The following is a 72,089-nucleotide window of genomic DNA, read 5'->3' as shown; positions in this document are numbered from 1 at the left end:
GAAGGGGAGAGAGGAAAGATTGATAATGGCAAGGTGCAGAGGATGAGGGTGACAGGAAAGTGAATGAAGGGAGAGGACAGGAGGGGGAGGGAATGAAAGGAGAATGTAAAGAGGAGGAGGAATGGTGAAATATTAAAATTACCATGTCTTCTATATCTCCTCCTTTGAATCCCTGAATCTATTCTGGAGTAGGCTGTTTCACCCATTCCGCTATTCTATTCAATCATGGCTGTTCTGCACCTCAACTCCACTTACTCATCTTTGTTCTATATAATTTGATACCCTTGTTTAATTATATTTTTTCTCACTACCTTGAAAATTTCAGTTAAACCAGCATACATAGTCTCTTCATGGAATCACAGAATGATTACAGCACAGAAGGAGGCCATTCAGCCCATCTTTTCTGTGCCAGCCCTCCTAGGGAGAAATTCATCAAGTGCCACTCTCCTGTCTTTTCCCTGTAGCTCTGTCATTTTTTTTGGATAATAGCCTAGTTCCCTTTTGAAAGCCTTGATTGACCCTACTCCCATCATGTTCTCAGGCAGTGCTATTCGGATGCTAACCACACACTGAATGAAAAAGTTCCTCCTCGTGTCACCATTTTTTTTTACCAATTGTTTTAAAACTGCCCTCAGGTTCTCAATCCTTCCACCAATGGGAACTGTTTCTCCCAATCTACTCTATGACTTTGGATACCTCTATCAAATCAACTCTCAATCATCTCTTCTCCAAAGAGAATGCTCCCAATTTCTCCAATCTTTCTATGTAACTGAAGTTCCTTATACCTGAATCATTCTTGTAAATCTTCTCTGCACTCTTCCTAATACCTTCACATCTTTCCTAAAATGTGATGCCCAGAACTGGGTGCAGTACTCCAATTGAGATTGAACCAGTGTTTTATACATGTTTAAAATAACTTCCTTGCTTTTGTACTCTGCTACTATCAATGAAGCCTAAGATGCCGTATGTTTTATTGACTGCTTTCTCAAACTGCCCTGCCACCTTCAATGGTTTATGCACATATGCTCCCAGACCCCTCTGCTCCTGCACCCCATATAGAATTGCACACTTTATTTTACATTTTCCTGCCGCATCCTTCCTACCAAATTCAATCATTTCACACTTCTTTGCATTACATTTCATCAGCCACTTCTCCACCCATTCCACATGTCCATATCCTTTTAAACAATCCTCCTCATGGTTCACAAAACTTTTCTTGCAAAAGTTGATGCAAGAGTTTTGCATCATTTGCAAATTTTGAAATTGCGTCCTGTACCCTAAGGTCTGGGTCATTCAGGAAATGATGTGGAGATGCCGGCGTTGGACTGGGGTAAACACAGTAAGAAGTTTAACAACACCAGGTTAAAGTCCAACAGGTTTATTTGGTAGCAAAAGCCACACAAGCTTTCGAGGCTCTAAGCCCCTTCTTCAGGTGAGTGGGAATTCTGTTCACAAACAGAACTTATAAAGACACAGACTCAATTTACATGAATAATGGTTGGAATGCGAATACTTACAACTAATCCAGTCTTTAAGAAACAAAACAATGGGAGTGGAGAGAGCATCAAGACAGGCTAAAAAGATGTGTATTCATAGAAAATCATAGAAAAATCATAGAAACCCTACAGTACAGAAAGAGGCCATTCGGCCCATCGAGTGCACCGACCACAATCCCACCCAGGCCCTATCCCCACATATTTACCCACTAATTCCTCTAACCTACGCATTTCAGGACACTAAGGGCAATTTTTAGCATGGCCAATCAACCTAACCCGCACATCTTTGGACTGTGGGAGGAAACCGGAGCACCCCGGAGGAAACCCACGCAGACACGAGGAGAATGTGCAAACTCCACACAGGCAGTGACCCAAACCGGGAATCGAACCCAGGTCCCTGGAGCTGTGAAGCAGCAGTGCTAACCACTGTGCTACCGTGCCGCCCCATTGTCTCCAGACAAGACAGCCAGTGAAACTTGTCTTGTCTGGAGACAATGGGGCGGCACGGTAGCACAGTGGTTAGCACTGCTGCTTCACAGCTCCAGGGACCTGTGTTCGATTCCCGGTTTGGGTCACTGCCTGTGTGGAGTTTGCACATTCTCCTCGTGTCTGCGTGGGTTTCCTCCGGGGTGCTCCGGTTTCCTCCCACAGTCCAAAGATGTGCGGGTTAGGTTGATTGGCCATGCTAAAAATTGCCCTTAGTGTCCTGAAATGCGTAGGTTAGAGGAATTAGTGGGTAAATATGTGGGGATAGGGCCTGAGTGGGATTGTGGTCGGTGCAGACTCGATGGGCCGAATGGCCTCTTTCTGTACTGTAGGGTTTCTATGATTTTTCTATGATTTTCTATGAATACACATCTTTTTAGCCTGTCTTGATGCTCTCTCCACTCCCATTGTTTTGTTTCTTAAAGACTGGATTAGTTGTAAGTATTCGCATTCCAACCATTATTCATGTAAATTGAGTCTGTGTCTTTATAAGTTCTGTTTGTGAACAGAATTCCCACTCACCTGAAGAAGGGGCTTAGAGCCTCGAAAGCTTGTGTGGCTTTTGCTACCAAATAAACCTGTTGGACTTTAACCTGGTGTTGTTAAACTTCTTACTGTCATTCAGGAAAGGCAATGGTCCTAACGCCATTCATAGATCATAGAATAGAATAATAAAATCCCTACAGTGCAGAAGAAGGCCATTCAGCCCATCAAGTCTGCACTGACCACAAACCACCCAGGCCCTATTCCTGTAACCCTACATATTTACCCTGCTAATCCCCCTAACACCAGGGTCAATTTAGCATGGCTAATCAACCTAACCTGCACATCTTTGGACCATGGTAGGAAACCGGAGCACCTGAGGAAACCCACGCAGACACGGGGAGAATGTGCAAACTCCAAACAGACAGTGACCCGAGGCCTGAATTGAACCCGGGTCCCAGGTGCTGCGAAGCAGTAGTGCTAATCACTGTGCCGCCCTTCTTTGGGAACTCCACAATAAACCTTTCTCCAGTCTGAAAAAACAACTGTTCATCACTCTTCTTTGTTTCCTTAACATGGTGCTACTGTCACTTTTATTCCATGAGTTTTAACATTGCACACACACACACACACACACATATTAGAAACTGGGGGGCTAACTGTTAAACCCCAGTTAGCTTTAATAAAGTACTTTATGAGCATAATCGCCAGCTTGCCTCATGGCCAGCATTGGGAACAAGGTCAGGAAGTCAGCATGCTGGACAGATATCAAATTTTCAGGCTCAATCCACCTCCGTTCCTAATGTTGGTGGGTCCACAAGATTCAGCCCATCTGATGTGTGGCACACCACAAGAGAATAATTGCTATATTAATGCAGGCTTTTAATTTTCAATTTTCACAGAGTAGTGGGCAGAGCCATGGTCACAGTTCGGTCACCAAAGTGCAAGTTAAAACTAGACTAACTGTCATTTAATAAAAATGGGATTTGACTTATTTAGTCAATGTAATTCAGTGGCCTTGATGTTGCCTCCAACATGACATAAATATATTATTATCATAGAGCTCCCACAAAGAAATATTATGCGATCTTCATTGTAAAACATCTAAATTGGATTGTCAGCCATTAAGGGCAATCCAGAAAGAATTTTAATTTAATTGGTTTGCCTTGTTTTTCAGGAACTAAAGGAGGGACGTGGTTCAACGTGCCAAAAGCTGCCGGAAGTATTGAGAAATATAACTGACATTCTTTACCTTAAGGACAATAGTACTGCAAACGCTATTGCTTTAGTTCACATTCTGAGTACACTTTCATCAGCTGCAAAGATTTCAAAATCTACATTTAATAGCACTGTTGTAGCAGTAAGTCATTTTGCTTTGTTTTTAAAATCAAAGTCGATAAGCTGCCAATTGAACCCTTCTGCATTTGTTACAATGTTAACATAACTAAAAGAATCTATTCCAAAATTAATGTGGCTAATTTAAGATAATTGTTCCACCAATATTTTTGTTCAATGATAATTGTTTCTTATCATGTAATGTAGTTTTATTGCCCATTAGTATCCTGGGGTAATGAGTTGGTTCAGGTATGTCTGGTCCCGAACAACCTTGGTGTAATGTCCTAACTTATGTTATAGGTTGTGGGTTTTAGACATGCGGAATACCTTTTAATAATACCTTTGAGATAATCCTCAAATTCTTTTGAAGCAAACTGAACCATTATCGTTGACAATCTGTTCTGACAATCTGTTCTGGTTTACCAAACCTTGAGTGTGCATTACTTATTACTAAGACCATGGGACCCTCAAATGGACCAGCAAAATCGTTGTCATGGTATTTTAGGCACTCCCAAGAAGGCAAACAAGACAACAGTGATGTATTTCTTATTTGCGCACAGGATTGACACTGTCCAATTTTTTCTTCAATCTGTGCATCCACACCCAGCCACCAAAAATAACTGTGCTAATTCCTTCATTCTGACTATACCAGGATATCTTTCATGTCGTTGTTCAAAAACTCTTCCATACAAACTAGGAGAAATGATCATTCGGATTCCTCACAATAGACACCTAGAGTAAACTGTCTTCAGAAGGGTATATATAGACAGACAAGTGAAATGGGTAGACACATAGCAGATGAAAGTTAATGAAAAGAAGTGTGAAATGAGATAGTTAGGTAGGAATAATGAGAAGAGGCAGTGTAAAATAAATGATACAAGTTTATAGAACAATGTGGGTGTATGCGTATAAATCTTTGAAGATGGCACAATATATTCAGAAGACTTTTAGCAACATATGGGATCCTACACTTTAGACAAGTGCTTGAGAGAGAAGGGAATGGATGGCTATGATGGTAGTTTTAGTGGAAAACAATGGGAGGGAGCTCAAGTGGAGCATCGATACCAGCAGGGACGGGTTGGGCCAAATGACCTGTTTCAGTGCCACATATCCTATGCTTATTAATAGAATAATCAGGTTCAAAAGCTTGGAAATTATGCTAAATGGTTAAGCCTATATTAGAGTATTATGTTCAATTCAGGGCAATACTGTTTAGGAAGGATGTTAAGTCCTTGGAGAGGATGCAGAGGCGATTTACTAGGATTATACCAGTGTTGAGGGATTCCAGTTGCATGAAGTTGCTATTGTTCTTAGAGCAAAGAAGGTTAAAAGGAGATTCAACACAGGGGTTCGAAATCATGAACAGTTCTGATAGAACAAATAAAGCAAAACTGTTTCCACTGGCAGAAGGATTGGTGTGCTCAGGCTACAGATATAAGGTGATTGGGAAAAAGGAACCAGACGAGATACGGGCAAACTTTTTTTTACACAGTGTGCTCTTGCGATCTGGAATGCTCGACCTGAAAAGGTGATAGAAGCAGATTCAAAAATAACATTAAAAAGCGATTTGCATAAGTACTTGAAGAGGGAAAAATTACAGAGCTGGAGAGAATTAAAAGGGGAGTGGCATTAATTAGACCATTGTACTAAGGCATGCCCAGGCATGTTGAGCCAAATGGCCTCCTCCTTTGCAGTATCATTCTATACTTTGCAGAGAATTGTCTAACTTTGGTAGGGAGTGGGATAGCTTGATCTTGGTTTCAGATAAAGCTCGGCACAACATCGTGAGCCGAAGGGCCTGTTCTGTGCTGTACTGTTCCATGTTCTATGTTCTATGGTACTAATTGGCAATAAATTTGGTTCAAAGAGAGTTAAGTAAAATTGTAAAATGGGAGTATTGCCATGGAGCTGTGGGGGGGGGAGGGGGGGTCTCTTGTGAGGCAGGGGTTAAAATTTGCTGCAAGCAAACTCAGAATATAACCTATCTGCCTTGGAAGTATAAGGTGCTGGTTAAAAAAAAAGCAAAGGGATTTTTGATCTTTGGTTTAGTAGCTTTAATTTGCCAAGTGGAAAGGTTACCAAAAAAAGTTAACAAATTTAACCAAAATAAATAGCCACGCCAAAGGTAATCAGTTATAAAATGTTAAATAGTCTGCATTGACTGGGGTGGATTTCTCATTTAAACATGCTACTTTTTTATAACGTATTAAAGATTTGGTTCTTAATCTATGATTTATCAATCTAGCTTGAATTTGATATAACTCTTCCTTGTGTGATATTTTTATTTTACTTTTATTTCCTTACAGGATTTTATTTCAATAGCAAGCAATGTGACAAACCAAACAGAGGATGCCAAAACAAACAACATGTTTGATTCAAGTGAATTAATGAGATCACTTGAAACATTCAGTGAGTTTTATCAGCCTCCTGAAAAAGAATTCAGCTTATTACTTCCAAACATTTTGTTAAAAGGAAAAATATATGAGGCTAATAGCTCAGATGATTATTTTCAGAGTTTTCCTGGAAATTATACAGCAGAGATAGCAAGTAAAAGTTTGCAAGCAAGTCGAAGCAACAATTCTTTGAAAATATCAAGCATCATGTATAAAAATATTGATGAGTTCTTGCCACAAAGCACAGAAGAAACTTTAAACAAGATTCAATCGACCTCTTTGAAAATGAACAATGACAACACGAGATTAAACACCGAGTTGTCCATAACAATGTTTTTTCCTCCAATGCCACCGAAGAAACCAAACACTGAGTTGAAAACTGCAAGGTGTGTTTTCTGGAGTTATGAGAAAAGCAGGTGGTCACCTGAGGGTTGCAAAACAACAGTTTCTGAGAATGGAACATCCTGCGAATGCAATCACTTAACACCCTTTTCCGTGCTCATGACTTTCAGTAAACAACCTATTCCATTTCTTGACGAAATAACCTACGCAGGATTGACCATTTCCATTGGATCCCTGCTATTTTTTGTCACTGTTGAATTTGTTGTATGGAACACAGTTGTCAAAAGCAATGTGACCCATTTTCGTCACACTACCTTCATCAACATTGCCATTGCTTTGCTTTTTGCGCAATTTTTCTTCCTAATTGGTGCGATTAATTTAGTTAAAAATAACAACACCCTGTGTACGATTGTTACAATATTCACTCATCTTTTCTTCCTTTCTGTATTCTTTTGGACACTTACTCAAAGCCTAACACTTCTCTACCGGCTTCTCTTTGTTTTCCATCATGTGAGGAAGTCAGTCTTTATGTTATTTTCGTTTTTTGTTGGCTACATTTGCCCCCTCATGATAGTGATCGCTGCAACCACGACCTTCATAAGCAAAGGGAAATATAAGGCGGAAAAAATCTGTTGGCTAAATGCCACACCGTCTGAAGAATTCACTGCCTTGCATACATTCATCATACCAGTTGGATGCATTATTGGAATCAATATGCTTATTCTGACTGTGGTCATCGTAAAACTAACAAGGCCATCTATATCAGAAGGAATGAGAAACAAAGAGGACAAGGAAACAATGAAGAAAATCATTAAAGCCATCCTGATTCTCACTCCAACTTTTGGATTAACCTGGATCGTTGGATTTTCTCTAACAGAAGATTCTCATGATATTGAGCATTATGCTTTTGTTCTCTTAAACTCAACTCAGGTAAAATATATATCAAGCACTGTAGCATTTAATAATGATGTAGATTTTGACTGAAGATGATAATGTATCGTAACAATATATTACCATTTCTCTTCAAGGGTTTGTTTATATTAATAACAGCCAGTGTCACGGAAAACAAGGTGAAAACATTTGAGCTTCATTTTTGCTAATTTAAGCACTTCCACTTGTGTACAGAATTAATTTTAAATGTTACTTATTTTTTGTGAATTATAGGTACGAGAAACCTTCATAAAGCATGTTAAGTCAATGGTATGTCTCTTATTTCTAAACCGGAAGTTACATCAGAAGTAATAAGATAAACTAGTTTGCGAGTTTTCATTTGTATTCTTTGGAAATCGTTTGGGGATTGAGGTGTTAGGATATGAAATGGGAAAGGGTTAATTAACTCCAGCTCTTCAACCCAAAGAAATTGGAACTAAAATTTCCTGTCAAAATGAGATGGACAGATGCCATCTCCTGGTGAAGTTTGTGCTATCTGTAGTCACAACTAATGTTTGCAGGAGGCAGACCCCACTCCATTCCTGAAGCAGAAGAAGCCCAGAAAAGTGTCCCAAGCCTACTGACCCCTTGAAAGACTGAAGAAGCTTGAAGCAATCCAGTAAAGCAAACTATTTCCAGTTTCCTTTTTAAAATTTTCAGCCTTGTAGAAATGAGTTTGGCAAGCTCCAAATATGATGCAACATCTCGCCTACTTTTTATCTCCTCCATCAATGCCTACACTGCAGCGTCTGAAAATCTTGGGACCCACTCTCTCCTATGTTGTGCCATTCTCCACTGTTTCTCAGGTCAGATTCACTTCCTGTCTGACTTCCTGCTTGACCAGCACAGTGGCACAGTGGTTAGCACTGCTGCCTCACGGTGCCGGGGACCCAGGTTCAATTCCATCTCGGGTCACTGTCTGTGTGGAGTTTGCACTTTCTCCCCATGTCTGCGTGTGTTTTATCCGGGTGCTCCAGTTTCTTCCCACAGTCCAAAGATGTGCGGATTAGGTTGATTGGCCATGCTAAATTTACCTTAGTGTCAAGGGGATTAGCAGGGTAAATGAGGGTTACAGGAATAGGGTCTGGGTGGGATTGTGGTCGGTACAGACTTGATGGGCTGAATGGTCTCATTCTGTACTGCAGGGATTCTATAATTCTATGATGCCCAGTATCAGCTCCAGACATGCTGTGCATCCCCTTTATGAGGTGTTATCTACCTTTAAGCAGTATGAACTGTTAGGATCGTGAAGGTGATGGCCTAGTGGTATTATAGATAGACAATTAATCTAGAGCTCAGCTGATGTTCTGGGGATCCGGGTTCAAATCGCACCTTGGCAGATTATGGAATTTGAATTCAATAAAAATATCTGGAATTAAAAATCTACTGATGACCATAAAACCATTGTTGATTATCAGGAAAAACCCCTCTGGTTCGCTAATATCCTTTAGAGAAGGAAATCTGCTGTCCTGGTCTGGCTTACATGTGACTCCAGAGCCACAGCAACGTGGTTGACTCTCAACTGCCCTTGGGCAACTAGGGATGGGCAATAAATGCTGACCAGTCAGCAATGCCCATGTTCAAAACAAATTTTTTTAAAATTACAATTTTGGTCCCCATCCTCATGTGTGCATCCAATGAACAGTGTGGTTTGCCTCCAGGCAGAAGTTATTCCTCTTAGCAGGCAGGTCAAAGTTGACAATTCTGCCAACTGCATTTCAAAGGCAGGTTAATTGCACATTATGGTCTACATGTCCATTTTCACAGGCTCTGCAATTTGGCCTGCACTATTACAACATTAAGACAAGTGTAATAGCTAAGTGAAAGCAATCAGCAGAGTCTATGACTGGAATTGAGGAATAAAAAAGGACTTAATTTTGTAACAGGCATTCTCTAAAAGTCTCTGGATAGCAGCATAGAGGTGGCAGAATGTATTCATTCAGATATAGAGAACCTTGTAGCAAAAGGGAATTGTCTTAATGAAAGATTATAATTTTCATACAGTTCGGCAAGTGTAGAGCAGTTGAAATCACTGATGCAAGTGATTGAGTGCATCAAAATAGTTTCCTGGAGCAATACATTTTAAAATCAATAAGATATACGTTTTAATAATCAATAAGGAGCCAGACTTAGTAATCCAAGAGTATTGTAGCATTTATCTAAGAGTGATCATTGTAAAATCAAATTCAGTGTTTGAAATGAAGAAACCTAACAGTTATTTAGAATGGGATACAGAGGCAAACAACAGCAAATTAGTCAAAACTGTTGTTCCATATAGTTAAGATGAATCTGGGAGGTATTCAAAAACAATTTAGCTTAATATAGGATTATTAAACACCCTAACTGGGTAAGCGCTCTACTTATCCAATAAATTAGTGATGGATGGCAAAAGAGGTGAGAGATATCATAAAACTAAGCAAAGCAAAAAAGTGCACCGAATACTGAAAATGCAGGGGACTGAGAGAAATATAAAAATCGCAAGGGAAGATGAGAAAGATAGTAAAATCTGCCAAAGAGAAATAAGGAAAGAAACTTGTAAAGGATATCAAGATTAACACAGTGACTTTTTACAATTATCAAAGAAAACAAGGCAGTCAAGGATACTGTGGACCCTTTGAAAATAGATGAGGGAAATGTTGCAAATGAAAATGAAATGGCAGATTTGTTGAATAATTACTTTTGTCAGTTTCCATAGTAGTAGAAGAGGATAAGTAACTTAACATTCCAAGCAAATTAATCAAGGGACTGGAACTCAGCAAGAAAGAAAGGCACTAAATTAGCTAATTCCCAGGGCCTGGTAGTTCCCACCCGAAGGTTTTAAAGGAAGTAGGTGAACAAATTGCCGATGCATTTGCCAGAATTTTCCAATCCTCAGTTGATTCAGGAATTGTCTTTTTAGATTGGGTAGTCGCAAATGTAGCTCCATTATTTCAGAAAGGCCATACCTAACAAACACAACTATCTGAGGAGGTAAATTATAGACCTGGTGAGAATATTGATTGGGTGGTAGAAGACAAAGAGTAGTGATGACATTTGAAATGTAAGGAAGTGATTAGTGCTACTCTCCTTTTGTGTGATGGGAAAAACTTATAGGGATATCTCGTTTGATTTTCCATCCCGTGGCCTCCCCAAGATGCCAGGTGAAAATATTAGGTAATTCCCACAACAGAAATTCGTGGGCTGGTTGATGTGATGCACTCCATGTTTGCAAATCATGGTAACAGTCACATTTTGGGGACCTCTCTCTTCTTTCCCTTATGGAGCAGGTTGCAATGTCCATGGCCCATGCAGATTCAGTTGCTGTTTGCAATATGCAATTGTATCTATCTAAATAGCAGGGTGGATACCGGCTGCATGAATATTAATTTCTGTTTCAGTGAAATTTTAAATGCTTTCTTGGTAGGGTTTTCAAGTCTTTGTGAATGGAAAGGCTGATGTTGCACAGAGTAAGACACAATGAATGATGACTGAGCAATATGGGACAGCACTGGGATTCATTTAGTTGAAGTGAATTTATGCATCCCTGGCACCGTCCTTGTGACAGCATTTAGCTGCATGTCCCTGATGTTTGTGGGGGCTAGAAAACCACGAGGCAGAGCAACATCGGCTCACTTTTGCAACAAAAGGTGTCTTTTAAAACATGTCTCATCTACGAAACAATCAAAAAATATTGTAAGTAATATGATATGGTTTTAATTTTTTCAGACCTCTCTGACAAGCTCTCACACTACATTTGAGAATGTCTACTCAAAAACAACATCTAATTCTGTTGGAAAATAAGGTGAGTAAGAGCAGTTGAAATTGCACAAGAGCTTTATGAACACAATAATAGCTAATTGACAAAAGTCACTATTTCTTAAACAGATAATTGTGGTGAACCATAGATGGTTACCACTATGGGTACTTGTACATATGTTACTCTTGTTACTGTTGGGGTTAGGGTTGTGGTGTTCCACCTGTTAGCATTGTTCTGTGGTACACTCCGTTTGGCTCCGCCTTCTTACAGGAGTATAAAGGTCACTGCTACTTCCTAGTGGCCCTTAGTCTGGGATAGTATTGTTAGTAAGAAGTTTAACAACACCAGGTTAAAGTCCAACAGGTTTATTTGGTAGCAAAAGCCACACAAGCTTTCGGAGCTCTAAGCCCCTAGGGGCTTAGAGCTCCGAAAGCTTGTGTGGCTTTTGCTACCAAATAAACCTGTTGGACTTTAACCTGGTGTTGTTAAACTTCTTACTGTGTTTACCCCAGTCCAACGCCGGCATCTCCACATCATGACTACCATAGTATTGTTAAGCAGTATGCTCTATTCTTGTTGTGAATAAAAGCCTTTATTCCCGGGTATGTCCTAGCCTCCCGAGTGAATTATTCGCGCATCAATAATATACTGTATTGTGGATTCTACCCAACCCATTTAGAATGCATTCTACTTTTCATGATTCTGTTTGTAGCAATCATTCAGATATGGTGGTAGATTTTCCAATGGGCAGATCAGTTCCATAAAGATAGATGGATGTGGAAGGAAATTGGATTAAAATCCATCTTGTGAAACCCCATTCTTTCAAATGGCCAAAAGTTCTCTTGCACATTCTAATACTGATATAACCATAATTATCATATAAAAATAGAGTTAAATTATGATTAAATTATACTACGTGAGTCCACAATCTTGAAATGTTGGACAACAATACAGTGTGAAAGTCCAGAAGAATGTGGTGTTTAGATTCAGTGAATATGATTGAAACCAAGCCACTGATATTTTCATTTATTTATGTTTACTCATTTTGAGTTGAATTTACTTAATTTTAGCTGGAACTTCTTTTACTTTGTGCCTTAACCATGGGTCCATTTGAGTCAGGGAATGAATTGGTTACAAGAGTTTCATTGTTTTTTTGACTGGCAGATTTTTATTGCAAGTGGGATAACCTGTGAAGTCATTAAGAGAATTTTGATTTCTTTGTGAGAGTTTGGTACTAGTTATACTTTTCAGTTGTATACAAAAGGTGGCATGCAGGGAGTCTTTAGCTTGTCTGTGAATCTAATAATGTGAGCCATTAAGATTCATTCATCTATTGCTGTATTGGAAAATTGAGTCCCTGAAACAGGTATTTCTGTGTCCAAGAAGCAATTTGACGCCCATTCCATAACATAAAAGGATTGTGGGTTATGAGTTGTGAGTTGTTGACTGAATGTATCAGGTGAGTACCTTCATGACAGGGTGAAATGTGGGTTCCAAGGCTGCACTCAGTGACAAAGGGGCCCATTCAGCAATTTTATCACAGGAGGCCATCCAATTGGTCGCCTATGGGCCTGTCATCCAATTAAAGCAGGTTCTCTAAGCTGCCATCCTAATCACAGGACTGGCAGCTCTGAAGTCTCAGCAGCGTTACTGGCTGAGGTGGCTGTTGCTGAGGTATGCAGAGACCTCAGGTTGATGAAGAGAAAAGTTTGAAGAATTCATGGGGCAGAGTGTTGGAGGGGAAACCCTTCCATTGGGAGGCTGCCTCCATGTAACTGGTAACCTCCTCAAGCATGGAAAGTCACAGACAGCAAGTTAAAATGACCCTCAACAGGGCCTTTAACGATGATAATCAGCTGACTGTCTCCTGGGTTGGCTGGCAGTCTGTTCACTTCCAGTCCCGCCATTGTAAAATGCCCCGACCGATCTGACCCCGGACCAGCAATTTTACTGGCACCTGTGCCTCCCAGCCTACCATACAGGGGTTGGTAAAATTTAGCCCATACTCTCCTGAATATGCTCATTCAAGGTACAGTGCTACACAGGAATAGTATCTGCAAGGCCAACAGAGAGTGAAAGGGATTTCCTGAACTGCTGAAAATATCTTTAAATACATTATTGCACAAAGTCAAGAACAGCCCCATTATTTTGGAATTTGAGGGAGATGTTTATAGGGTGGCATGGTGGCACAATGATTAGCACTGCTGCCTCAATGGCCAGGGACCCAGGTTCAATTCCAGCCTTGTGTCTGTGTGGAGTTTGCACATTTTCCCTGTGTCTGCATGGGTTTCCTCTAAGTGCTCCGGTTTCAACCCACACTCAAAAGATGTGCAGGTTAGGTTGATTGGCCATGCTAAATTGCCCCAAGGTGGAAAATGTGTGGGGCTTTGAGGATAGGTTGGGGAAAAGGGCCTGCCTAAGGTACTACCAGAATTGGTGCAGACTCGATGGGCCAAATGGTCGCCTTCTGCAATGCAGGGATTCTATGATTCTAATTCTGTGTTGGGTATGACTCAGAGGATGGTGGTCCTGAACAATGTCGTTGTACTACAAACAGAAGGGGCTATGAAGGTGTTTGTGGAGTTAGTAAGCTGCAAAAAAGTGACTTTATAATGAAACAAATACACATTCTATTTAGCAATACTAACTGATAGTAGGAAATCAAATGAGAAAGACAGGAAAGCAGACATGTTTGCCTGAACTGCTTTAATGGAAAGAGCTTTGAGATCTTCATGGTAGAGTTTAAAGAGTTAGGTGCTAAATCTAAAGTAGATCTCAAGTGATAATTTCTGAATTACTTCCTATACCATATGCTGAGCAGAGTATGGAGAGGAAGATTAAGAAAGTTCTTATGCATGAAATAAATAGAGAGCCCCAGCAATTATAGTTTGGGGAACCATCAGTCAGGAAAAAGAAATCTTAGAAGAGCTAATATGGAAGTTGCAGTTGTCTGAATAGATGCAGCAAAGAAACTAGGAAAACAAAATGGAGTTCCTACAGGAAGCAAAATGTAAGTAAGTGGAATCAAGGTAGCTGTGGGAGCCAGCGGGTTTATCATGAATATTGGTTGATAGCCTATCCTTGGAGACAGAGGAGTCAAGGAACGGAAGGAAAGAGTCAGAGGTATACCATACGAAGGCAATAGAAAGGTTAAATTGAAACAAAGTCAATAAAATTTCAAGTTCATGGCAAGCAGGAAACAGCACCTATGCAGTCATCAGTGTACTCACGAAAGAGGTGAGATCGGGGACTGGAGTATGGTTGATGGTCATTACCCTTTATCCACTCTATTTCCTGCACTTCTGCTCTCCCTCCCAACTCCATGATAGCATTCCCTTGTTGTCACCCTACACCCCACCAGCCTCCATGTTCATTGGATCATCCCTGCCATTTCTGCCACTTCCAATGTGATGCCACTACCTCTGCCAACTCCAGTGAGATGCCACTACCTCTGTCACCTCCAGTGTGATGCCATTACTTCTACCTCTCCCCTTCTCTTTCAACATTCCTAATGGATTGCTGCCTCAGTGATACCCGGGTCCACTTGTTCAGTCATCCCACAAACAACCCCCGCCACCCCCCCCCCCCCCCCCCCCACCCGCCCCCAACCTGCTCCCCACCACATCCCACAGTGCAAAAGATGATACACTTGTCCTTTACCTCCTCCCTTCTCATCATTTTAATACAGATCAGGGTGTCCTGATCTCCGTGGAGTTGGCGTGGTCGGCTCCATCAGACCCTGCTCCGCCAGTTTGGTGGCAGAAACCATGCCCCCAGCTTTTCTGAGTACAGCGTGCCAGAGAATTTGGAGTGAAAACTCGGCTGTGCAGCTGGAGAGCTACTTGCCAGTTTTCTTACGCCAGCCAGCACTCTGTGCAGAGTACAAGCTTCCACCCATTATTTTCTTTTCTCCACAGATGCTGCCAGACTTGCTGAGAATTTCCATCATTTTGTGTTTATTTTTAATTGACTATATCCAATATGCTTTTGTATCGCCACCTGGTGTTTAGGAAGTCAGGAATTTGTGATTTGAAACCTTGTGTGTTATTATATATGTAAAATAAGTGGTAGGTATATATGACTGCATTTCATTTTCTGGGTTCAGTTGCCATTTATAATTGGTGCTAATTGGCTGTGATAATTTGAGATAATTTGACATCTTTATAATATTTCCAAATAATCATTCAATATTTATATTAAACAATTAACAATAAATAAATGGCAGTCATGAACAATGTTTTTGTATTAAATATATAGTATATATATGTAATGTATTATATATATATAATTTTAGCCGTAATGTTATCCTGTAGAAATGATTTTGTTCTGGTTTTATGTACCTTACTCCTGTAGTTTTAATCTTCAATGAAAGTTGTGAGTTATATTACCGTATAACTTCAAGTGCATTATCGGTATTGCTATAAACAAACTACTTTCTCTCACAGATTATGAAGAATGGAAAACCAGAAATTCTGCAGCAGTTGGCTTGGCAGTTTTTTTCGTAATTTCCTTAGTACCGTTCTTAGTAAATACTACATATTGGCTATGTCTTTTCCAGCTTTCTGTTATGGCATTTAAAAAATAAGGAATTTGTGGAAATATTTTAGCATTGGTTGAGTTTGATTTTATTACATATTGATTCTAATCTTAAACAGACAAACTTTTTGTATCAGATTGCCGTGTGCATATTACATGAAGTGGACTTATTTTATTATCTTACATCATATTATTCAAATGTTAGAACTCAGTAGGAATGAAGAGTACACATAAAATGTCTGGGATAATAGTAAATGGAAGTTAAAATATAAACTGAAGGAAAACCGCTGATGACATTCCTGAACAGTTAAAGAATCTCTTATCTATATTGGGGTAGAATCATCTGTTGGAGTGAAAGCTTATATTTTAATTATTTGCTAATAGTTTGATTTGTTATGGAAAAGGATGACATGCGTTTCTCCCGATTCCATTCTTGCCTGCAGCAAAATTGGAGTGATTCCCATTGGTGCTGGAAGCGCTAATTACGCCCAATTGAACTCATTTCAATGAGCTGTGTGTGTGTTCCACCCCCCCCCCCCCCCCCCCCCGACCCTCCAATGTGAATCACACCAGGCCAAACTCGCCAGGCATATAAAACTCCTGAATTAGCGATCAACTGTTCAGCTGACATTCAGGAATAGTCCAGAGAGGAACTGAAGGCAAAAGGACACGGTCTCACATTAATGGAGGAAGCATTTGATCTTAGATATTTAATGAAACCAATCTTTGTGATTTATAATTATGGAATCACTTCTAACAGTTTCAACTGCAGGAATATCCCAGAAAAACGTATTCAAAACTGTAACTGAATAGCTCCCCAAAAATTTAGTTCATTATAAAACTCAGTAGGTATTACACACAATGTACATTTATAATATGTGATATCACTGAATCAAACCTGTAGTTCTCTCCAATTGAACTGCATCTCCATGGTTTTATCTTCCACACAGACCCATGATAATAGAATGAGGTGCAGTCCTAAAATTGTACCCAAGTACAGGAGCAGCTGTGTGGCACTAGGGTTTTGAGTTTGTGTATAATTAAATAGACAGATATACAATAGCACAAATTACCAATCTCAGCTAATCATTGGAAGGCAAACTGTCCATCAAAGCACTTCAAGGAGGTTTTAGTGAAACTGACAGCTCCTATCAATCAAAGCACTTCAAAAACTTTTCAAAGCAGCTGGGGCTTATGAGAGAAAGCATCGGGATCTCCCTAGTGAAACTGACAGCTCCTGTCAATCAAAGAACCTCTTGGAGGTTTCAGAGTAGCTGGGCTGATGAAACAAGGGGAGTTCACTAGTGAAGCTGTCAATCAAAGCACTTCAAAGAGCTCAGCTAACACCAGAGGTTTCTAAAATCCAAGAAATGGGCAATCCCTACTGTAGAATAGAGTGTTGCTGTGATTTTGAAGGCTTCCAGATGTTCAGGGGGCATGGATATTAATGTGACTAGGCCATTTCAAAGACTTTACAGAACTTAGAAAATAATAAAGAATTTTACCAGAAAGGTGCCTGAAATCGCCATCCTAAGAGTGATTTCCTAAGAGAGAAGTCAAGCAATGAGACCCCATCCCCATCCTGAGGGAGATCTTCGAGGTCAACCCCTTCCCCCCAACTCCCAGGTCCCTTGAGTGGGACCTTGAGTCACCAGAGTGAGCGAGAACTTGATATGTCCAGGCATAGCGGGCTGGGAGATTCACAATGGGCTTGACACCAAGCGAGAATCCCAATTTGACCCTCTCCCCCAATTCAATGGGCCATCGGGATTCCCGGCTGGGGCTAGCAGCTCCAGAGAATCATCCCAACATTTTTGATTCTCTTTTATTGGAGGACAAATTGCAGGACTGAAATTTATGATGTTGAACCAGAAACCAATTCAGTAATTCCATTAAAAAAATCACCAATATTCTCCATTAAAACTACCGGATTAGATAACCATTACCATTGGACCTGAGTTTTAATTGAAGTTAAGAGTATGCACTGCATGTTATATTATTGGTATCGCAGTGGATGAAAGCTAAACCAAATTCTTTCAAAGCTCAGTTAATTCTCGAATAAAGCAAAACTTTAATAAGAAATTCCATTTCTAGTCTCAAGAGGGCATCGGAGGCCTACACAACTTCGATTTAAGATTAGCCGACATGGAATTGGTTCTTGTTCAAGGGATAAAAGAAGGCATCTGGCCAACTTCAAACTTTTATGCCTATTTTCGTACTCCACCAGCCTCATTTCAATCTATCATTATTTGTGTCAGAGTAAATCGTGAGAAAGGTAAATAATTTGCAAATCAACAGCCCAGAATGAAGAAATACAAATTGAATTGAAACATCAGTGTGAAAGCAGAATCAGATCTAGGTTTGGTGTGGTATTTTGCTGGCATGGAATTTAGATTACACAAAACTGATGTAAAGTTATTATGAAAAATACTAGATTATTTTAACAACTTGGGATATGAAAACAGTCTATCTTACTGTTTCTTACTCTTTACAAATCAGTGATTTGATTTATTATTGTCACATGTATTAGCATACAGTGAAAAGTATGCTAATACTTGCGCGCTATACAAATAAAGCATACTGTACATAGGGAAGGAAAGGAGAGAGTGCAGAATGTAGTGTTACAGTCATAGCTAGGGTGTAGAGAAAGATCAACTTAATGCAAGGTAAGTCCATTCAAAAGTCTGATGGCAGCAAGGAAGAACTTGTTTTTGAGTCGGTTGGTACGTGACCTCAGACTTTTGTGTCTTTTTCCCGATAGAAGAAGGTGGGATAGAGTATGACCGGAGTGCGTGGGGTCCTTGATTATGCTGGCTGCTTTTCCGAAGCAGCAGGAAGTATAGAGAGTGTCAATGGATGGGAGGCTGGTTCGCATGATGGACTGGGCTTTGTTCACGACCCAATGAACAGGTTAATAAAGTAAAAACTTTCAATATTATATCTAAAGTATATCAGATATTTCATAGATGTGCAGATGTGCGTGCTTCAGTAGTGTAGTAACATTCAAATGATTAGAACAAATAAACAATGTTTCATGCTTGCAACATTTAACATTCTATTAAGTAACAATGAGTTAATAACCTGTCATGATTTGCTTTCTCTTTTGTTATACATAGCAGAAGATTCTTGCCAAATTAAATGTATTAAATAAAAATGGTTACAAATAAAAGCATTTGTTTGCAATAGTTTCTGAAAGCTGTCAGTGTGCCTGTACCAGTTTTGTTTGACCAGACAAGACTCCAGAGATATGGGGGACCAAGGTTATGTCCTGCTGACTGTGGCTCATGACTAATACCAGAGCTCAAGAGCTCAGGAAGAATCAATGCAAAGGGGAGGGCACATTGCAGTGGGGCAGGCAGTGCAAGGCAAAGAAGGCTTAACCTACAACATGTCTTTTCCAACTGCTCTGAAGAGCAACTTAAAATTGGAAACAGCTGTATCTTGGTGGAACATAGGCAATCAATTATTTTAGTTTTCTACTGTTACACCCATTCCCCGGCTGAGCCTCTCCAAGATTGTTGATCTGGACAAAACCCCTTGGTTTGTCTGGCTGGGATACCCCCAGATTCTTACAAACCGGGGTGAGGAAGAATGACCTAGCTCCCTGTCTTTATTCAACCCTGTCTGCTGGTAGCAACAAGATTTAATCTAAGAAGGACCCCTTCTTGCAGATACCATTTCCCAATATACATATGTCTTAAAAAGGAACCAATTTTACTCTGCTTTATTGAATTAAAGATAGAGTGAGTTTGTTAACTACTAAAATAACAAGGAAGAAACTGGCAAAACACATGCAGATACATTCATATAGAGTAGAAATCTAAAAATGTGTGGGTTAGGTTGATTGGCCATGCTAAATTGACCCTAGTGTCAGGAGGATTAGCAGGGTAAATGTGTGGGGTTACGGGAATAGGGTTTGGGTGGGATTGTGGTTAGTACAGACTCGATGGGCCGAATGGCTTCATTCTGTACTGTAAGGATTCTATGATTTTATAATTCTAAGTGAAAATTGAGTCCAAAGTAAGTAAATATGCAGTGCCGGGGAAGTGTGCTATAATGGGCCCTCTCAGGAGCCCCAGTGAGGTGGGTCCCCTTATTTGTGTGGGGGAAGGAGGTGTTGCCCCGATGCTTGGGGGGAGGGTTCCCCCGATACTTGTGTGGAACGGGATGGGGGTGATGCCCCAATGCTCGCAGGAGTTCCCCCGTGTCCATGGAGATGGGGAGAATGTTTCTAATCAAAGCTGATCAGGGCACCTTTAAAGATGATCCCACCAGAGTGACAGCAGAAACCATGCCCCCACATTCCCTGTGCCCAGATTGCCAGAGAATCTGGAAAGAAAACTCGGCTGTGCAGCTGGAGAACTACATGCTGATCTTTTCACTGAAACTGACACTCTGTAAAACCATCGGAAACTTCTACACCTATGTTTTTGGACCTTTTCTTGACCCTGTTTATTTTGGCAGCAGAGGAAATCTGGACAGATGAGTTTCCAGACTTGTTCCAATGGTGCAGGATCCTAGCTTATGCTTTATTTGTTCCAATTCCTAGCTAAAAGATGTTGTGTACAATTGTCGCACTCCCTGCAACCACCCCAATTAAAATGAGCTAACTGAGCTAAGACCACAAGTCAAGCAAGGGATCTCCCTGACCTGCTTGGCCCACAGAATGATAGATTTACTGACTTACTCTGAAGCAAAACAGCTCTCTCTTTAGTCTGTTCAAACACACCTTTATTTTAACAAATTTCAAACTGATTTACATACGTTAAGATCAAGAGTTTAAACAACAATTCATTCTGCAGAGACCTCTGCAACGAAAAGCATTATATAGTGAAGATACTTGCATAGAAGGTGAAAAACTGTTCCCTGCTCTCGTGAGTGAAGGTCAAGTGGGTGGAATCATGAGTTGTTGAAATGGATGGCACTGCATGCAGCAAACACATTAGCCCAGCTGTACACATTCCGTATGGACTCTCCAGCATTTCTCATACATTTTGGTTTCTCTAACTCCAACATTACTGTTGGCCTCTCTTTAAACCTTGGATCTGCTGATCCAGGTTTACTGCACACAATGCCAGCAGCATGTTGAATAGTCAACACACATTAATGACTGATATTTTACTTTCACGGAGATTAGTATATCACTGTTAACAGTTTTTGGGGTGTAAAAGATTTTCAGTCCACCTTTCCATAAATCTTTCTTTGGCACATTTTGTAATCCCTTCTGCTGTTAAAACCTCTAATATAATTCCTAAAACTCCCTAAAATGTATTTCTCCCTTCCCTGCATGTAATCTCTTCCTTAAAGTTTAAGTTTATTTATTATTGTCACAAGTAAGCTGACATTAACACTGCAATGAAGTTACAGTCGCCACACTCCGCCGCCACCTGTTCGGGTACACCGAGGGAGAATTTAACACAGCCAATGCACCTAACCAGCATGTCTTTCAAACTGTGGGAGGAAACCAGAGCATCCGGAGGAAACCCACGCAGACATATGGAGAATGTGCAGACTCCGCACAATCACCCAAGCCAGGAATCGAACCCGGGTACCTGGTGTGTGAGGCAGCAGTGCTAACCACTGTGCTTGCCGCTCCAAGTAATTACCTACAATTTGTTTTTTAAATTGCCCACATTGTCTTTTTCTTCCATTGCCCTTAATTCATTAATATCATAGAATCCCTACAATGCAAAAGCATTCAGCCCATCGAGTCTGCACCGACCACAATCCCACCCAGGCCCTATCCCCGTAACCCCACGTATTTACCCTGCTAGTCCCCCTGACACAAAGGGGCAATTTGATAAGGCCAATCAACCTAACCTGCACATCTTTGGAGTGTGGGAGGAAACCGGAGCACCCGTAGGAAACCCACGCAGAATGGGAGAACGTGCAGACTCCACATAAACAGTGACCCGAGGCCGGAATTGAACCTGGGTCCCTGGCGCTGTGAGGCAGCAGTGCTAACCACTGTGTCAATATGCCACCCCATATGATCCGTAGTGCGAAGAAATCGGAGAATTACCTGGAATGAGATGCCCAGATTGTTAGCCCAACATTTGCCAGCTTGCGGCATGGGAAGGTGAGATGAACAGGGGCATAGGTTGGTCGAGCCTGGTTGGCGGTGCCCACATTCCTCTTTGTAGATACATGATTAGCAAATGTACTCCTCCTAGATGCTGAGTAGGCCTGGAAAATGTCAGCAGTGTAAGTGTGACATTTACTCTACCTAGCTCCTGATGAATTTGACAGTGGAGCTCTAGACTGAGCAATTGGCCCCAAATGAGCATATTCATGAGGCTTTTATTACTTTTGCTAAAATTATCCAGGGTTTCAGTGAGACCGCATTTGGAGTACTGTGTGCAGTTTTGGTCTCCATATTTATTAAAGAATATGCTCACATTGGAGGCAAAACAGCAAAGGTGACTAAATCTGTCCCTGGTGAGGAGGTTGTAAACTACCTTATATTCTTGGAGTTCAGAAGAGTGAGAAGTGATTTCATTGAAAGCTACAAAGTTCTGAAGGGGCTTAATAAGTTAGCTGCTGAGAGATTGTTTTCACTGGTTGTAGTGTTTAAAACACAGGGGCACAGTCTCAGGATAGGCGGCCAATCATTTAGGATTGAGATGAGGAGAAATTATTTCACTCAAGGGGCTACGAATCTTTATAATTCTCTACCCCAGAGGGTTGTGGATTCTCCATCAGTGATTACATTTAAGGCCGGTATGGACAAACTTTGTGAAAGGCAAGTAGGGAATGGAGTTGAAGCTCAAGATCAGCCATGATCGTGTTGAATGGTGGTGCAAGCTCAGTGGGTCCTGTGGTCGAATCCTACTCCTAGTTCTTGTGCTCTTGAGTCCTTCTTTGGTCTGTTTCAGGCAGGTGTGCTGGGCATTTGGAAGTCACTAGCTTCCAATTTGGCAGTTACATGCTGCGGATAGGGTTCAGACATGGGACATTGCTGCAGTGTGGCCAGTACCAAGGGTCACTAATAGCGGACACTTGAGGAACAGCACCTCACTCTTCAGTTAGGCACTTTACAGCTTTCCGGACTCAACATAGAGTTCGACAATTTCAGCTATAATCTCTCTGCCCGTTTTGTTTCTTCTCCTTTACAGAGGGTAGCAGTGGAAGAGTGTGTTTCTGAATGGAGGGCTGTGACAAGTGGTGTTCCTCAGGAATCAGTGCTGGGGCCTTTGCTGTTTGTAATATATATAAATGATTTGGAGGAAAATGTAACTGGATTGATTAGTGAGTTTGCGGACGACACAAAGGTTGGTGGATTTGCGGATAGCGATGAGGACCATCAGAGGATACAGCAGGATATAGATCAGTTGGAGACTTGGGCGGAAAGATGGCAGATGGAGTTTAATCCAGACAAATGTGAGCTAATGTATTTTGGAAAGTCTAATACAGATAGGAAATGTACAGTAAATGGCAGAACCCTTAAGAGTATTGATAGGCAAAGGGATCTGGGTGTACAGGTACACACGTCACTGAAAGTGGCGATGCAGGTGGAGAAGATAGTCAAGAAGGCATATGGCATGCTTGCCTTCATTGGCCAGGGTATTGAGTTTAAAAATTGGCAAGTCATGTTGCAGCTTTATAGAACCTTAGTTAGGCTGCACTTGGAATTTAGTGTTCAATTCTGGTCGCCACACCACCAGAAGGATGTGGAGGCTTTGGAGAGAGTACAGAAAAGATTTACCAGGATGTTGCCTGGTATGGAGGGCATTAGCTATGAGGAGAGGTTGGAGAAATTTGGTTTGTTCTCACTGGGGGGAGGAGGTTGAGGGGAGACCTAATAGAAGTCTACAAGATTATGAGAGGCATGGACAGAGTGGATAGTCAGAAGCTTTTTCCCAGGGTGGAAGAGTCAATTACTAGGGGGCATAGGTTTAAGGTGCGAGGGACAAGGTTTAAAGGAGATGTACGAGGCAGATTTTTTACACAGAAAGTAGTGGGTGCCTGGAACTCGTTACCGGGGGAGGTAATGGAAGCGGATACGGTAGTGACTTTTAAGGGGCGACTTGACAAGTACATGAATAGGATAGAAATAGAGGGATTTGGTCCCCGGAAGGGTAGGGGGTTTTAGTTAAGTCCGGCAGCATGGTCAGTGCAGGCTTGGAGGGCCGAAGGGCCTGTTCCTGTGCTGTAATTTTCTTTGTTCTTTGTTTGTCTCAGTTTTTCTCTTATTTTCAATTTCAGTCAACAATACCCCTGCTCTGGATACATATTTTCTTTCCTTGATTTTTCTTGCTCCATCACCATTCTTTTGGCCCTAGAAGACTAACATTTCTGTCAATCAGCTTCTCCTGTCTTTCACCCTATCACAGGCCTTCTTTTGTCCTTTTCCCTTTCCCTTCTTGCTCAAAACCTATTACCATTCCAACTTTTCACAGTTCTGAGGTTCTCTCGCCATTAAGACTGCCTGACCTGCTGAGTATTTCCAGCATTTTCTGTTTTTAATATTGGACACCAATGGTGAAGCACGGAGGATGCCATCATCACATCGGAGGGTGACATAATCACGTATGGAGATTCAGCTCTGTTCAAGATGTGACAGGAGGGGGTGTGGGGGTCAGAAAAAAGGATGAAAAATTAAACTTTTCTGCATCTCCATCATATTAAGGCTGCTGCAGGTGGGTAAAAGAATGAGCACAGGCCCCTGCTGGCTCTGTACTGAGGTAAGCTGACTAAAGGTCAAAATACTGGATATATAGCCATCCAATACCAGTGCAGTGACCAGACTGGCTAAAAACCAGACTGGGGAAACCTTACCACCCTAATTGCAGTCCAAAATCTACTTCCCAATCACCGATTTAGCATCCACGAATTGGGAACGGGGCAGGCCAGGTTCTCCACCATGTGTTTCAATTCTCTATGGAGCAGCGAAGCCTACTTGGGTCCGATTTGCCCAAAGGCTTCATTATTTTAGACATTTCTACTGAATCCCCTCCCAATCTTCCTTCGTGAAGAGAAAAAAGACACAGGGAAGACAATTTGTCTTCAGACTCGCAAATCTGCTTTTAATGTATACTGATTGTTTCATGCACAGCCACCAATGTCCACAAGTACAATGAAGGAGCAGTAGGCTACGATCCTGAGAGATACAGCAGTGACAGAATGGGAGTCTGAGAGCACAAAATGGTGGAGCAGGTATCTGAGGGCAACAAATGGCCTGAGACATGGGAATGGTAGAGTGGAAGTTGGAACAAAATAAGCACTTGAAAGGGAAGTATAGCAGTAGATCGAGGTTCTAATTTGAAATTTGCCAAAATTTGAATCAAGTAAAGATCTTTCTACCCATCAAAGACAATATTTGAATAGATTCTTGAAATCTCATTATTAAATCAGCATTTGAAATGCTACTGTTTTCTACAAAAGGCAGGATCTCCAGTAATTTCTATAAGGGTGATAGGTTATTTCTGGGAGTACTTCTGGCTGGTAAGTAGGTGTCAATTCTGGATAGTCATTCATCCTGTGCTTAAGTATGTATGGTAATTATTTCCACCAGAAGAAATAATAATGCTTAATGTGATTAGTCATTGACACCAGTCCAAACTTTATAGAATTATTATATACTCATAAAGCTATGATTCCCTCAGTAGATCTTACAAAATATAAGAATCACTAAAATGTTTCTGATTTATTTGTGAAGTAGGTTTCTGATCAGCCAACTTTATGCTTTGTTTAATATCAAATACGTGTTTTTGTAATTATGCTAATAATAGCAATGGCCAATGCTATCACCCCTGCAGTTGCTCCAATCATTACCCCAAAGAGGGAACCATGAATCTGAGCTCTCTCACAGTGCTCACCGAAGTACAGGTGTGTTTGAGTCGAGGCGCATCTGAAAAAGAATAGTGAACAATATCACTGTCCATTACCGAAGCTCAAACTATTTGGAGCCATAATAACCAAGTCCGAGAATCTGTATTCACATTATTCCTAGCATGCTGTATTTCAATACTCATAGTATGATAAGATGATAAAGGTTGGGTTGGGTTGGGTCAGTGATGAGAGTCGGGTCAGCAGGTTGGGGAATCCCACAAGGGCCAAAGGATAGGCAACACAGTGGTGGGGAGGATGATTAGTCAAGGGAGGTGGGTTGGCACTTGGGGACTGGGAAGTGTGGAGGAGTCCCGTACAGGGGTCGGTCTGGGTATTTAAAATAGAGATGCAGAAGTTAGAAGAGCTTTTATTTCTCCTAACATTTTCTGTGGATCTATTAGTGTAGCCCTGGTGGGACCATCCAAAGTTAGCAATTTAAATCACTTTGTCAGATGGTTCACGGTGCAGTGCAATTGTCCAGGGGAAATTAACTCTTCTGGACAATTGCCACATAAATGCCTACCTGGAAAGTTCAGACAGGGATTCCTCAGCACATCTTTAGGCTACCCTCATATTCGATGCTGTGGAGCCCAGAATTTACAGCCCAATGTGTAATAAATGTTATGCTATAACTGAAGTGAGATAGCAATGATTTCCCTCCCTCAGAATAACTTCAGGAAAATACGCCTACCTGCAACTTGATTTCCCATTTGCTATAACACACACGCCACCATTCAGGCAATATCCCGGATCACACCGATCTTTGAGAGGGCTCCGAGGCTGTTGCTCTTGTACATATGCAGCAGGCTCCACTGCTCGCCGATGTCTCTCATTAACTTTTGTGGGGCGAATTGGAACTTCGGTATTAATCAGCGGAGTCAGATCTTTAAAAAAATAATAAATCCAGCAAACGGGTTGCACAGTTTGATAAGAGTGCAAATTATTATCAAATAATGGGCAATAAATACTGCCCTTGCTGGTGATGCTCACGCCCCCATGTAAGACTAAAAATAATCAACGTGTATACTAGCCATCAAGAGCCTCTGCATAGTAATGAGGACCATAAAGAGAATCTCATTTCTTCATCAACAACTCTTCATTGCATGACAGAGAATATCAACACAATACAGCTAAAGAACTGCCAAACTTTCAAGATCTCAAATGCTGAAACCATTATATGTTGTGCTTTATTACATTTAATTTTAATTTCAGGGGCTCAAAATTGTTTGCGATATTAGCGCATGACACCTTCCATACCATTCCTCTGTTTATTATTTTAACAAAGGAGAGAATTTGCATCTACATTGTGCCTTTCATGATCTCTGGGTATCCCAAAGCCAATGACATTGTTTTGAAGTGTAGTCATTGCTGTAATGAAATAGGGCAGGGTAAGGGTGAACAGTCAAAGGTCATAGTTCACATTGGTACCAACAACATGGGTAGAAAGAGGGATGAGGTCCGGCAACAAGAATTTAGAGAGGTAGGTAACAGATTGAAAAGCAGGATCTCAAAGGTTGTAATCTCTGGATTACTCCCAGTGCTACGTGCCAGTGAGTGGAGGAATAGGAGGATAGAGCAGATGAATGCGTGGCTGAAGAAATGATGCAGGAGGGCAGGCTTTAGTTTCCTGGATCATTGGGTCTGTTTCTGGGGAAGGTGGGACCTGTATAAGTCAGAATGGTTCTACCTGAACCAGAATGGGACCAACATCCTTGCAGAGAGGGTTGCTAGTGCTATTGGGGTGGGTTTAAACTAATTTGGCAGGGGGTTGGGTTACAGAGTGGAGGTTCAGGTACAACCATTCTGACTTATACAGGTAATGCACCACCAAATATAGAAGAAAAACACAATCAGTCTGGAAGGTGGAGTGAAGGTGGAGTGACAAACCTGTTAGAGTTCTTTGAAGAGATAACAAATAGGTTAGACCAAGGAGAGCCAATGGATGTTATCTATCTTGACTTCCAAAAGGCCTTTGACAAGGTGCCTCACGGGAGACTGCTGAGTAAAATAAGGGCCCATGGTATTCGAGGCAAGGTACTAACATGGATTGACGATTGGCTATCAGACAGAAAGCAGAGAGTTGGGATAAAAGGTTCTTTCTCAGAATGGCAACCGGTGACAAGTGGTGTCCCGCAGGGTTCAGTGTTGGGGCCACAGCTGTTCTCTTTATATATTAACGATCTAGATGACGGGACTGGGAGCATTCTGGCCAAGTTTGCCGATGATACAAAGATAGGTGGAGGGGCAGGTAGTATTGAGGAGGTGGGGAGGCTGCAGGAAGATTTAGACAGTTTAGGAGAGTGGTCCAAGAAGTGGCTGATGAAATTCAACGTGGGCAAGTGCGAGGTCGTACACTTTGGAAAAAAGAATAGAGGCATGGACTATTTTCTAAACGGTGACAAAATTCATAATGCTAAAGTGCAAAGGGACTTGGGAGTCCTAGTCCAGGATTCTCTGAAGGTAAACTTGCAGGTTGAGTCCGTAATTAAGAAAGCAAATGTAATGTTGTCATTTATCTCAAGAGGCTTGGAATACAAAAGCAGGGATGTACTTCTGAGGCTTTATAAAGCACTGGTTAGGCCCCATTTGGAGTACTGTGAGCAATTTTGGGCCCCACACCTCAGGAAGGACATACTGGCACTGGAGCGGGTCCAGCGGAGATTCACACGGATGATCCCAGGAATGGTAGGCCTGACATACGATGAACGTCTGAGGATCGTGGGATTATATTCATTGGAGTTTAGGAGGTTGAGGGGAGATCTGATAGAAACTTACAAGATAATGAACGGCTTAGATAGGATGGACGTAGGGAAGTTGTTTCCATTAACAGGGGAGACTAGGACGCGGGGGCACAGCCTTAGAATAAAAGGGAGTCACTTTAGAACAGAGATGAGGAGAAATTTCTTCAGCCAGAGAGTGGTGGGTCTGTGGAATTCATTGCCACAGAGGGCTGTGGAGGCCGAGACGTTGAGCGTCTTCAAGACAGAAATTGATAAATTCTTGATTTCTCGAGGAATTAAGGGCTATGGGGAGAGAGCGGGTAAATGGAGTTGAAATCAACCATGATTGAATGGTGGAGTGGACTCGATGGGCCGAATGGCCTTACTTCCGCTCCTATGTCTTGTGGTCTTATGGTCTAAGGTAGACATATTAAGGCACAAGGAAATATGGCAAGGCTGGGTGGCACTTATCTAAATTCAAAGTATTTTGCAGGTAAGACAGATGATTTGGGGGTGTTGATTAACACATGGGAATGTGATATTATTGCTATTACAGGGACATAGTTGAGGGAAGGGCAGGACTGGGGGCTCAGTATTCCAGGTTATAGAATCTTCAGGCTGGATAGGGAAAAAAGGGAGGCTTATGGCAGATACTGGGGGCTCAAAACTGTGGATGCCCTAGAAGAGTATAAAAAGTGCAGGGGGGTAATTAAAAAATAAATTAGAAGAGTGGACATGAAAAATTACTGGTGGGCAAAATAAAGGAAAATCCCAGTTTTGGATGTATATTAAGGGCAAGAGGGTTAGTAAGGAAAGAGAAGGGCCCATTAGGGACCAAAGTAAAAATCTGTGTGTGGAGCCGGAAGACATAGGTAAGGTATTAAATAAATATTTTGCATCACTATGGAGAAGGACGATGTAGATATAGAAAGCAGGGAGGGGAACTGTGAATAATTGAACAAATTAACATTGAGAGGGAGGAGGGATTAATGGTTTTAGTGGGCTTAAAAGTGGGTAATTCCCCAGGCCCAGATGAGATATATCCTAGGCTGCTATGTGAGGCAAGGCAGGAGATTGTAGGGGCTGACCCGAATTTTCAAATCCTCTCTGGCCACAGGCGAGGTGTTGGAGGACTGGAACACAACTAATGTGGTACCAATATTCAAGAAGGGAAGTAGGGAAAAGCCAGTTACAACAGGCCAATGAGTCTAACCTCAGTGGTAGGGAAAGTATTGAGAAAAATACTGAGGAAAAGAATTAATCTCCACTTGGAGAGGCAAGGATTAATCAAGGATAGTTAGCATGGCTTTGTCAAGGGGAAATCATGTCTAACAAATTTGATTAAATTTTTCAAGGAGGTCTCTAGTGTGCAGAGAGGGCAACACAGTTGATGCAGTCTGCATGGACTTCAGTAAGGTTTTTGACAAGGTTCCACATGGAACCTTGTGGTAAGAGCTCATGGGATCCAGAGCAATTTGGCAAATTGGATCCAAAATTGACTTAGTGTCAGGAGGCAGAGGATGATGGTCAAAGGTTGTTTTTGTGACCTGAATCCTCTGTCCAGTGGTGTAATGCAGGGATCAGTGCTGGGATCCTTGCTGTTTATAGTGTACATTAATGATCTAGAAGTGAAAATAAGAGGTATGATCAGTAGGTTCGCTGATGACACAAAAATTGGTGAGATGGTAAATAGAGAGGAGGAAAGCCTTAGAATTCAGGACTATATAGATGGGCTGGTCAGATGGGCAGAATAATGGCAAATAGAATTTAACCTTGAAAAATGTGAGGTGATGCATCTTGGGAAGACTAACAAAATAAGGGAATACACAATGAACGGTAGAAAGCTAAGAAGTACAGAGTACCAGAGAGACTTTGGGGTACATATCCAATGATCCCTGAAGAGAGCAGGAGAGCGAGGTGGCCAGTTAAGAAGGCATTTGGGAAACTTATCTTTATTAGTAGAAGCATAGAATATAAGAGCAGGGAGGTTTGCAGAAGTGCTAACTGTGTGAGAGTGAGGTGATGTAAAGCAATGTCATGCATGTGGCCAGATTGATAGAGATTGTTGGTAGTGAGTGATGGGATCTGTGGTGAATTGAGTAGTGACTGAGATTAGTGGTGCACTTTGTTAGATGCATTCACTGTCCTTGATCACTCATATAAAGGGATTGAACTATTTGTGGCACTGCCCCCTACGTCCTTGGGATTTGACTTCTGGGACTGACCTCCATACTATGTGTTTCCACATCTTTTGACTCTCCTGCCCCTAATAGACCAGTGGCATCTCTCTTTCCTTCATCTCCTCCACTGAGTTCTGCATCTGAAGCTCATTTTTTCCCACGTTGTATCTTTCCTTACTGTTCCCAGACAGATTCACTTTCTGCACAATTTCCAGCAGTTCCAGCCACAAGGCTGCTCTCCTTCAAGAGGTGCAGTCTAGCTTTAAGTGGTGCCCGAAAGTTACAAATTTGGAATCCCTGCTAATGTGTGCAGCTAACGAATAGTTTGGCGAATGCACAGGAATCATTAAATGAGCAGATAGCAAGAAGTTGACACGCTGCCTGCATTTCAACATAATGGACACAGTTTATTCATGCACCATGATTGCGAGGCTCAAGTTTGGGGGCGGTCTAATTTAACTCCTTTTTTCTCTCTCAGTTTTCTCTCTTGAATGTGCTGATTCTTGCAAAGATTGGACTCCGCACCCCTCACCAATTGCTATTGTCCACTTTAAAATTTCATAGTTGATGATTGTCTGAACTTTATGAGATAATGTGGTTAATAATCTTAATAGATTGGACTTCCTCCAATCATCCTGTTAGGATATTCCGTGCTAAACTTTCAATACTCACTAAGCAAAACATCTCATGACAATTAGGCAGAAGACTCTGTGGAATAAGTTACTTCAAGAAGAACTTAGGAAGCTTCCATCACAAAGCTAGGAGTCATATCCATTGATTATATATCTGAAATGCTCTGGAATGCTGCTTAAAGGAGGCTCCAGCAGTATATTACAACAGTAATTACAACAGGGATTGACAAATTTGTAATTACAACAGGGCGGCATGGTAGCACAGTGGTTAGCACTGCTGCTTCACAGCTCCAGGGACCTGGGTTCGATTCCCAGCTTGGGTCACTGTCTGTGTGGAGTTTGCACATTCTCCTCGTGTCTGCGTGGGTTTCCTCCGGGTGCTCCGGTTTCCTCCCACAGTCCAAAGATCATAGAAATGATGATCATAGAAACCCTACAGTGCAGAAGGAGGCCATTCGGCCCATCGAGTCTGCACCGACCACAATCCCACCCAGGCCCTACCCCCACATATTTACCCACTAATCCCTCTAACCTACACATCTCAGGACTCTAAGGGGCAATTTTTAACCTGGCCAATCAACCTAACCCGCACATCTTTGGACTGTGGGAGGAAACCGGAGCACCCGGAGGAAACCCACGCAGACACAAGGAGAATGTGCAAACTCCACACAGACAGTGACCCGAGCCGGGAATCGAACCCGGGACCCTGGAGCTGTGAAGCAGCAGTGCTAACCACTGTGCTACCGTGCCGCGAGTTCAGATGCGCGAGTTAGGTTGATTGGCCATGCTAAAATTGCCCCTTAGTGTCCTGGGCTGCGTAGATTAGAGGGATTAGCGGGTAAAATATGTAGGGATATGGGGGTAGGGCCTGGGTGGGATTGTGGTCGGCGCAAACTCGATGGGCCGAATGGCCTCTTTCAGTACTGTAGGGTTTCTATGATTTCTAAGTAATCACACTTAAAAGTATTTAATTGGGTGTAAGGCTGCTGAGGTTTGAAAGGCTATATATGACTGTAAGTATTTTCCTAATATGCAAATAGCATTTGCTATGGTCCTTATCTGCTTATGCGCATTCCAGTTTCCACAAAGTAACAAGGAAAATTCAACAAGACTTGTCAAACTATGCCAATAGTCACACCGTTATCCTGCAGGTTGGGTCATTGGGATGCAATTTTAGATTCGCACTGACATAAAACGAATTATTTGATAATTTTGACATTGGACATGGTACCAATAATTCTTGGTCCATTAAAATTGAGGAAAAATGAAAATCACATGTTCTCCTGGGCCAATCTCCCTGTGCTGCTCACTGAACTTGCAGAATCCTCTCTGAAATTTGTGCAGTGAATTAGGTATGAAGTCATCTGAAGTGATCTTAGGAAAGAGATGTTGGGCTCTCTCCAAGATTTCATCTCTTGTCACTTCAGCAACACAGTAGCTGCATCAGAGTTGTAGACAGCACAAAGCAAAAACAAAATTTATCGATGGATATCACTCCTAGCTTTCTGATGGATGCTTCCTAAATTCTCTTTGAAGTAACTTATTCCACTGAGTCTTCTGCCTAATTGTTGAGAGATGTTTTTGATAGTCCCTATGAAATTGAATTAGCTGTTTCTCTCTTAACATCTCTTAACATTTAATTGGCAATGCACAGAGCTCTGTATTCCTTCAGAGATTCCAAACATAAAGGTAACTATAATATAATAACTTTGAATCGCACTTGATAAGTGTGTTTGATAAAGCAACACATTGCATTAACATGGGATTTTTGGAGGTCAACAGATATTTGCCTCACCAGATCATGAAAGTGACTGCTGACAGTCGAAAGAACTATGTTATGTGCATTTCATTTTAATACAATGTACTAAATAGAGTAAATTTTGCAAAGAATAAAGAACGGTACAGCACAAGTACAGGCCTATCGGCCTACCAAGTCTGTGCCGACACAGATACCTCTCTAATCTAATATTTTGTTGTCTGTATATGGTCCATATCCCTCTATTCCCTGCCTATTCATGTATCTATGCAGATGCCTCTTGAACATTGTTATAGAATCTGCTTCCACCACCTCCTCCAGCAGCGCTTCCAGGCATTCACCACCCTCACGAAATGTTCTTGGCAGACAGGATTAAGGAGAATCCCAAGGCATTTTATTCATACGTTAGGAACAAAAGGGTTGTTAGGGAAAAAATCGGACCTCTCAGGGACAAAAGTGGGGACTTATGCTTGGAGCCCAAAGAGGTAGGGGAGATCCTAAATGAATACTTTGCGTCGGTATTCACAAAGGAGAGGGATGTGTTGACTGGGAGTGTCTCGGAGGGGAGTGTTGAACCGTTGGAGAAAATCTCCATTACAAAGGAGGAAGTGTTAGGTTTGTTAGAGAATATAAAGACTGACAAATCCCCAGGGCCTGATGGAATCTATCCAAAGCTGCTCAGGGAGACGAGAGGTGAAATCGTTGGGCCTCTGACGCAAATCTTTGTCTCGTCACTGGACACAGGTGAGGTGATGTGGAGATGCCGGCGTTGGACTGGGGTAAACACAGTAAGAAGTTTAACAACACCAGGTTAAAGTCCAACAGGTTTATTTGGTAGCAAAAGCCACACAAGCTTTCGAGGCTCTGAGCCCCTTCTTCAGGTGAGTGGGAATTCTGTTCACAAACAGAACTTATAAGACACAGACTCAATTTACATGAATAATGGTTGGAATGCGAATACTTACAACTAATCCAGTCTTTAAGAAACAAAACAATGGGAGTGGAGAGAGCATCAAGACAGGCTAAAAAGATGTGTATTGTCTCCAGACAAGACAGCCAGTGAAACTCTGCAGGTCCACGCAACTGTGGGAGTTACAAATAGTGTGACATAAATTCTGATTCTAGGATCGCATGATAAAGACTCAGGAGGAAAAAAGCAGAAATATTTATGTGAAATAGTGTGACATAAACCCAATATCCCGGTTGAGGCCGTCCTTGTGTGTGCGGAACCTGGCTATCAGTTTCTGCTCCGCGACTCTGCGCTGTCGTGTGTCGCGAAGGCCGCCTTGGAGAACGCTTACCCGAATATCAGAGGCCGAATGCCCGTGACCGCTGAAGTGCTCCCCAACAGGAAGAGAACAGTCTTGCCTGGTGATTGTCGAGCGGTGTTCATTCATCCGTTGTCGCAGCGTCTGCATAGTTTCCCCAATGTACCATGCCTCGGGACATCCTTTCTTGCAGCGTATCAGGTAGACAACGTTGGCCGAGTTGCAAGAGTATGTACCGTGTACCTGGTGGATGGTGTTCTCACGTGAGATGATGGCATCTGTGTCGATGATCCGGCACGTCTTGCAGAGGTTGCTGTGGCAGGGTTGTGTGGTGTCTTGGTCACTGTTCTCCTGAAGGCTGGGTAGTTTGCTGCGGACAATGGTCTGTTTGAGGTTGTGCGGTTGTTTGAAGGCAAGAAGTGGGGGTGTGGGGATGGCCTTGGCGAGATGTTCGTCTTCATCAATGACATGTTGAAGGCTCCGGAGGAGATGCCGTAGCTTCTCCGCTCCGGGGAAGTACTGGACAACGAAGGGTACTCTGTCCACTGTGTCCCGTGTTTGTCTTCTGAGGAGGTCGGTGCGGTTTTTCGCTGTGGCGCGTTGGAACTGTTGATCAATGAGTCTAGCGCCATATCCTGTTCTTATGAGGGCATCTTTCAGCGTCTGGAGGTGTCTGTTGCGATCCTCCTCATCCGAGCAGATCCTGTGTATACGGAGGGCTTGTCCGTAGGGGATGGCTTCTTTAACGTGTTTAGGGTGGAAGCTGGAGAAGTGGAGCATCGTGAGGTTATCCGTGGGCTTGCGGTACAGTGAGGTGCTGAGGTGACCGTCCTTAATGGAGATGCGCGTGTCCAAGAATGCAACCGATTCCGGAGAGTAGTCTATGGTGAGCCTGATGGTGGGATGGAACTTGTTGATGTCATCATAGAGTTGTTTCAGTGATTGTTCACCATGAGTCCAAAGGAAGAAAATGTCATCGATGTATCTAGTGTATAGCACCGGTTGAAGGTCCTGTGCGGTGAAGAAGTCTTGTTCGAACCTGTGCATGAAGATGTTGGCATATTGAGGTGCAAATTTGGTCCCCATGGCTGTTCCGTGTGTCTGGATGAAGAACTGGTTGTTGAAGGTGAAGATATTGTGGTCCAGGATGAAGCGGATGAGATGTAAAATTGCATCTGGAAACTGGCAGTTGTTGGCGCTGAGCACTGAGGCCGTTGCAGCAATGCCATCGTCATGGGGGATGCTGGTGTAGAGTGCTGAGACATCCATTGTGACGAGGAGCGCTCCTGGTTCAACTGCTCCATGTGTGCCGAGTTTCTGTAGGAAGTCCGTCGTGTCGCGACAAAAGCTGGGGGTTCTTTGTACAATGGGTTTCAGGATGCCCTCGACATAGCCGGAGAGGTTCTCGCACAGGGTCCCATTGCCCGATACGATGGGACGGCCGGGTGTGTTTGCCTTGTGTATCTTCGGGAGGCAGTAGAGATCTCCAACGCGGGGAGTACGTGGGATGAGAGCACGGAGGGTGTTCTGAAGGTCCGGATCAAAGGTCTTGATCAGAGTGTTGAGTTGACGGGTGTGTTCTTTGGTCGGATCTGCAGGTAACTGTCTGTAGTGTTCCTCGTTGTTGAGTTGTTGGTACACTTCTTTGCAGTAATCCGTTCTGTTCAGTATGACGATGGCCCCTCCTTTGTCTGCTGGTTTGATGACAATGTTGCGGTTGGTCTTGAGAGCGTGGATGGCGTTACGTTGTGCTTGGGTGATGTTCGGGGCTGTCTTGTGAGTGCGGCTGATGAATTTGGTGTTGACGCACCTCCTGACGGCTTGGGCATACATGTCAAGTCGAGGGCAGCGGCCTTCCGGAGGAGTCCAATTCGACTCTTTGTGGACAGTGGACAGAGTACCCTTCGTTGTCCAGTACTTCCCCGGAGCGGAGAAGCTACGGCATCTCCTCCGGAGCCTTCAACATGTCATTGATGAAGACGAACATCTCGCCAAGGCCATCCCCACACCCCCACTTCTTGCCTTCAAACAACCGCACAACCTCAAACAGACCATTGTCCGCAGCAAACTACCCAGCCTTCAGGAGAACAGTGACCAAGACACCACACAACCCTGCCACAGCAACCTCTGCAAGACGTGCCGGATCATCGACACAGATGCCATCATCTCACGTGAGAACACCATCCACCAGGTACACGGTACATACTCTTGCAACTCGGCCAACGTTGTCTACCTGATACGCTGCAAGAAAGGATGTCCCGAGGCATGGTACATTGGGGAAACTATGCAGACGCTGCGACAACGGATGAATGAACACCGCTCGACAATCACCAGGCAAGACTGTTCTCTTCCTGTTGGGGAGCACTTCAGCGGTCACGGGCATTCGGCCTCTGATATTCGGGTAAGCGTTCTCCAAGGCGGCCTTCGCGACACACGACAGCGCAGAGTCGCGGAGCAGAAACTGATAGCCAGGTTCCGCACACACAAGGACGGCCTCAACCGGGATATTGGGTTTATGTCACACTATTTCACATAAATATTTCTGCTTTTTTCCTCCTGAGTCTTTATCATGCGATCCTAGAATCAGAATTTATGTCACACTATTTGTAACTCCCACAGTTGCGTGGACCTGCAGAGTTTCACTGGCTGTCTTGTCTGGAGACAATACACATCTTTTTAGCCTGTCTTGATGCTCTCTCCACTCCCATTGTTTTGTTTCTTAAAGACTGGATTAGTTGTAAGTATTCGCATTCCAACCATTATTCATGTAAATTGAGTCTGTGTCTTATAAGTTCTGTTTGTGAACAGAATTCCCACTCACCTGAAGAAGGGGCTCAGAGCCTCGAAAGCTTGTGTGGCTTTTGCTACCAAATAAACCTGTTGGACTTTAACCTGGTGTTGTTAAACTTCTTACAGGTGAGGTCCCAGAGGATTGGAGGATAGCCAATGTGGTCCCGTTATTTAAGAAGGGTAGGAAGGATAACCCGGGTAATTATAGGCCGGTGAGCTTGACGTCCGTGGTGGGGAAGTTGTTGGAGAAGATTCTTAAAGATAGGATGTATGCGCATTTAGAAAGGAATAAACTCATTAACGATAGTCAACATGGTTTTGTGAGAGGGAGGTCATGCCTCACTAACCTGGTGGTGTTTTTTGAAGAAGTGACCAAAATGGTTGACGAAGGAAGGGCCGTGGATGTTGTCTATATGGACTTTAGTAAAACGTTTGACAAAGTCCCTCATGGTAGGCTAGTGAAAAAGGTTGGATCCCATGGGATAAAGGGGGAGGTGGCTAGATGGGTGGAGAACTGGCTTGGTCATAGAAGACAGAGGGTGGTAGTGGAAGGGTCTTTTTCCGGCTGGAGGCCTGTGACTAGTGGTGTACCGCAGGGCTCTGTATTGGGACCTCTGCTGTTTGTGATTTATATAAATGATCTGGAAGAAGGAGTAACTGGGGTGATCAGTAAGTTTGCGGATGACACAAAACTGGCAGGACTTGCAGATAGTGAGGAACATTGTCAGAGGCTACAGAAGGATATAGATAGGCTGGAAATTTGGGCAAGGAAATGGCAGATGGAGTTCAATCCTGATAAATGCGAAGTGATGCATTTTGGTGGGAATAATGTAGGGAGGAGCTACACGATAAATGGAAGAACCATAAAGGGTGTAGAGACGCAGAGGGACCTGGGTGTGCAAGTCCACAGATCTTTGAAGGTGACGTCCCAGGTGGAGAAGGTGGTGAAGAAGGCATATGGCATGCTTGCCTTTATAGGACGGGGCATAGAGTATAAGAGTTGGGGTCTGATGTTGCAGATGTATAGAACGTTGGTTCGGCCGCATTTGGAATACTGCGTCCAGTTCTGGTCGCCACACTACCAGAAGGACGTGGAGGCTTTGGAGAGAGTACAGAGGAGGTTTACCAGGATGTTGCCTGGTGTGGAGGGGCTTAGTTATGAGGAGAGATTGGGGAAACTGGGGTTGTTCTCCTTGGAAAGACGGAGGATGAGGGGAGACTTAATAGAGGTATATAAAATTATGAAAGGCATAGATAGGGTGAACGGTGGGAAGCTTTTCCCCGGGTCGGTGGTGACGTTCACGAGGGGTCATAGGTTCAAGGTGAAGGGAGGGAGGTTTAACACAGATATCAGAAGGACATATTTCACACAGAGGGTCGTGGGGGCCTGGAATGTGTTGCCGGGCAAGGTGGTGGAGGCGGACACACTGGGAACGTTTAAGACTTATCTAGACAGCCATATGAACGGAGTGGGAATGGAGGGATACAAAAGAGTGGTCTAGTTTGGACCAGGGAGCGGCGCGGGCTAATTGTTCCTTGTTTCTCGTTTCAAGGCTTCATTCTATGATCATCTTGCTGGTGCCAGTACAGAGCGAGACTGCGGGTTAAACAAAGGGAACCTGTCTCGGGGGCAGGGAATTCATATGGTGTTCGTGGAAGTGGAAATGACTAGGGTTGGGAAGCATTTTCCGATCAGGGCCATTGTGATCTCCTGGACTCGTTTCGATCGCCTCAGGGGGTCGGAGAGGAATTTCCCAGATTTTTTTTCCCCATATTGGCCCTGGGGTTTTTCACTCTGGGTTTTCGCCTCTCCCTGGAGATCACATGGTCTGGAATGGGGGGGGTGGGGGTGAGTTAATAGGTTGTAATGAACAAAGCATCGTAGCTGTGAGGGACAGCTCGGTGGATAGGATATTGGTATGTAGATAGGCTGGAAAATTGGGCGGGGATCCTGGATTCAGGATTCAATCCTGGACCGGGGAGCGGCGCGGGCTTGGAGGGCCGAAGGGCCTGTTCCTGTGCTGTATTGTTCTTTGTTCTTTGTTCTCTGTGTGAAAAAATTGCCCCTTTAACCCTTTTAAACTTTCCCCCTCTCATCTTCATTCCTGAGTAACTGTCTATCTTATTGATAGATCAGACAATGTTGGAAACACAAATTTACCTTTTGTCCGTGATTTTATGACAAGAATCATTCGGAACATGGCCATTGGAAATGACAAAGTGTGAGTAGGTCCGGCACAGTACACTGATGACACAGAAGCTGAGTTCTATCTAAACACTTATTCATCAGAAGCTGAACTACAGTCTCATATTAGAAGTATCAGACTGAGCGGGAGTACAACGGCCAACACTGGTTCAGCGTTGGACTTTGCCATTAAATATTATTTTACTCGTTCTGTGGGAAGTCGTATAAAAGACTTTGACCCTGGGAAAAAGACTCTGGCTATCCATTCTCTCTAACCCTGTCATAATCTTGTAAACCTCTATCAGGAACCCACTCCCACTCATCCTCTGGCACTCTAATGAAAACAATCCAAGTTTGTTCAACCTTTCCTCACAGTCCAATGGCAATGGCCTGTGACTGCTCAGAATCTTGTTCATTAGAACAGCCAGATTAGAGGATTGAGTGTAGATAGCAGTGCACCCAATTTGCAGTGCTTTTGGTTTTCCATTCATTGGTTTAAATGAAGCAGTTCTCCAGTCCATATCTCCATCTTCTTCACCCTACAGAACAGATCAAAATCCACCCATGATAGGTGCATGCATTTGAAATTGAAGCTCTTGTACATGTTCCCTTTTTAGCTAACACTAGGGTCATCACGTTATTTAAAAGCATTTATTACCTTCGTATTTGTCTGATATCACTGCAAGAGCTTTACATCAAAGTAATTGTTACTCATTGTTAATACTGAAGAAGATACAGTCAGGGGAAAAAAAGCAGTTCTGAAGAAGATCATGAACTCTGAAGAAAAATTAACAACCAGCAGCAAAAGAAAATAAGAGAGGAAATGTTACTTTACCATTAAACTCAATGAAAATAATGAGGTCGTCATTTTTTAAGAAACTTCTACGTTGAAGCTGCTTGTGTGACATGAACGCTGACCAGCCCCAAGAAACACTACGGTAGCAGTCGCAAGTAGAATCGTAGATTCCAGTGAGTGTAGGCTTATCCCATATGAAGGTATCATTTCTGTCTGTAATTAAATTCACACGGCTATAATCATGTCAAATAATTTCCGTAAATATTACCTTAAATACTATAAATTAAAGACAAAATCCTGGGTATTGGAAATATAAAATATAACATATAAAATTAAAATAAAACATTTCAGACAAATTAATGGTGTGTTAGTCTTCATTTTAATCAATAATTCTGCACTATTCAAGAAATGTTGAAACTAAATGACACATTAGATTGAGGAAATGCTGGATTGTTGGAGCCTTATGCAGTTGTTACTTATACAATAGTAGGGAACAAAATATATATATAGTGACCTATAGATTCACAGATTCTATTGCACTTTTGATGGTCTTTTCTTCACAACCTATTGAAGAGAAAATTGTTAGCATAACTAACAAGGCTTTTCTTATAAAATAAAACAGAATGGAACACATCATGCAGATAATATTTTATTCAATTCAACAGGACGCTATAGCATATCATATTGTCATTGTGTAATCTTATTGTTACCTAATCAACAAAATAATCAGAGTTTTCTGAGGGTTTGTTGTTTGTTGGGTGATATACAAAACATGTTATTTTTCCATATCAAACAGCCAAGAAGTATTTATAAAATTCATCTGGTGCCATATGGCTCGATGATCATAAGAATTCTAGGGGACAAGAAAAGACCATTGTGCCCAAATAGGGTATCAGCTGATCAATGTGGGAGCAACCCGTAGACAATTCTAATAATCAAATAGACATTTGCCACCATTGGTTTAAATGAAACAGTTTTCCAGTCCATACCTCCATCCAGCAAGATTCTTCACTCTACAAAATGGATCAAAATCCATCTCTGGTAGGTACATGCATTTGAATTGCAGATGTTGTCTTTTTAACTAACACTAGGATCATTGCGTTATTAAAAACATTTATTAGTTTCAGATTTGTCTGATATCACTTTATTTCAAAGTAATTGTCACTCATTGTTAATTGGGACAATTTTCGGTCTTTGCACTGTCTTTGAAGAGTCTAGATGAAAAATTGTGGTCAGTTCACCTGTAATTTTCGGAGTACTTGTCGCTAGCAACAGAGCTTCCCAAGAGCCCAGCCTCGAAATGGGGGCCTGGAATGTGTTGCCGGGCAAGGTGGTGGAGGCGGACACACTGGGAACGTTTAAGACTTATCTAGACAGCTATATGAACGGAGTGGGAATGAAGGGATACAAAAGAGTGGTCTAGTTTGGACCAGGGAGCGGCGCGGGCTAATTGTTCCTTGTTTCTCGTTTCAAGGCTTCATTCTATGATCACCTTGCTGGTGCCAGTACAGAGCGAGACTGCGGATAGTTGGGAACCTGTCTTGGGGGCAGGGAATTCATATGGTGTTCGTGGAAGTGGAAATGACTAGGGTTGGGAAGCATTTTCCGATCAGGGCCAGTGTGATCTCCTGGACTCGTTTCGATCGCCTCAGGGGGTCGGAGAGGAATTTCCCAGATTTTTCTTTCCCCATATTGGCCCTGGGGTTTTCACTCTGGGTTTTCGCCTCTCCCTGGAGATCACATGGTCTTGAATGGGGGGGTGGGGGTGAGTTAATAGGTTGTGATGAACAACGCATCGTAGCTGTGAGGGACAGCTCGGTGGATAGGATATTGGTATGTAGATAGGCTGGAAAATTGGGCGGGGATCCTGGATTCAGGATTCAATCCTGGACCGGGGAGCGGCGCAGGCTTGGAGGGCCGAAGGGCCTGTTCCTGTGCTGTATTGTTCTTTGTTCTTTGTTCTTTGAAACACTGACCTTGGTTACTGTTTTTTATAACATTATGTATACTTGGCAAATTTTCTTGTTTCCAAGGTTGTACGATCAGATTGTTCTCTTGCACTGACAGCAATGTGAATGACTCTCATGTGCCAGCAAGTCAGCCAAGAGCAATTAGGGATCGGCAACACATGTTGGCCTTGCCAGCAATGCCCACAAACCATGAAAGAAGAAAGAAAAGAAAATGAAATTCCTCTTGTAGAATAATACTCCATTGCTGGCATTATTGCCTGAAACTCTCCAATTAATGAAATGATAAATATTGTTCCACTTCTAGCATTCTTGATGGTGTCAATGGTGCACTTTCCCATCTCACTCCTTGCCATACCTTATAATTTAGCCTCATCATTAGTGATGGGCAGAAAGGAATGCAACCAAGTGAGAGCAGTTCCACCCAACTAGGACAACAGAAGTGAGCTGGTGGAGGAGAATTATATTCAACTGTGTCAACGTCTGCACACAGGCTGAGAAGGACCAGGAGAATAGTTTATCTGTGTTAGAGTTCTATGGGATTCCATTTGTGACCTTGATAAGGGCCATGTCACTGATGTCCCAGTGCACAAACATGATTAGAAGGGTCCAACGAAGGGTTGCAGGGAAAATGAACACATATTTGGGAGGGGACAACACATTCAGGAACTTTAGAGAGGAAAGGGAGGTTGGAAATTGGGGTATTATTTAGAAAGGGGAGCGCAATCAAAAGTGTATTTTTGAGGAAGTGGATGATTACAGCAGATTTGAAGAGCAAGGGGACAGTGCCTGAAGATAGTGAATTGTTAAGCACCTTATCAGTTAATATGGTAGCCAGGCAGGGAAGTCAGATGATTGGCAATTTGGTGGAAATTGAGTCGAGGGAGCAGGAGGCAGGTTTGGTGGACAAGCCAAGTTTGGAGACAGCATGAGGGAAGGGAAAAATAAGGATACAAATTCAGGGGTATGGCAAGAGTCTATGCAATGGAACTAGCAAAAAGAAAATTACAGGTTTGAGATTCTTGAGGTTCTTGCTTTTCTCGGCAACATTGTTTAATGTTAATTGGTCATTTTCGCTTGGGGAGGGAGTAGTGGCATTGTTACAGGACTAGTAATTCAGAGACTCAGGATAATGCTCAGGGGACCCAGGCTCGAATACCACCATGGGAGATAATGAAGTTTGAATCCAATAAAATCTGGAATTAAAAGGTCTAATAATGACGTTGAAACCATTGTCAATTATCATAAAAACTTATCTGCTTCACTAATGTCCTTTAAGGAAGGAAATCTGCCATTCTTATCTGCTCTGGATGACATGTGACTCCAGACCCACAGCAATGTGGTTGACTCTTAAGGACAATTAAGGATGGGCAATAAATGGTCAATTGCCACCCATTCAGTGAATGAATGAATATAAAATCATGGAACACAACTTAATTGGGCTGTTGCCAGATGTGGAACATATTAACAGAGAACAAGAATTGAGAGATTATTAGACCCAATGAGCCAGTTTCTTTCTAACAGAGTAATGTTCCAACTCTACACCATTGTACTGGAGTTCTTTTGGAGATATGCAATTTTATTTTCTCACCTGGTATTACTTTACTTCCATTTGTAGTGAAGCTTCTACTGGATGACATTCTGAGTTTTACATCAGGATCTTGGTCCATCAATGTGACAAGGGCTTGCCGGTTCCCAGCTGGCCACTCGAGCATACCATCGTTTTCACCACTGCACAGATGGAAAAACAGCCCCATGTAGTTTTTGAAACGGGAATGAGGATATAACTTGAGGCTATAGCCATAACCTTCTGGGCTATAAAATCGTGGGCTTGTTAAACTGTCGTTTAGTCCCGTCTGTTGAAGGATATTAGTGAAGTTCTTTATTTGCCAGACAGCATTGGGGCAGCGAGTTTCAGTAAAAACAATATCATCCAGGAAGATACCACCGGTAGTATTTGTAGAATCCCCAATTATACCTTGGAAGACATAACGAAACTTGACCTTGGCATGAAAAGTCACATGGGCGATGTTCCAGGAATGGGCATTGTCAACTACAGCAAAACAGAAAGTGCGGCTTCGTTAAAAAAATGGAGACATTTCAGTTTTGCAAAATCCAATAGGCTTCTGTCGACACCCTGATAGTCCAACTTACAGATTTAAAATATAATTAAGCTAAAAATCAGCATGGCTGCCATATTTAAATAGATAAGTAAGGGTCAATTAGGCTCACTACCAAGCCAGTTGACCCAATTAATATGCTGTCTATGCCACAAAACCATTGGTATTGGCAGCTGGGCCCAAATTACAAAATAATCTCTTCAAAGGATGGGAACGAAGAGCTCAATCTTCATGGATACCCTTTGCAGATCAGGAATGACCCCCCGCCCCCCCCCCCCCCCCCCCACCCCCCCCACCCCCCTCCCTCCCAAGATAGCAACCCTCCATTACTACTACTTCCAGCAACTTTATAACCAGTTCATTATCTCCTGCTCACTTCCCCGACCTGCCCAATCCCTCCCTGCCAAAGAGTCAGACTTAATTAGCTCCAGAATCCATGCGCCACTCTCCCCGTCCTCTTGCAGTTCCAGCTGCACCCATTAATGCACTCTTGGTGCTGCTGAGACCGATGGAGCTCCGGCCAATCAGATTGTCTGGTAGCTCTTCAGGGCAGGGTTTCCTTCTCAGAAAGGTGTGGAAGTCCCACTTGGTCCTTGTTTAGACTGCCCGCAGCATGTTATGGCTGTGGGCAGACTGGCTCCATGCTGACTTTGCTTCGAGGGTGGTGGCATTCTGTCCACACCTTCCCTTGATCCCCCCACCAATGACCCCATCCCACCCTCCTTCTCCCACGCTCTGTAATATTAAATCCAATGTTTCCAATAAATATGTTTGTGTCATACAGTTGAATTTGTTGAAAGACCGTGGCCATGTTGAAAGGTCAACTACATTCTCGCAATTAAAATTTTGTGCCATCTGTTTTGAAATCTCTTTATTAGGGTAACAGGTTGGTAACACAGCAATTGAGAATCTCAATTCTGATTACAAGGGATACAGTCCATACTGCTAATTATAGAATCCTCTACAAACCAAAACAACAAGCAATCGCAGCAGTCTGGTGTCAGACAAACAGGACCAGGTAAGTCCAGGGTCTCACAGCCAGGAGGGGAAGCCCATCAGATAGGATTCCTGATGAAAAAGCCAGATGGGGCATATGGGGAGGATCTTGGAGAAGGTACCCAATCTGAAAAGGAGACCAGTGAGAGAGGTGCACAGCCCTGCCTTTCCTGCACAAAGCCCAAGCAGGGTAACTTGCTAAGCATTCCCACTTTCCTGAAAGTAAGACCAGGAGGGAATCAGCCTTTAAGTGTCCATTAATTAGCCACTTAAACACCTCAGTTGGAGCGAGAATGGGCGATCGAAGTTAGGTTTGGAACTCTGCCTCTCTTAAAATTGCAGACAGGTTGGGAGCAGCAGAAGGGCAGTAAGAAGGCCATCTGGAGAATTTTATGGGCCTCCTACCTGCAAACATGCTGACAGAGGCCCATTAATTCTCTTTATCATCACAAGTGTTGAGTACAATGTACCTGTTGGACAGGATCCATATCTGCTGGATCTCCTCCACTACCTCCCCAAAGTTCCTTTTACTTGGCTGATTTATAATATTACCTGATGCATTGTCAAGGAGCAATAAATGACATAACTGTCCATAAAATTCTCCAGGTGGCCTGCCCCCCTGCTGCCTCCAACCTGTCTGCAATTTTAAGAGAGGCAGAGTTCCAAACCTAACTTCGATCGCCCGTTCTCACTCCAACTGAGGCGTTTAAGTGGCTAATTAATGGACACCTAAAGGCTGCTTCCCTCCTGGTCTTAATGTCAGGAAAGTGGGAAGGCTTAGCAGGTTACCCTGCTTGGGCTTTGTGCAGGAGAAGCAGGGGTGCACCTCTCTCTCTGGAACCCTTTTCAGACTGGGTACCTTCCCCAAGATCCTCCCCATATATCACAGTGGAAAATGTTCATAATATTTTCCTCAAAGTAAAGAACATTCTCATTTCAGTGCAATTATCTGTCTGATGGTACAGATCAGTCTTCAAATCTGGGATTTCCAGAACATTTGGACTAAGGTGTTAGCTCACACACTGCAATTACCAAAGTGGCCTTTATTCTTTACACAACAATGCATTTGACCAACAGCATCATGATCTAGCGGCCGTAATTAACTAATTTTAAACACTTAAAAGTGAGTTTTCATAAACTTCATAGGTCCATACCTTGTAAAGTCTCAACTTTAACCAGCTTTCGAACAATTCCAGTTCCATCATCCATCCTCATCCACACAACAAGTTTATCCAAAGGGCTTCTTGTCATTTTATAGAAGAACTGAAGGCACTGCTCAGTCCTTTTTGGATAAAGGATACGGGATTCCAGAACGGCACTTTGACCAGCCATTCCATTCATAGTATCAAAGTACATGAAGTATCCAGCATCTAAAACATGGAGGATTTGTTAGTAACAGAAGAAAATTGAAAGTTCCTTTATATCAGATTTTTCATTATAATGTTAGTGTTTTACAAATTTATGTCAAATTAAGATGCAACAACAGTGACGAATAGGGCTGAGCTAAGTTAAGTTCCACACAACTACATTAAAGCACAACCATGGGAAAGAAGCACACAAACAAATCAAGCTGTCAACACACATCTGACAAAGAAAATAACTGCCTGCATATAATTTGAAGATTCATAGAATCATAGAATCCCTACAGTGCAGAAAGAAGCCATTCATCCCATCGAGCCTGCACTGACAACAATCCCACCCAGGGCCTATCCTTGTAACCCCACATATTTAACCGGCTAATCTCCCTGACTCTAAGGGGCAATTTAGCATGGCCAATCCACCTAACCCGCACATTTTTGGAGTGTGGTTGGAAACCAGAGCATCGGAGAAAGCCCATACAGGCTCGGGGAGAATGTGCAAACTCCACACAGACAGTGACCCGATGCCGAACTTAAACCCGGGTCCTTTGCGCTGTGAGGCAGCAATGCTAACCACTGTGCCACCATGCCACCCCATGTTATGCTGATTATTTATTTGTCATTGGTTCTAATACAGCAGAAGCCCAACACAAGGTGCTAAAAGATGACATTTAAATGAGTATAAAATAGAATATGTTTCGACAGCAACAACACTTCACATTTGTGGCTTGGCCACTTGTGGTGGGATTTTTGCCCCAGGGGATTGTGGAGGGAGGTGCAGGATGGAGTCATGCCTGGCGGCCCCAGAGACAGGTAGGAGGAGCTGCTGAGTGCCAAGGCGGACTTTTTAAATGGCCCAACCCAGTTCTCTGAGACTTCATTCGAGTGGCTAATTTAAATATGATGGCCTCTAACCGTCACACCTCCTCACCCATTTCCTATGTAATATCCATGCCAACTCATACCAACCCAGGTACCCCACCAACCACCATGGCCCCTTCTAGCCTCTATGCCAATTTAATATCAACTCATGCAAACCCATGCCACCACCATGGTCAAACCTCAGGAGCCATGTTAAGATGAAATAAAACAAAGTTCTGAATATCTATTTGAAACTTCACAATGTAAAAAAAATCACTGTAATTTATGAAATTTCATTCAAAATATTTAATTCCCCTCAATTACTTAACAGTTGTAAACTTAACCCCAGATCAAAGACAGCTAATCCTTTAATAAACTTTTTGAGCTGGCAATCAAACTATGAATTATGAACCACTGAGATAATAATAGGTTGTGGAAAGAAACCACATATTTATATTAATATTTATGTCAACACATAGCTAATATAATTGATATGGGGTTGAGTAGAGAGTAAAGGATGGTGTGGTGAATTAGTGGAGAAATTTGACAACAAAAAGGGAATGGGAGAAAGGTGAGAAGAGAAGGAGAAGAGAAAATCTAACCCAGGTTGAAGCAACAAAAGGTAAAGAGTGGTTTGAATTGAAACTTAAGGAAGAAGAGATTTTTCAAACTAATCAGGGGGAAGGAAGGTTGAGCTATATGAAATAAACAATGAGAACCTTGAAAGGGAGATAAGAGGAATGACAGATAGATAGGTACTCAAGTGAAAAGAAAATGCCAGGAAAATGAAACTTGAAGCTGGGAGCCACAGTCCAAATATTAGAGTTGACTGGGGAATATGTACCACAACAACAACAACAACTTGGGGGGAATGTTCCCATCCCGCCCGTCCCGGGAATCATAGCGGATAGGGGCCGGACCATTCAAAGATCCATTGAACTTTGGCGGGACTGTTTGGTTTTGGGGTGAGTGCGGCTAGAAAGTCCCACCCCTTACATTTATATAGCGTTGTTAACATAATAAAATGTTATTAGGTGCTTCACAGGACTATGAGTTTTTAAAAAAATGACATCACCACATCAGGAGATATTAGATCAGATGATCAAGAGCTCAGTGTGAGGTACATTTAAGGAATGTCTTAAATGAGGAAAGTGGGGTACAGAAGTAAAGAACCTTAGGGAGGGTATTCCAGGGATGAGGGCCCACACACTGATGGTGGAGCATTTAAAATCAAGGATGCTCAAGAGGCCAGAATGATATGAGTTCAGATATCTTGGATGGTTGTTGCCTGGAGGATGTTGCATGGATATGGACTGATGAAGCCACAGGGGAATTTGAAAGCAACGATGAGAATTTTAAAATGGAGATACCTCTTGGCAGGACACATGTTGATTAGCCAGCATAGGAGTGATAGGTGCACGCAACATAGGGAGTAAAGTCATGGGTGACCTCAAGTTTACATTGGATAAAATGTGAATGCCCAGCCAAGAGTCTGCTGAAGTGGCCAAGTCTTGAGGTCACAAGAGAATGAATGAGGGTTTTAGCAGCAGATAGGCTGAGGCAGGAGGGAAGTAGGGTGTTCTATGGACGTAGAAATAAGTGGTTTTATTGGTGGCATGAATATTTGAGCAGAAGCTCATCACAGGCGTAAGATATTCCTGTCAATGGCTGCAGACAGGTCAAGTAAGATGAGGAAGAAAAGCTTCCCTGCGTCACAGTGACAAAGGATGTAATTTTTAATTTTGGTCAGAGCCATTTTAGTACTGTGGCGGGGTGGGAGCCTGAATAGAGAGTTTCAAACATGAGGGTCCAGGAAAGACTGGCCACAACTGCTTCATTCAAAGGGAATGAAGTATTATCAGTAAATCATGGGTGGAATTTTATGGTCCCATCATGACGGGATCAGGACCATAAAATGTATCAAGCCATTAAAAATTTCATTGACTTCGGCAAGAATGGAAAATCCAACCAAAGGGAGGACCTGTAAAACTCTGCCCCATGATTCAGTAAGACTTAGAATCGAGTCACAGATAGAGAGTGCAAACATTTGGTGTATATGAAATGGGTATCATAGAAAGGGCAAATCATGTGGGAATTTAAAGGGAGCTAGGGAAGAGGTTGTTGATAATAACTCTGGGAGGATAAAGTCAGGGGGGGAGGGTGATAAAATTGCCGTTGTTTCTCTGGATTGATGTCAAAGCTGAGCAGAGAGGAACATTGTACTTCAGTCTTTCAAGGATTCAAGTGTTGGACTGTGACATGAAAGATGGGAGATAGGTAAATGGTGGTATGTGTGACTAAAAGAGGTATGGTGCCATAAGATTTGAGGGCTGCTGCATCAAAAGTGAGTCCAAAGTAATGTCTTTGAGTCCATGAATTTTTCATACACTTTACAAAAAAAATTATTGCACACAGCAAGTGTCTATGCTTACATCTCAGAGATCACAATGTTTGGGGGAGGGAACCAGATAAAATGCTGACAACTGCACAAGGTTTCTTCAGATATTTTGGATTATCATCATCGAGCAAAGTCTTTTAATGAGTAAACTAAGTACTTTAATTCCACTGCTCATTGGATGCACTGAGTACTATTTAGATATGTGGCACCATTATAGTAGGTGCTTTTCCACAAAATAATTCTCCAGTCTTTTTACTATAACCTTGTAATTTGTACTTAGATAACAAGATAAGTAAATGAATTGTCTACACCTGGCATCCATATCAAAAATTAGATATGATAGAACATAGAACATAGAACAGTACAGCACAGGCCCTTCAGCCCACAATGTTGTGCCAAGCTTTATCTGAAACCAAGATCAAGCTATCCCACTCCCTATCATCCTGGTGTGCTCCATGTGCCTATCCAATAACCGCTTAAATGTTCCTAAAGTGTCTGACTCCACTATCACTGCAGGCAGTCCATTCCACACCCCAACCACTCTCTGCGTAAAGAACCTACCTCTGATATCCTTCCTATATCGCCCACCACAAACCCTATAGTTATGCCCCCTTGTAATAGCTCCATCCACCCGAGGAAATAGTCTTTGAACGTTCACTCTATCTATCCCCTTCATCATTTTATAAACCTCTATTAAGTCTCCCCTCAACCTCCTCCACTCCAGAGAGAAGAGCCCTAGCTCCCTCAACCTTTCCTCAAAAGACCTACCCTCCAAACCAGGCAGCATCCTGGTAAATCTCCTTTGCACTCTTTCCAGCGCTTCCACATCCAACTCCAGCTCCAGTTCCCTAACACGGTTTTGGAGGAGCTGCAGATGGGTGCACTTCCCACAGGTGTAATCAGCAGAGACACTGACGTCATCCCTCACCTCAAACATAGTGCAAGAGGAACATAGCACTGCCTGCACACCCATCCCCTCTAGATACCTTACCAGTACCAGGTAGAAACAGTAAAAATGAATTAAACTCACCCCAGCCCTGTGAGCCAAAGCCCTTACAGCTTTCACTCAGCTTCTCACTCAGCCCGCTCCCGACACTGCCCGCTGTATAGAGTGACTTTTATACTAAAAAACACAATCTCCCAGAATCCCCTGCAGCCTACTCCCACTTCCTCAGAGTTTAAACCCTTGAAAAAAGCCCGCAAAAAAACGGATTAAATAAATAAATAAATAAATCACAGCACTTCACTCACCCTCAATATATCATTAAATATCATCTGAGAAATATGATGTTGTTCTATTATTTTTAGATAATATTCACCTTGAATCAAAATGAGTCTCATTCAAATCCCACCTTTGTGGAAATTAATAAACATATTATGTAAAATAATAATTGAAATCTAAATCCAATTCTTTTCTTGTTCTCAAAATAAATTCCAAAAATGGCTCCAGGCCACATTTTCAACAATAAATCCAAAGGTCTTAGGTTCAGACTCCACTCCAAAAGTGGGATTTTCTGGCTCATCCTCCTGCGGGATCTTCCAGTCCCGCCAAGGTCAAACCCTGCCGCGAATTCCCCACAAAGTGTTGTAGACTTCGGCGAGCTGCCTCTGCCGCAGGAAAACCCTCTGTGGGAGGGAAGGCTGGAAAATTCCAGTCCAGATCTTGAGCACAAAACCTCAAATCACATTTCAGTACAATACTGAAAAATTGTTTTCTTTTGAAAGATGTTTGATTGTATTGGTCTGTTCACTGATCTATATTCACTGTATTGGCTTACTTAAGCCTGTAGTTGGAGCTAGAGAGCATAAGTAATTGACACCATCGGCGGAACTCTACCACCTTGTCTGCCATGGATTCGGAGCAGGCAAGGGTCCGACCACAGAAATCTCCATTGACCTCAGGTGGGAATTTCCAGTCTCGCTCGAGCGAGGTCGTAAAATCCCATCCCATTAGAGACAGTTCCAGAATCTGGCTGACAGCATGTGTGTGAAATCCTCTGATTACTGCGATATTTTAAAGTACTGGAAATGAAACAGTTCTAGAGTCATAACTTGTTCCATCACTGCATTGTTCTACGATAAATCAACTACATAAGATATACAAAAATCTGGTAAATGTATTACATGCCCTACATGATGTTTTGATCATCAGGATGTGGACCTGGATCCTGCTTTAATATATTATGATCCAAGCCAATACTTTTCCAGCATTGTCACTCGGAAACTTTACCACCTTAGTCACATCCAAAGAGCAGTTTACAGCTTCTTTATAATGACTCTGGTCGTAGTTTATCAATTTACCATTTTTTTCTTCTAACCTAAGTTTCTCTTCATATTTTAAGTTATAATCTTCTATTGATGAAAAAGATAATCTACTACAGATCAAAATGGGTATTTCTAATAACACAGTAACCTGAACGTTGTCAATTCAATTTAAAATTTGGAAACAATCATTTCCATAATTTGGTTATGAACATTAAGAGCTGAAAGTTGGATTGCACTGTTTCTGGGGCAATGTCATGGTTCGCGCCCATGCTGATATCACACAAGGCAGGCAGCACATTAATCTGTACGCTTAAGCTGCTGGTGAATTGCATACACAGTAGGGGCTTGAGGGCATGCAAGGTTAACATGTTTACTTGCTAGTCTCCATCTCTCAAAAGGCACTCTGTCCCTCTTTTGGAAAGCTGTACTGCAGGACTGTTAGCTGTCATAAAGTCATATGGGAAGATTGAAGGTGAAGAGAAATTGAGGGTGAAAACGAAACATAGAGGTCTGCAAAAAACAATGAGGCTGAGCTGGATGCACGAGTCAAGAGGTAGACGACTCCAGGAGAGGGGCCATGTTTCTGCAGGGGGCTAGGAAGGCCTCAAGCCCCACTTACTAAAGGTTGTGGGAGCAAATGACAGGTGGGGTGGTGGTGGGGAGGTCAATGCCCAGAGACTGACTTGACTATCCACATCCCCATCAATCATCCAAAAGCATGCAGCAGCACTCAGGACTCATGCCTAACATTCTCAAACTCCACCTCATCCACGCATACCTTCTGATGATACCCACCTTACATCCACCTCTTGCTGCCTCCCCAAGCCTCCCATTATGCTGCTATGGTGGGGAAATCACCCAAACACAGTACAACACAATCACAGACATTCTGCAGGTGAAGGCTGCACATGTCAAGAGGGAGACCCAGAGGGCTGCCATTATTCCATCCCCTGAGCATGATGATGGAGTAGTGCTGAGAATCATGTGGCTGGCTGTGACTGAGCCTGGGGCATCTGGCCATGCTGAAGTCATCAAGGATGACCTAAGTTGCTGCTTTCTTTCTGTTCTCAACTTCCTTCTCACCCTCATCCTGAAATGTGCCATTAATTGAAAGCTGAAGTTGATGTGATCATAGACTTCTGCAATTCTCCTCCATTCATTAATCCCCATTCCTCAACCCTTCTTTTAAGCTTTTATGCTTTCAGATACACACGCCCTGCCACCTGGCCTTCTGCAACAGACACAAGAGGTCGAGCAAGGCTAAGGATGAGATGTGGAAAACCAGATAAATGTGAGTGTGGAGAATAGCAGTCTATGCTGATCAGGGTAAACTATATCACAGAAATCAGAGCCTGATAATCTGCTTTACAATACCCTGTCCACTTACAAGGGCTCCTCCCTGCTTCTTGCTCTTCTTTCTCCTCCTCTTCCTTCATAACGTTTCCCCTTTCTACGTCCTCTGCTCCATTTCATGGCCATGTCGCAGACCAAGGGTCACTACTACCATAGCTCCCATAACTTGATTAGTGATTCATCTATCATCCTTGAGTGCAAGCATCAGCTCTCAGAAACTAACATTAAAAACACTTCAGAGTTTTACAATAGCAGAATTCCTTAAATTGCCTTTCCTACAAGTTGGGGAGCTCCCTAAACAATGCCACTGCTTGGCCCTTCTTGCAACTGAATGCTTGATCTTTGGTGAGTGATGTACAAGTTTGTTGAAGTGGCCTGTGTGATCCAGCTTAGGGCAATGAGCTGATTGGGTTGGGTACATTAGGATAGCATCAATTCAGTTGTTTCCACCACATGCAAGGGGTATCCATGCAACTGCCCTTCTCCAGTGGGCTGACATCTGGCAAAACTGGAAGCAACTGGTGGAGCAGTACAAACCCTCAGGAAGGTTCCATGGTGCTATCTCCAGCGGAAATTAATTCCGCACCCTCAACGTGCTTGGCTTGCGTTTCTAGATTTTCTATTACCCAGGATTTCCTCATTTTCTGGCACCTGTACTGGAGTTTTAGAAATGGTGAAGTATCACTAAAGAAAGTAAATCTGACACTGGCTCTCCTAAGATCAGGCTGCGCCATTAGGATTCTTCAATTCTCTAGTTTCTACCACTGAACATGAAAACCATATAGATAATTGACAAATTTAACTACATGGGAGTTTGATACTTTTCTTTGTTCATTTGTGGGACATGGGCGTCGCTGGCAGGCCAGCATTTATTGCCCATCCCTAGCTGCCCAAGTTGAGAATCAACCACATTGCTGTGGCTCTGGTGTAGACTAGATTTCCTTCCCTAAAGGATATTAGTGAACCAGATGGGTTTTTCTGACAATCGACAATGGTTTCATGGTCATCAGTAGATTCTTAATCCTAGCTTTTTTTTATTGAATTCAAATTCCACCATCTGCCATGGTGGGATTTGAACCCGGGTCCCCAGAACATTAGTTGAGTTTCTCGATTAATACTCTAGTGATAATACCACTCGGTCATTGCCTCCCCACAATTCACATGCCTCAGAAGTAAAGTTGCACCAGAAAACAGAGATTACCAACTGTGTTTTACGACGTCTTATCAAGAATACATGGAAGTCAAACATCCAACTAACAAGCAAATTCAGATTATAGAACAGTTTTTTGCAACAGATACTTAGATTCCTATAGTTTATGACCTGGACCATTAGAGTTTACAATGAATACTTAGAGTTCCACTGGTACAATTATGTCAGGAACTCAAAGGAAAGAAGGTGTGTAGAACAACATGCTGTCTCCAATATCTCCAATTATTCAGGCTTATCACCTAAACAGGTCAGTACTTTGACCTGACATGCATCCCAATCAAGCTTTCTCTAGATTGGCATAGATATCAAGGCCAACCAGGAGTTATTTGCAATCATGCAGTCAAAACAATTCATCTTAGACTTTCACGCTATGTAGCACTACATGCAAGACAGGCTTATATTCCCTTAAGTATAGAAGATTGAAGATCATGAACAATGGCCATAACAGTACAATTAGAATTTGGCCATTCAGGTATCATGCCATATAGCAGACACTTGCCCAAAGAGTAATGAAAATCGAGAACTCTCTATCTCAAAAGCTGCAAGCCTGGTTCAGTTTAAAATGTCAGAACTGGGATTGACAGTTTTGGAGGCAAAAGTACTAAGAGTTATGAAACAAAAACAGGTAGCTGATGTTATAAGGCTGTGTCCTCAGCCCCCTACTATACTCCTTATACACCTATGACTATGTAGCCAAATTCCCCTCCAACTCAATTTTCAAGTTTGCTGACGACACCAACGTAATGGGTCAGATCTCAAACAATGATGAGACAGAGTACAGGAATGAGATAGAGAATCTGGTGAACTGGTGCGACGACAATAATGTCTCCCTCAATGTCAACAAAATGAAGGAGATTGTCATCAACTTCAGGAAGCATAGCAGATAACATGCCTGTCAACATTAATGGGGATGAGGTAGAAATGGTCGAGAGCTTCAAATGTTTAGATGTCCAGATCGCCAACAACCTGTCCTGATGCCCCCATGCCGACACTATAGTTTAGAAAGCCCACCAATGCCTCTACTTTCCCAGAAGACTAAAAAAATTTGGCATGTCAGCTACGACACTCACCAACTTTTACTGATGCACCATAGAAAGCATTCTTCTGGTTGTATCACAGTTTGGTATAGCTCCTGCTCTGCCCAAGACTGCAAGAAACTACAAAAAGTCGTGAATGTAGCCCAATCCTTCACGCAAACCAGCCTCCCATCCATTGACACTGTCTACACTTCCCACTGCCTCGGAAGAGCGGCCAGCATAATTAAGGACCCCATGCACCCCAGACATACTCTCTTCCACCTTCTTCCCTCGGGAAGAAGATACAAAAGTCTGAGGACACGTACCAACCGACTCAAGAACAGCTTCTTCCCTGCTATCATCAGACTTTTGAATGGACCTTCCTTGCATTAAGTTAATCTTTCTCTACACCTTGGCTATGACTGTAACATTACATTTTGCACTCTCTCCTTTCCTTCTCTTTGAATGGTATGCTTTGTCTGTATAGCGCCCAAGAAACAATACTTTTCACTGTACACTAATACATGTGACAATAATAAATCAAATCAAATTAAGATTTGGGTTAGCCATGATTTAATTGATTGCCCAGCTCAAAAGACTGAATTGTTTTTTCCTTGCATGAATCTAAGGTAGAAAAAGTTAGAAAAGTCATTCTTGCACTACTGGCTCCCATTTGTGGAGGCACCAAGACTGCCCACTTCCACCTCTCACCCATCTCTACCCCTGCTTCAGCTCTTCTGCTGTGAAACACATTTACGTGCCTTAGTTACCTCTAGAGCTGACTACTCCAATGACCGGTCTCACTATTTCTATGCCCCATAAGCCCGAGGCCATCCTAATCTTTGATGCTCATGTCCTATTTTGCATCAAGTCTTGTTCATCCATTACTCCTGTGCTCATTGACCTATGATGTGGAGATGCTGGCTTTGGACTGGGGTAAGCACAGTAAGAAGTCTCACAACGCCAGGTTAAATTCCAACAGGTTTATTTGGTAGCACAAGCTTTCAGAGTGTTACTCCTTCTTCAGGTGAGTAAGGAGTTGTGTTCACAAACAGGGCATATATTGTCACAAACACAATTTACAAGATAATGGTTGGAATGTGAGTCTTTACAGGTAGTCAAGTCTTAAAAGTACAAACGATGTGAGTGGAGAGAGGGTTAAGCACAGGTTAAAGAGATGTGTAATGTCTCCAGCCAGGACAGTTAGTGAGATTTTGCAAGCCCAGGCAAGTCGTGGGGGTTACAGATAGCGTGACATGAACACAAGATCCCAGTTGAGGCCGTCCTCATGTGTGTGGAACTTGGCTATCAGTTTTTGCTCCATGATTCTGTGTTGTTGTGTGTCGTGAAGGCCACCTTGGAGAATGCTTACCCGAAGATGAGAGGCTGAATGCCCGTGACTGCAAAAGTGTTCCCCGACAGGAAGAGAACACTCCTACCTGGTGATTGTCGAGCAGTGTTCATTCATCCGTTGTCGTAGCGTCTGCATGGTCTCCCCAATGTACCATGCCTCGGGACATCCTTTCCTGCAGCATATCAGGTAGACAACGTTGACCGAGTCGCAACAGTATGTACCGTGTACCTGGTGGATGGTGTTCTCACATGACATAATGGCACCCGTGTTGCAGCAAACTCCCAACCTTCAGGAGAACAGTGACCACGACACCACACAATCCTGCCACAGCAACCTCTGCAAGATGTGCCAGATCATCGACACGGATGCCGTCATCTCACGTGAGAACACCATCCACCAGGTACACGGTACATATTCTTGCGACTCGGCCAACGTTGTCTACCTGATACGCTGCAGGAAAGGATGTCCCGAGGCATGGTACATTGGGGAGACCATGCAGACGCCACGACAACGGATGAATGAACACCGCTTGACAATCACCAGGCAGGAGTGTTCTCTTCCTGTCGGGGAACACTTAGCTGTCACAGGCATTCAGCCTCTGATCTTCGGGTAAGCGTTCTCCAAGGCGGCCTTCGCGACACACGACAACACAGAATTGCTGAGCAGAAACTGATAGCCAAGTTCCGCACACATGAGGGCGGCCTCAACCAGGATCTTGGGTTCATGTCACACTATCTGTAACCCCCACGACGTGCCTGGGCTTGCAAAATCTCACTAACTGTCCCGGCTGGAGACAATACACATCTCTTTAACCTGTGCTTAACCCTCTCTCCACTCACATTGTTTGTACTTTTAAGACTTGATTACCTGTAAAGACTCATATTCCAACCATTAGCTTGTAAATTGTGTTTGTGTCCACATATGCCCTGTTTGTGAACACAACTCCTCACTCACCTGAAGAAGGAGTAACACTCCGAAAGCTTGTGCTACCTAATAAACCTGTTGGCCTTTAACCCTGGTGTTGTGAGACTTTTTATTGTGCTCATTGATGTACATAGGCTTCCATTTAAACAATGCATCAATTTTAAAATTCTCATCCCTGTTTTCAAATCCATCCACACCCTCACTCCTCTACCTCCATGATCTCTCCAGATCTACAATCCTTCAATTTATCTGCCTTCCTCTAATCCGACCTGTTCCCTGATTTTAATTGCTTCACTATTCACCATGGGCAACACGGTGGCACAGTGGTTCGCACTGCTGCCTCACAGCGCCAGGAATCTGTGTTCAATTTCGGCCTTGGGTGACTATGTGGAGTTTGCACATTCTCCCCTGCGTGGGTTTACTCTGAGTTCTCCATTTTCTTCCCTCATTCCAAAGATTTGTAGGTTATGGGGATACGGTGGTGGCATGGGTAAAATGCTCTGTTGGAGAGTCGGTGCAGATATGATGGGACAAATGGCCTCCTTCTGCACTGTAGGGACTCTGTGATTCTCTGACCATTGATGGGCATGTCTTCAACTGTGAAGGCCCTAACTTCAGCAACTACCTCCCTAAATCTTTCCGTCTATCTACCTATCCTTCCTCCTTTAAGACAAGCTTTTCTGCCCTAATATCTTCTCATTCAGCTTGTGTTTGATAATGCTCCTGTGAGGGGGAGGTTAGTGGAAGCAGATACGATAGTGAGTTTTAAGGGGTGTCTGGACAAATACATGAATGAGATGGGAATAGAAGGATACGGTCCCCAGAAGAGTAGGGAGTTTTAATTCAGACCGGCAGCATGGTCGGTGCAGGCTTGGAGGGCTGAAGGGCCTGTTCCTGTGCCGTAATTTTCTTTGTTCTTTGTGAAGTGCCTTGGGATGCTTTAGTAAGTTAAAGGCATTAAATGAACACACATTGCTATTATTGATATTATATTGGATTGGCGGCAGTACTGGTAAGTAAAGAGGGTTGGAGAGTGTAGACCCACCTCTGCATTTGCCATTTACAGTGTGATCCTCATTTCCAGGATTGCTCTTCGTATGAATCCAATCCGCATCTTCACTTTCACTCTGAATCATGCCACAGATATTAATGAACTCAAACGCACACTGGTCTAGCAGTGTGAGAGGGGCAGCTAAGAGAAAATATTTGTGGAAGAAAGGTATTAACGAATTGATCTTTAAGTGTGGAACTCTCTGAAGAGTCCTACTTTAATGAAATGTAAAGACTGAAAGTTCAACTTACTGCAGTTGTACATGCGATTTAGCCTTAGCAAATCAATAGGGCTGAAGTCCAAGCGCTGTCCAATTATGTCATCAAACGCTGGTATCTTTGCAGTGATAGTAGGAAAACTATCATTTTTGTTGAAGGAGAATGGTGCATAATGCATCAGCGATTCGTAATCATATGGAGTGTTCAGGTCGGTAATATAACTATCACCATATACCACAAAATTATGCTCCATACCTAAATAAAACAGCAACAATTGACATTCAGCTGCAGTGAAGAATATTTTTAATTCAAATTTATTGAGTATATTTTAGACACACTCTAACCAATTACTCATTTTTCTAAACTGTATCTGATAAATTGCATAAATAATTGTCCATTCCCATTTACTTTCACAACTCATGGTTACGCCAGCTTCAGGTGAGCTGAGAATGTGCCTTCAGTCAATGTAATATGACCAATTCGATGAACATTTCTGGGCAAATACTTAGAATGAAACTGAGTGAAACTTTGTGGATTTACACAATGCAATATTTCTTGAATGATGTGTGGACTCTCATCCTTGAATCAAAAGGCAGTAAGATTCCAGTTCCATTGAAGGCCCTGGAATTTATAACTTGGTCTTCAATTCCAGAGCTGAACACTTGCTGCATTGCTGAAGATTTTTCGGGTGAGATATTAAACTCACTGGATGGATCGAAATCATTCCATTGGACTATTTGGAGAGCAGAGTTGTTCTGCCTCCATCTCTCAACCAATACCATCAAAATAGATTCATTGATTATCCTCCATATTCCCTTTTGGTGTCTCGTTGGGTGCAAATTAACAGCCGTGGAGTCACAAAAAAATAACAGTGATTCATTGGGCCGGATTTTCCACCCGCGCTCACCCCAAAACCAGAAAATCCTGTCCGGGTCAATGTATCTTTGCATGGTCTGCCCCCCCCCCCCCCCCCAGCCGCTATGATTCCCATGACGGGCGGGTCAGGAAAATTCCACCCATTGACTGGAAAGTATTTTGAAGCATCCTGAAAATGTAAAAGGGGCACATTCTTCTTTTCTGATTTGAGAATGTCAACAAATTTAAGAAATACCCAAACATGCTGACGGAAGTTATTTAGCTATTTATTTTGAGCATCATACTTAGAATCAGACAGAAAAAGAATGATATTTCAGTGGCAAAACTTTCTGCTGACCTTAAAGAAAGCTGCGAGCAAAGATTTAGCAACCCCTTTGGCGTGGATTTCTCCTTTTTCAGGCATCAGCTTGAAACTGGCCTTTAAGCCAAGGGGATCTTGAGGGGTCAGCAGCACTGATATCGTCAAGCAGGGGAAGCAGCCAATCACCAAGGCCAGAATTCTCCCATCCCACCCGCCACGGGAATTGTAGCGGGTTGGAGGAGGGGGAGTGGGGGGGGGGGGGGGGGGGGGGGGGGGGGAGGGATGGGGAGGTGGGGGGGGGCGGGGCAGACCATGCAAAGGTCCATTGACCTCGGGCGGGATTCTCCGGTTTTGTGGCGAGTGCAGCCAGAGACTCCGGCCACAATTTTCCTTCACCTTAAATTCAATTTTCCCAAGGGGGAAATAAATGATTAGAATGTACAGATGGGAATAGAAGCTGAAGCAGCATGAAAAAAAATACTTTAAAAGGGTATGAATTTTTTTATTCAGAGAACCTTGGCAGTAAAGCTGTTCAGCAATAATTAGGAATTTAGCAATCCTCGTTCAACAGGTTGTAACTTTTTCAGATGTTCTTACAGTGAGATTATGAGCATAAAAGGGTGAATTCTCATCAGATCAGTTTCTGATATCATATTTTCAAGTAATTGCAATATGGGGGTATATCAACTATGTACAACTATGTGCAGGCATAGCACTGCCAACAGCAACTTCTGAATTTAGAACATAAGAACATAAGAAATAGGAGCAGGAGTAGGCCATCTAGCCCCTCAAGCCTGCTCTGCCATTCAATAAGATCATGGCTGATCTGATAGTGCGTTCAGTTCCACTTACCCGCCCGCTCCCCTTAACCCTTAATTCCCTTAATGGTTAAAAATGTATCTATCTGTGACTTAAACACATTTAACGAGGTAGCCTCTACTGCTTCTTTGGGCAGAGAATTCCAAAGATTCACTACCCTCTGGGAGAAGTTCCTCCTCAACTCTGTTCTAAATTGACTCCCCTGTATTTTGAGGCTATGCCCCCTAGTTCTTGTTTCCATTGTAAGTGGAAATAACCTCACTGCTTCTACCCTGTCTAGCCCCTTCATAGAAATCATAGAAAGTATTAGAAATCATAGAAACCCTACAGTGCAGAAGGAGGCCATTCGGCCCATCGAGTCTGCACCGACCACAATCCCACCCAGGCCCTACCCCCACATATTTTACCCGCTAATCCCTCTAACCTACGCATCCCAGGACTCTAAGGGGCAATTTTTTTAACCTCGCCAATCAACCTAACCCGCACATCTTTGGACTGTGGGAGGAAACCGGAGCACCCGGAGGAAACCCACGCAGACACGAGGAGAATGTGCAAACTCCACACAGACAGTGACCCGAGCTGGGAATCGAACCCGGGACCCTGGAGCTGTGAAGCAGCAGTGCTAACCACTGTGCTACCGTGCCGCCCCTTCATTATCTTATATGTCTCTATAAGATCTCCCCTCAACCTTCTAAACTCCAATGAGTACAGGCCCAGTCTACTCAATCTCTCCTCATAAGCTAACCCCCTCATCTCCGGAATCAACCTGGTGAACCTTCTCTGTACCCTCTCCAAGGCTAATATATCCTTTCTTAAATAAGGGGATCAAAATTGTACACAGTACTCTAGGTGCAGCCTCACCAGTACCCTGTACAGTTGCAGCATGACCTCCCTGCTTTTATACTCCATCCCTCTCGCGATAAAGGCCAACATTCCATTTGCCTTCTTGATTACCTGCTGCACCTGCAAACTGAGTTTTTGTGCTTCATGCACAAGGACCCCCAGGCCCCTCTGCACAGTAGCATGTTGTAATTTTTCACCGTTTAAACAATAGCCCATTTTACTATTATTCCTTCCAAAGTGGATAACCTCACACTTACCAACTTACTCCATCTGCCAGATCCTTGCCCACTCACTTAGCCTATCCAAATCTCTCTGCAGACTCTCTGTGTCCTCCACGCAATTTGCTTTCCCACTCATCGTTGTGGACTTTAGTAACATTTTCTGGACTTTAGTAACATTTAGCAAGCAATTTCAATTTATATTAGCTCAGAATAGGGATTTTTTAAAAAATCATCCTAAGAATGTGGATAATGCTGGCAAAATGGAATTATCTGTCCCATCCCTCTGAAAAATGAAAGTAATCTTTTAAAAAAAATTTTATTTTTTATTCCACACAAAGCCAATGCTCAGAATGGACCTGGAAAACTCGAACCCATTCCTTGCTTGCTCCAAAAACCAAATTCAAAATCCAGCTGAATCCAATTCATGGTCCCCACAAGAGAGATAAACAATATCCAAGCTGACAAGATAAGGCATTGCACCCCATCTTAGGCTTGATCCAATGCTTGATCTTAACCAAAAGGTGACAGTAATCGTCTCCTTGGAAGTGCTAATGGCTTGATACAGCTAAGTTACCTGTTCGGCTACTTCAGAAGATAGTTAAGAGCCAGTCACATCAGTGTCGGACTAGATTCATATTTGGTTAGACTTTGTAAGGGTGGCTTTTCTTTTGAGTGAGCCAGTTGAGTATTTTGACAACCTGATCGCTTCACTGTTATGTTTACTGGTAGCTGGTTTTATTTTTATTTAATTGACTTCCAGTTCTCAAACTGCTATGATGGGATTTGTACTCTGCCCTCCAAGCAGTCCCTGCCAATCAGCACCCTGGTCAAACTTGCTTGGACTGAGATGCAGCAGCTTCAGTGCAGTAGGTTGAGGTGACCAATAGCGTCATGTTCAGAGTAGGGGTAGGTCAAGCAATTTCTGGGTTGTTGCATCTTTTAAAATGTTGGCATCAGGGCCTGTGCAACTACATTATATACAAGTGGATCATGTCCCCATCATTGAAAATAATGAAAATTTGAAATCCTACCTGGAATAATTTCATCCCACCAAATGTTAACATAGTCATCCCGGTCAGTCCTCGATTGCTCATGATAGAATCCTAATGCGTGTAGGAGTTCATGCTCAATAATAGCTTTATAGTCACATCGTTCACCAATAGACACATTTTGGCCACTGTGATTGTCACCAACAAACGACCAGCACCTGTTCAAAGAAGATGGCATTTAATAGTTTATATATAAGGAAAGGAAGGAGGATTATGGCACCTTTATTTGGCATCTTTAATCTCAGGATGTTTTGAAGTACTTTCGAGCCATTCAAATACTTCAGAATTGTGGGAGCTACTGTAATGTAGGAAATGTAATATCATACATCATCACAGCTTGAAAGTTTACAGGTTTGAAGCAAATTAAGCATTTGAAAGAAAACTGAATTTTCCTTAAGTAATAACATAACCTGCACAGTTTTTAAAATTTATGTTGAATGTTAGTACCGTACTCACGCTTGCTAAAAAAATGCCAATTGATTATTTATTGACTTGTTTACATTTAAGATTATATTTTTCTGTTCTGATTACAGTTGCCCTTCTTCATTCCTCCTTTTCTTACAAGCAGTAGCCAATCTGTGCTTCTGTTTCATTCTCATCTGGAATACATTTCTTTGACCTCCCTGGTGCCCATTTTCCTTTGGACTAAAGCTCTCTAGAATCATACAACCCCCACAGTGCAGAAGGTGGCCATTTGGCCCATCAAGTCTGCACTGACTACAATCCCACCCAGGCCCTATTCCCCTAACCCCACATATTTATCCTGCTAATCCCCTGACACTAGGGTCAACGTAGCATGGCCAAATCAATCTAACCTGCACATCTTTGGACTGTGGGAGGAAACTGGAGCACCCAGAGGAAACCCACGCAGACATGGGGAGAATGTGCAAACTCCACACAGATGGTGACCCGAGGCCAGAATTGAACCTGGGTCCCTTACGCTGTGAGGCAGCAGTGCTAACCACTGTGCCACCGTTCCACCCACTAGTTATATGACATAGACAATGCCTTTAAAAGTCTCTGTCTCTCCTGAACAATGCAATATCAATGACTGTCTACCCTTGTAGACCACTTTTAGCATAACAAAGCACTTCAGAAAAAGAATGATGGAGGAGACACTTACCAAGGATTAACAGAAGTGTTAGAAAGGGTGATATAAAGACAAATTTAAATATGTAAATTTTGAGGACGTTTTAGAAGCTGGGATGCGCAGGAGCAAGGTAGAAGGGTTAAGAAGAGATTTCCAGAGTGACTGACCATAATAGTGAAAGCTCTGCCATCAAAGACAAGCAAACACTCAGTATTCTAGACTCAGAAGGCTGCAAAGTGGGAAGTAAGGTTAGAGAACATTGAAGTGATAGGCTGGAATGAGGACACGTGGAAACTTGTAAATAAATTTGTGGTATTTAGAGTAAATGTGCTGGAGAATGAGGAGCAATGGAGGCCAGTGAGAACAGGTTTGATAGATTGAGGGGACTTAGTACAAAATATCATACTGTTTTATTCCATCACATTATTTATACCTTTGCATCATTACTTTTGGGGTGAATTAATTAATTACTCTAAATTTGAACAAGCACTGTGCATGCAACAACAAAATTCCTATCTGCAATACAATAGTGCACAGATCAATTTAATCAGAGGACATCAAGTTTTTGTACAAGATTTCTATCTTTATATATTAATACAATTGTGTGACTTTGTACATACCCATCTAATTTTTGAAAAATTAAGTATGTTTTCTCTCCTTCATATGGTTTGAAATCAATGCATGATTTCAAGCGATACTGTTCAAATGAATTCAGGATTTCACCTTTGGCATTTAGATCTGAAAATCAAAGCACTAAATAAATTGGACAATTTGTTTGAATAAAGCTATAAAATAAACTGTTATGAGCTTTAATTTACAATTGATGAAATTTAGGGATAATAATGTTATTTTAAAGAGGTTAAAGCCTATATAAAAATGCACAGAGAAAAATACCCTGATCAAAAATCACACCGAATAATCTCTACAGTATACGCATGAGATTTTGGGCCCAATTTTACCATCATGTTGCGCCTGTTTGCGGGCTCGAAAACTTGGTCACGTTGGGCATGAGATGAGAAGCGCAATCCGCGCCCACCTCCACGCTGGTTCCCCCTTTACCAAGGCCCGAAAATGGCCATGATCGGGACCGTGCCCGAAACGGGTGCGACAGCCATTTAAATGCATTTGCATGCATTAAAATTGACTTAATGGGCTGCACGCCCAACCTTACCGCCACTTCCCCAATTACCTCTGCATTCACCCATCCAGAATCAGCGCGAAACAGACATGCTCCACAGAAGTTCGATTTGGGCGTTTCAGCTAGTGAGGAGGTAATTGCCGAGCGTCCGCTACCACTCTGCCTGAGATCAGTGAGGGAGAATGTAGGGTCTCCTGCCACTCTGCCTGAGATCAGTGAGGGGGAAGGGGGGGGTCCGCTGCCATTCTGCGTGAGATCAGTGAGGGGGAATGTGGGGTCCACTGCCATTCTGCCTGAGATCAGTGAGGGGGAATGTGGGGTCCACTGCCATTCTGCCTGAGATCAGTGAGGGGGAATGTGGGGTCCACTGCCATTCTGCCTGAGATCAGTGAGGGGAATGTGGGGTCCACTGCCATTCTGCCTGAGATCAGTGAGGGAGAATGTAGGGTCTCCTGCCACTCTGCCTGAGATCAGTGAGGGGGAAGGGGGGGGTCCGCTGCCATTCTGCGTGAGATCAGTGAGGGGGAATGTGGGGTCCACTGCCATTCTGCCTGAGATCAGTGAGGGGGAATGTGGGGTCCACTGCCATTCTGCCTGAGATCAGTGAGGGGAATGTGGGGTCCACTGCCATTCTGCCTGAGATCAGTGAGGGAGAATGTAGGGTCTCCTGCCACTCTGCCTGAGATCAGTGAGGGGGAAGGGGGGGGTCCGCTGCCATTCTGCGTGAGATCAGTGAGGGGGAATGTGGGGTCCACTGCCACTCTGCCTGAGATCGGTTGGTGGGGGGGGGGGGGGGGGGGGTGGGGGGGGGCAAAGGGGCCCGCGATCGGTCTGTTTGGCGGGAGGGGGTGGGGCTTTAAGGAGGTCAGTAATGTTGTGGGGGTGCGACAAGGTCTGTGGAGGCCAGGGGGAGGCATTATCCGGCCCAGGAGGGTTGTGGCAGGGGAGCCGCATTCTATCATTTTTTTTCTGTGCATGTGCAGTTGGAGCCGCCAATCGGAGCTGCAGGATTCCGGGCGCGTTAAGCCCCGCCCACAGGCTTGTGCAGCGCGATTTGGAAAATTGCTGATATTTTTGCAGGCAGAGTGTGTATGGGGCGCCTGAGAACGGGTCTAAAAGTTGGATCTGAAACACTCCCAATTTCAAGTCCGCCCAGCGCTTAGAATCAAAATGATAAAATAGGGCCCTTTGTGTCACAAGTAGGCATACCATAACAGGCTTGTTGTTTTTAAATTATTCTGAGCTAAGATACTTTAACTTAATGAAAAGTGGGTCTAATACCAAGTACTCAGTAAAACATTGCACATGATCAGGTAATGGGAGGGTCCTTAATTATTACCCATTAGACTAAGATCTATGCCCCAACACATCTCATAACAATTTTCCACTCCTGTGCACAGAATTATTCTACTGCTAATTCTTTATTTTTAAATTGAAACGTGGCAATGAATAATTATATCAACGGAATCCAAACTAAAATACTTCATTTTTATTTAAGTTAACATGATTTCACCTTTGAATTCTTGTAGCTTGTGATAAGTGAATCACTATTTTAGTCAATGTAAAGATAAGACCAATTGGATATTTAGAAGTATATTACATTTTAAATATAAGTACTATCAAGATAATGATGTTACAATTTCAACAGTAGATACACGAACCAGGATGCAAATCAACAGTGCTTGAAAGCCTTCTGATTATTGACAAGTTTATATATCAAGAATTACCAAGGTTGTCAGCCAGAATGTATGGAATTGGGAATTTCCATCTCGACGTTGGATCTTTAAGAGCATTCCTTTCCCGCTGTAACAGATGAGTAAATCAATAATACATCCCACAGGTGGAACTATAGTGTTATAAATGGGTTTCTTATAAATCAACTGAATGTGTGTCACACTTACAGTTTCTGCAATGTCTCCTTGAAACAGGAACCTTCGGGATTCTAACAAAAAGGTAATTAGTAAAGTACAGCAACATACAATACTCTGTCAGCTGATCAAAGAAGTCACACCAAGTAGTAAGATACAAGTTGCAGTAAGATGAAGAATTTTAGCAGGATATATTAATTAAGTTTGAAAGAATATAACCTGAAAGATTATGGAGAATGTGTTTTAAGGTTTGAATCTTAAACCTACCTAAATTTATTTTTGGAATGTCATCACGAAAATCCCCAGGATCTACATCATAGACTGGTTAAGATAAAAAAAAAATTAACACTTTAACTGTTGCACCCTGAGAATTTATCAAAGAGTTTCAAAGTGTATAGCTGGAAAAAAAATTTTAAAAGTAAATGATCTCAACATTTACCATATTTAGAAGGGGTCTTTCTGATCTAGAAAAAGAAGGATGATATTAGATGAAATGGTGAAAGAATAACAAATATGTCTTTAACATGCAAGTAGTGTATTTTCCCCTACCTTATCCTTAACCACTAAAGTATCACAGGATGTGATCAATAATGTTAAGCAGAGGGAAAACAATCCAGAGGAGATCATGGTTGAAGTAGTGGAACCAAATAGTTCGACTAGATGTTGCACAAGTACATTGAAATTCAGTTTCCCAATTCCCTGGACTTTGCACAGCAAATTTATCTTTACAGCATTCTTGTGCCAGGCTAATAAAATTTTCTGTGATTTAAAGTTGCAGTACTGGCAATATGTTAAGAGGACAATAATCAAACGATCATGCTTCTGATAGTAAAAGAGTTGTTTCGAGTTTTGCTGTATTCTACAAAAGATCCTAGCCTTTAGGATACAATAAGATTTTTTTAATAGATTATGAAGACAATACAAAAGGCTAATGAATATGTTACATGGAAAAGTGCGAACAAATCTTTCTTCCTCCAACTGAGAATGCAAGCATAAGTTTTGAATGTCATCCAGAATATTTCAGATATGTTTACAAGGTAATTATATCTTATTTCTGTTCGAGAGGTAGTATTCTTGCCTCTGAGCCAGTAGGGAGTAGCCTTGGAATTGCTTTCCGAGTCTGAATTCATAATCCAGGCTAACACCCCAGTGCAGTGCTGAGCATATGCTCCATTTCCTGAGGCATTGTGCTTAAATTCTCTAGTTCTTTCTGTCTGTTCTGGTGGGCCTTGCAAATTTAAAGGGAGTTCCATAGTCAACATTCCTCCTTCAAATAATACTACAAAAAATACAAGAATTGGCTTTTTCCAAAATCTGCTTGCAGCCTCGAGTGCTGCTTTCATAAGCATATCATGAACCAAAACCTGCATCTTTATTCTTTGTTACATAGACCATAAGACCATAAGACATAGGAGCAGAATTAGGCCACTCGGCCCATCAAGTCTGCTCCGCCATTCAAGCATGGCTGATGACATGTGGCTTAGTGGAGCCTAGGTTTGACAACGAAACCCAGATTGATGTAACTTCCTTACTAAAGAATATGTTACATGCACCTATAGGATTAATTATAGTTTCAGTGAACTGCTTCTGCAAGATACCTCAATGTGCATTTCACCTGACAAGCTTAATTTGATTAATATTCACTTGAGTTTTATTTTCAGTCGAAGGAAGAAGAAATTAGTGTGTTGACATTGATTGACTGCAGAATTACCAGAACTAATTAAATTGAAAGAGAAACTTATTATCACTCTTACACAAATAGGATTGCCACCCATTCCTGTGTCCGGAAGGTAGCAGCAGGCATGAAAAATGTGATATTGCAACAAAGATCAAGGCGGAGATTATACGCTCCATTTACATGGAACATAAATAGCAACAGGAGTGCAAAATCTCATGGGAGGCCCAAATTGAGTTATACATCTACAGGAAGTCCTGTTGCAGTTGTCTCTGTTGCCTGTCAATGATGCCAAGATGCCTGATAATCCCTCCTCCTTTACATTATCCATTCATGTCAGCATCTGTGAATTACGATAGCATACACCTGGTGGGCAGACCAGCTGGAGGAGCTCAGGTAAGTGCATCGCTCAGTGACAGAGGGTCATGCCTGGGCAATGCCCCCTGGCACTGTCCCATGGACACAACCCCCTAGATGTTCTGTTTTGACTTTTTTGTATGGGGATGCAGTCTTTAAAAATTCCTAATCTTGAAATACCTAAGTTGCATTGAGCCTGCCCTGTCAGCGTGATGTCATGGGATCTGCCCCTTGGAGGTTTTTTTAATCATATGGCAGAGAAAATAAAGGTGAGTATAGGCCCCGGGGGAGAGGGACATGGCCAGGCAGTGGTCATCAATGCTTTCGGCTCCACTCCTTGGCACAGGTTGACACAGCCAGTTTGGCACCATGCAGTGCCAACTTGTGACATGGGGTGGACTCCTTTGGAATCTCATTGGGGGTGTAGTGGATTCATTCAGATTTGGTTTTGGATTGGCAGCAGATAGAAGATCAGGGGCAGGGGATGCTGGTGATGGCTGTTGTGGGAGGGAGAGGGGATGGGGTGGTGCTGCCTCCAACCTGGATGGGGCGTGGGATGTGGGGGGGAGGGAAGTGCTGATTCCGATCACGGGTAGTGTCCCTGAGACCTCCATGGTGGTCTGGGGGGGGGGAAGGTTTATTCCTGTTATGATTGGGTTTTGTTGGCGTGTTGAGGCCCCCCTCCATATGACAACATGAAACCCGTCTCCTTGATTTTCTTTGTCAGAATGTCATAAAATCTGGAGAGAAACCCAACGTGTTTCTCTGGATAGAAACACACCTTTCCTCGCCGGAAATAACACTCGGCCATTCTTTGATAAGAATCCCCTTCACTTTTTCCCATATCCAATTTGAAAGTTTTTGGCCTGGATTTTTCAAACGGGAGCAATGATGATTGGATTGCCGCTGTGCTGGAGAATTCCCCCAATGCTGCTGCGCATCTCTCCTGGGATGTGCCAATCCCAGCTTTCAAAGAAATGAACAGTGCAGAAACCCTCAGGGAAATTCATCGGAGCAGAGCAGTGTCAGGGAAAGACAGAGCACACCCTCTTTTTTTGGCACTAACTGTCCTCTGGTAAAGGTTCAATATTTGCATGTTAGTGATTAGCTTGGTGGGTAGATGGTAAAGTGTGTAGGTGGGGAAGGTGGGTGACATTGGTTAGTGGGTATGTGGGTAAAATGGGTAGGTGGGTAGAGGATGAGGTGTTAAGTGTATGAGGTAATAAGTGGGCAGGATGGCTGGGTGACTGGGTAGTCTGGACAGGGGGGAGTTGGGTTGGATCAGGGGAATAGTTAGGTCAAACCGGGTCAAGGGTTAGTCGGGTAATTGGGAGGGTAGTTGACTCAGGTTGGAAGGGTAGTCAGCTGGTTGGGGAGATAGCTGAATGGTAGAGAGAGATAGTCAAGTTGAGTCAAAATTCAAAAGGGGATAGTCCATCAGGGTGTAATAGGGTGATTGGTGTGTGTAGTCAGGTCTGTTCAGTAAGATGGGGACAGTAGGGGGTGGGATGGTTGTCGTGAGTAGTCAGGTCAGGTTGGGGAGAGAGGGGCATTGGGGGGGGTGGCGGGTGTGGTATTAGTAGGGCTGTCATGACTGGTCAGGTCAAGTCAGGGAGGAATTGGGTCAGCAGTGTTATCAGGTCAGGTTGGGAAGTAGTTGGGTTGGAGTAGTCGGGTCAGAGTGGCTGTCGATTGGTTGGGGTTGTCGGGTCGTGTCTAGGGGTAGTCAGGTTTGGTTGGGGGGGTTGTCAGGTAGGCGGGGAGATGTTAGATGTTGTGATGTTGGGGAGAGGGGGGTGGGCGTGTCAGTTGTGCAGTTACCCAGGTGTTGGATTAAGTTTTAATTTGTCTTGCGTGGCCTGGGTAACTACCCAGTTAAATATTGCACGACTGCCCAAAGTTTCCAACTCTAGCTCAGAGTCAGAGACATTTGCAAAAGTTCCCTGGAGTAAGGAAATTGACCATTGGATGTTTAAACTTTCTGCGCAATTCCCACATAGGTATGCACATCAGGACTTCCCTCGGAGGCGGATGCACATCGTCTGTCATATATCTGGTCCCTGATGACGGAGACCGGAATATTTGGCCAATTATTGAGTTTCCTTCTGCAACCCATGTAGGCAGTGCAATCCAGATCATAACAACTTGCTACGTGTAAAAAAATCTTCTCATCTTCCCCCAGTTGTTTGCCAATGATGTTAAATCTGTGTTCTTTGGTTACCAACCCTCCTGCCAGTGGAAACAATTTCTCCCTATCTGCTCAACAAAATTCCATATATGCTTAAAACCTCTCTTAAATTACCCCTCAACCTTTTTTACTCTACAGGAGAACAATCCAGCCTCTCTTGTTCCTCCATATCACTAAATTTCCTCATCGCCAATATGACCAAAATGTACCTTCTCTGTATCCTATCTAATTATGGTTTTCTAAAGTGTGGTGCCTGACTAACATTTACCCCTAAACTAACATCACTAAAACAACTGGTCATTATCTCACTGTTGTTTCCGGGATTTTGCTGTGCACAAATTGACCATTGCATTACAACAATGACTACTCGTGAAAAAGTACTTAATTGGTATTTTAGAACATTTGGAGGACATATGAAAGGTTGAGTCAGGTTGGGAGGAGTAAGGTCTTTGCATAATGTCTTTGATGACATCATATGTCTTTGATAAGGGTGGCACGATGGTGCAGTGGTTAGCACTGCTGCCTCACAGTTCCAGGGACTCGGGTTCAATTCTGGACTCGGGCTACCATCTGTGTGGAGTTTGCACATTCTCCCCGTGTCTGCGTTTCCTCCGCGTGCTCTGGTTTCTGCCCACAGTCCAAAGGCGTGCAGGTTAGGTTGATTGACCATGCTAAATT

At 42.8% G+C, this 72,089-nt stretch overlaps 2 protein-coding genes across 2 annotated transcripts in view; one reads left to right on the top strand and one right to left on the bottom strand.

Annotated features, from left to right (window-relative positions):
- Positions 1 to 15,973, top strand: part of adgrf3a (adhesion G protein-coupled receptor F3a) — a 19,543-nt gene extending 3,570 nt beyond the window's left edge. The window contains exons 2-7 of the mRNA XM_078213579.1: positions 3,643 to 3,825; positions 6,107 to 7,465; positions 7,564 to 7,605; positions 7,700 to 7,735; positions 11,171 to 11,246; positions 15,647 to 15,973. Of these exons, the coding sequence (XP_078069705.1) occupies positions 3,643 to 3,825; positions 6,107 to 7,465; positions 7,564 to 7,605; positions 7,700 to 7,735; positions 11,171 to 11,245 (1,695 nt within the window). The 3' untranslated portion in view covers position 11,246; positions 15,647 to 15,973. The remainder of the gene's footprint in view (positions 1 to 3,642; positions 3,826 to 6,106; positions 7,466 to 7,563; positions 7,606 to 7,699; positions 7,736 to 11,170; positions 11,247 to 15,646) is intronic.
- Positions 15,974 to 23,911: 7,938 nt separating this feature from the next.
- Positions 23,912 to 67,878, bottom strand: LOC144494145 (meprin A subunit alpha-like). The gene is made up of 14 exons (XM_078213743.1): positions 67,741 to 67,878; positions 67,631 to 67,655; positions 67,459 to 67,512; positions 67,225 to 67,265; positions 67,051 to 67,126; positions 64,806 to 64,923; positions 63,078 to 63,253; positions 59,020 to 59,241; positions 58,763 to 58,909; positions 46,133 to 46,348; positions 43,454 to 43,915; positions 39,935 to 40,108; positions 26,260 to 26,452; positions 23,912 to 25,587 (listed from the first exon to the last, which is right to left on the bottom strand). The coding sequence occupies exons 1-14, from the start codon at positions 67,816 to 67,818 to the stop codon at positions 25,434 to 25,436; spliced, it is 2,136 nt and encodes a 711-aa protein (XP_078069869.1). The 5' UTR covers positions 67,819 to 67,878; the 3' UTR covers positions 23,912 to 25,433.
- Between the last annotated feature and the right edge of the window lie 4,211 nt (positions 67,879 to 72,089).

Source organism: Mustelus asterias, chromosome 5 (assembly GCF_964213995.1).
Source record: "Mustelus asterias chromosome 5, sMusAst1.hap1.1, whole genome shotgun sequence".
Lineage (NCBI taxonomy): Eukaryota > Metazoa > Chordata > Chondrichthyes > Carcharhiniformes > Triakidae > Mustelus > Mustelus asterias.
Note: the sequence above shows the minus strand (reverse complement) of the source record. Positions and strands in the feature narration are given on the sequence as shown.

Excerpts from the sequence above, each read along its gene's own strand:
- LOC144494145 (XM_078213743.1), bottom strand. The coding sequence starts at position 67,818 with ATGATCTCCTCTGGATTGTTTTCCCTCTGCTTAACATTATTGATCACA. Across the intron at positions 63,254-64,805 it reads ATTTTTCAAAAATTAGATGG|GTGCTGGTCGTTTGTTGGTG; the intron begins GTATGTACAAAG and ends TTCTTTGAACAG. Across the intron at positions 40,109-43,453 it reads TGGAAGTAAAGTAATACCAG|ACAGAAATGATACCTTCATA; the intron begins GTGAGAAAATAA and ends ATTTAATTACAG.